Source organism: Petromyzon marinus, chromosome 11 (assembly GCF_048934315.1).
Source record: "Petromyzon marinus isolate PM22_M1 ecotype Great Lakes invasive population chromosome 11, UKy_Petmar_22M1.pri1.0, whole genome shotgun sequence".
NCBI classification, from domain to species: Eukaryota; Metazoa; Chordata; class Hyperoartia; order Petromyzontiformes; family Petromyzontidae; genus Petromyzon; species Petromyzon marinus.
The window spans coordinates 6,208,506-6,269,453 of NC_133677.1; the positions used below are offsets into that span (position 1 = coordinate 6,208,506).

Sequence of the window (60,948 nt, forward strand, 5' to 3'; positions counted from 1 at the left end):
CACACACATTTAAGGGAATTGGGATGATAGCCAGCTGGGATGTTCAGGTCCTTCCCCGACTTCAGGTGTGCAGAAACTTGATAACAAATCATGTGCGTGGTGGCCCAGGTGTTTCAGTAATTCAGGATAAGTCTGCACCTGTGCCCGCTTCCTGCTCCCAGTGGGCGCGTCGCACGGTGCTGAGGCTGTCAATCAGACGACTCGCCAGCTGTAGGCCATCGCACTGTTCATAGTTTGAAGTCACTCATCACGCTCACCATCGAGACATGGGGTGGGTGGGTGGGTGGAGGGGAAGGTGTTGAACGCAGTATTGCATGATTTTTTTTATTTAAAAAAACATATACTAAAGAACCAATAATAAAATCAATCAGTAAAGATAAGCTGACTGCATAATATTACAGCCAGTCCATATATACTATTACAGCCAGTCCATAATGTTGCTGCGCTTTTGACAAATATATGTTGGCCCTTCTCGAATGAGAAGTTCATCATGCTTATTGGTTTCACTTTACTATTTATTCTCATAATCACAAAGCCGACTTTCTTTGCACATACTGCTGTTGGTCTGATCTGCCCTCTACTGTTGTTAAAACATTATTATTATTTAAACAGCGTGATATAACATTCAAGCTGCATATTCATCGCTCAGGTAACATGACAGGCATTTCGTCTTGTCTCCAGATTAACAGTTTATGGGCATACATCAGGGCTTATAAAACCCTGTAGTAGTCGAAAGATTAACAAGAAGAAGAATAGACTGCAGAGGTCACGAGTGTGATCTACCATCGTCGGTTTTCAGTGGCTAACACGAGATCTTCTCGTCCGTTGTAATGCAACACAATTTCATAGATATTTTTTTTTGCTTTCGCCACACAACTTGCCATTAAGAAAAAAGAAAAACAGAAAATGGAAATAAACGCACGCGTTTCGTCGCGGTCACTGCACAAACTGATAAAGGACGAATGCGCCGTGCGGTTAGAGATCCCGCACAGGTTAATCACGTAATTGAAGCTCATAACGAAATGTAAGTGGGCTCGGGTAGCACACATCGCTAAGAGTTGCCATTGGCCGATGGCCAAGAATAGTGACGGACCGACCAGCAACCAAGCAACTTGACGTGTCCGAGAGGCATGTCCAACACGGAGATGGATTGGTGAAATCAGCTCGCGTGCAAGCGTTCGGTAGATTATATGATCGCAGTATTGCGAGAGACGGCGGCGAATTGTGGAGGCTTTCATCCAGCAGTGGATTGCCCATGGCTGCCGATGATGACGATGATGATGATCGTGGTGACGCCGCTGATCCGTGTTTCGGTGTGTCTGAGAGAGCGCAGTGTACCTAGCGTAAGTGGTCTCAGAATACGCCACTACTCTGTGTGGCACACAAGTGAACGAGGTAGATGGGCACTGTGCCCAGACTTGTGCATTCCTACCCCAGCAGTGCCCGCGGCAGGCGAAGCTCATCTCAAGCGGAGTCAAGTTGGCGCACGGCGCCGCGCTGGATCCGAACGCTGAGATGAAACCCTCATAGGCGCACACATTGGCCAAACAAGGTCTCAGATGCACTCTGAAAATCCCTGGACCCTGAAGGGGATTTACTTTGTATTTCCTGAAAGCACCAAAAACATTTATCGTGATCCACTTTCGACCCATAAAACATAACAATCACAAGTTATGGTCGATCCACTGCTGAATAGCCCACAATCTGACATCTCTTACAAATATGTGATACAATCCACCTCGCACCTGCACACGAGTTAATTTAATTGCCCGCATCTCCCCTGTCGACGTGCCCTGAGATGCATTCGGTTCCTCGGCTGCCACTGTGATTATTGCTGACCATTCAGCAGCTGCAGGCTCTGGGGCCCCACCTGAGCTGTGTTCAAACATTTAGGCTGGTGCGTAAAATTAGAACTGTGTATGGTATTGCTTTTTCCATTCATTTATACGGAGTGCTCTTACCGATGCGTTCTGGTAATCCAGCTGCAGGCTCTGGATGAGCTTAGGAAGCTTTGGCGAGGAATATTGTCATCAACAACTTTGGCCATGATGACATTTATTTTGATCTTATAAACGGTGTTGAGATGTTAACTACCTCGCCTGATATACAGAAGGCCGTGGGTTCGATCCCGACCCTGACGCCTGTATATTTGGAGTCTGCATGTTCTCCCTGATGGTCACGTGGATTTTTTTCCGGGTCCTCAAATGTTTCCCTCCACATTTATAAACATGCGTCTCGAGTAGTTAGCTGTTATACGTTTCCACAAGATAAGCTACTTCGTTGAGCTCTCCTTTGAGCCCAGGTCGCTTCTGAAAAAAATAGGTATATAGCTCAGTGGGCCTTACCTGGTACAATAAAATAAAAGTTTAGTTAAGTTTAGTGATCTTGCTCAATGCTTTTGAGGGAAGGGTTGGTGGATCATGCATATTTAGCCAGGAGATGACAGTACGGAAAGTGGGTTGTGAACTCACGTGCAGACTTGTACTCTTTCCTCAGGGACACTCTGGTTTCATCCCAGATACAAAATGTGTCTCGCCCTGGAATTGGCCCAACATCCCATTGCAGGACCATCTTGAAAGAGAGTTTCAAGACTCAGTGAGACTTGGCAGGATAAATAAATAAATGCATCTTGCTTTAGCAATAACTAGAAATCACCTGATGGAGATGTGACATATCAAAGTAATAGACGACATATTGAATTTGTTCACAATACATCGGGAACATTTTTTTTAATGAATGAAAAGCAATTTGTTCACAAAATTGGTGCACAAGAAGCCCATTTAAGATGGGGGGGGGGAGGGGGGTTTGTTTATAGTTGTCACTTTTCAGTATTGGATCTGTTGTATCAATGTGGAAGGCAGGGCGAGGTCAGAGGCAATGGCCGTAACCTATTACCTATTTGCAGTAACTGCATCCACTTCTCTGAGATGCAGCATGCCAATTTCTTTACCCGCCTGCCTCTATCATTCAGACTGTGTGTTGGGTAGGTATGAGTCAATGAAAGGAATCATCTGGAAGGGTGAAGGATGAGTAGCCCACGCACCTCTCTGAATTACTTTCTCAGAATGTCCAGCTCTGGGGCCCAACTGAGCTGTGTTCGCACATTCGGACTGGTGGGTAAAACTGAAACTGTGTACGATATTGCTATTTCCATTGAATCGGTTCCCATCATTTATGTGGAGTGCTGTGACCAATAAGTTCTGGATATCGAGCAGCATATTTTTTTCACAAGCCTAACTGCTGATGAGACTCAGAAGGTTAAAATCGGCCCAGAGTTGGCATGCTTAAACAAATATTTATTGATAATATTTGGAAAGCCATATAGGTTGATGGATGAAAACATTATTTTATTTTTTTTTATGTATGTTTTACCCACGATGATCCACAGCAAGGCTTAATAAGAACAAAATTATCACGCCTTCATGGCATTCCAAAAGAGGGATCACTCCCTAGAGTAAGTCCACCGTACAGATGGAACAATGAATTCAACTCGTCAACGAGAACTATCTGATTGTGGCATTGTGAGAAGTGGCGAAAGCAAGGAGAGGCCTTCACCCAGCAGTGTATTGACCATGACTGATAAGGAAGATAATAATGGGTAAAACTGGTATAATGAGCTCATTTATTTGAAAGGAAGGCAGTGGGACAATGGTGAGGTGCAACGCTATGAACCCGGCCACGTGAGTTCGATTCCTGTCTATGGCTCACATCAGTGACAGGTGATAACTTAGCCATCCAGCCCTCCACTTTCACCAATCCATATTAGCCAGCGTGGTGAAGTATGGTCAAACAACAAAACCCTGACTGAATGTGTGGAGAGGTCTTCAACTTTTCGTGGATTAAAAATGGTCGCAGTGCATTTATCTGATCATGTATTTATTTATTCTCTTTCTCGATTATCACTCACCCACGCTCGCGTTCTCATACAATTACTCTGATGAGCATGAACAAAGCCAAGGGCAAAGGAGTATTAGCCTGCAAGCGTGCAGTTGTAGTGGCCGTGTGCTCCTTTGTCCAAGAAAAAAAGTGATTGAAATAAATGTTCATTGAATCGATGCGCATTAAACAAACACACATCGGCCCTTAAAGACATTGCCGTAATTTATTTAAATAGCACAAACGTGCTGCTTTGTGCTGGGCGAGCAGGCATTTCTCAAGACAGGTCAACCAAGGTCAATCCTCTTGAGCAGGCCTGTGCAGGTGGCTCATATCCGGCCCCAGATGAAATAAACACATTTGAATCTGCTTTGTTTAAAAAGAAAATACAGCTCGAGACTCCCGTGAACTTCCGTTTTCAAAATGAAAGACCGGTGCAAAACTGAGCTTACAACTCATTTAACCAACATGACCGATGCGATATTCCCTCTTTTGCAGACTTAATTGAAATGGACCGACTACTGTTGTTGTTGTTGCTGTCATCACTGCTATAAATAGTAAAGATGCAGCCCGTTAAGTATTTTGCTCACGCCACTGCTCGTAGAAGGGCCACAATTAGAGGGAGGGGTACAGGCCCTCTCTAGAGGGCATTTGGCCTACTCTCCACACTGACCAGGCATCTTTGAAGAGGTAGGTGTACACCACGCTTTACCGTACACACACGCGACCAGGTGGGCAGATGCAGGGGGATTAAGAAGCATACCCATCTTGCAACTGCCGTGCCAGGAGCTCAAATTCAACTGGCGGCCTCTGGATTGCTAGTCCAGTGTGCTAATCAGTACACTCTGGAAGCATCCAAAAACTGTATAACATAGTCGTTAATAATATATGAGCGAAGGCCATGCATGTATTTCACCCATGTCCACGTCCGCTAGGAAAATAAATGAACGTTAAAATGCATAATGGATTTTGGATAAGAAGTAATTTTAAGATTTCTGTTAATGGGCCATATTTTATCTCCTGTTATGCTTCAGAGTTGGCCTTGGTGAACAGTCTTCAGAAATTAGTTTTTGAAATTTATTTCTTGCAATGATACTGTCATAAATATGTGGAATTACAACGTTGTTTCTTGGTTACATTATTTACCATCAGTCATGCATGATTTCCTCAGAGTCCATAAATTGTTCGAGATATCATGGAGTGACGATAAAATGAATCTTAGCGCATGCCAAAATAAGTAGTTTTAAAAATAATAATTCACGTAGTTTTGTTAGTCCGTAGGAAAGAGAATACTTTGTCAGTAAAACAATATTCCTCATCAAATGGATAGCTTATATTTTGGCAGTCTCAACATCCAGAGAATTGCTTCAGATGAGTTTTGGTGTAATATAAAAAAAAAATCCTTTGACAACTCATGTATTGTTGTTTTCTGGGCCCTTGGGCCAGGGTATTTGTGTAAAGATATACTGTATCTATATCCCTGCAGCTACTCGTTAAAGTCAGCGCGGGCAGAATGGACTCCACCTTTGCAGGGTATCTTGGCCTAATTCTCCATGCTGCCCGGACATATTAGAAGAGGTAGGAGTACCCACACTTTACCCCACCACACACGACGTGCTGATTGACCTACTGCAGTATGCTGCTTCACGCTTGCGGAGAGATGGGTTTCATAATATTATCCATTGTTTCAATTGGCTTGCAAATTGAAGCAGCGAGCTCTGCATCATCTGTGCTACAACACAGCAACATCCATATAGTTTTGATTTAAAGCCTTCGTGACTGCAGGGATTCATATTATTGGTTCTTTCGGTAAAGTCACGTAGAAGGGAAACAATAAAATAATACAAACATAAAACAATAAAATTCTCACGACGTTTCGACTGCAACACAAGCAATCATCATCAGATGTGAAAACCACAGCAAGAAAATGAATATCCATATAGTTGCTGTTTGCGTCAATTTATATTTGTTTCATTGCTGTACGTTTTTTTTCTTTTTAGACTTTTGTGACCCAGGTTACTCTGGTGTTTGAGACAATCCTGGTTTCTTGGTTGCTCACCTTCTCTAAAAAATAAACTTATTTTATATATAGAAATACGTAATATTGTACATAAAGCCTGCTAACAACTATATTCTTAGCTGTTTTTGGCTGTTATCTATCAGCTTTAGTTTCACACTCATTCAAAAAGTATCCAAACATTTCAGTTACAAAAAAATTTAAATTCAGTACCCTTCAGAGTTCATGCTCGAATCCGATTGAGAATCTTCATTCATCCTGGAGGCATCCGATGTGCTATGAAGCTCTTTTTCACATATGTCCAGAAGGGGCGAGTCAGCAAGGTACAAACAATACAGAACACGACAGTAGCAAGCAAGTCGCTAAAATAAATAAATATACATCAATAAAGCTTTAAAGTCCACATTGCATAAGTACATAAATTCCTGCCCAGAATGCACCTGATCTTGTCAGATCACTAGATGCTAAGCAGGGTTGAGTCTGGATAGTGCTTGGATGGGTGACCACGATTTGCAAACTGCAAGTGCAGTAGGCATTGTTGGCAGTTGAAGGCACTCTTCAAATCATCCATATACAGACTTTGCAGGGTAAGTTTAAAGACAAAAAGTTCAAATGTTGTGACCCCCAATGTTGGTGGGTGCAGGATAACATTATTTTATTATCCAATTATTATTTGTATATATTAATATAGGCTCGACTATATGCATGCAAAGTTTCAACTAATTATTCTTATTGTAGGTGTGTATGTGCACACGTGGTACAAACATAATTCTAATACTTACATGTACAGACCTTTTGTCGATCCACTGCTGGATGATCGCCTCTCTACTCCACACAGACCTCTGGACTTATTTGACCACCCTGGTCAGAATATATATCTACAATATCAAAACTGCTCATATCTCGAATCTCTCCGAGGGGAGATTAGGCACAGGCATCAACAGAGACCTTGAAAGAAACACTTGGGTTCTAATGATCTTCATCTCACAGTGTGATGGGAAATGTTCTCTGCACCAGCACAGCGGCAACAGCCTTGATTTTTCTCCTATTGATGTCTTTTATCAGACCCAGTTTTATTGATCCCTACCTGGGAAAGAGTCCAGTAAATCCACCAGAGACTAAGTGCCAAATCCAAGAGATACTCGAGTTCAAAGCCAGATAACTTTCACAACAAATCATTTTGCTGCTGTATGGGGCAGAATGAAGGGTTTTGAGAAATTGAGGTGGCTTTTTTTTTAATAGGCTTTTTTGTGATTTCCAAGGAACAGATTTCAATGGTAGTATTTGAAATCTGTGAAAGCATTGTGTTAAACACACAACCGACTGAAAACTGAAAATGTCGACTTGTTTAAATTATACAATAATGTACAGCCCCGACAGCATGAACCAAAGCTGAGCATGCTGTGCTGGTGTATTTCTAGGGAAGTAAGTTCAAACTATGCTTTTTCTACTTAACATTTCAAAGTATTCATATCAGCTTTTATTCGCACTGCTGCTGCTACAGAGTGCACAAATGTCAAGCAATGTAAATCTGCTGCATGAATTAGGTTTTTGGAGTCTATAAAAAGTCAACTGCACAGACATTACTTTGGCTAAAGCAAGGGCCAGGAGGTTTTTGATCTCCCAAGATAGTAGAGGAAAGTAAAGCACAGAGTCGCGTTTTCATGAAAGGTTATGGATTTGCTATGCAATGTCAGAAAACTTTGTTTTTCGATATCAGATGTGGCGATGGCTAAAAGCATATGCTTAAGCTAAGCCCCTATTAATTACGAATTAAAGCACTTAAAGGGGGTTATATAAGCTTCTCCTTGTTTACACTTCTGCTCAAGGAGAGATAATTAGTCATAGGACTGTAAAACGGTTACAGGAAATCCATTTGGAGATATTGACTCAGTGTCCATTTCATCAGATGTTCGATAGCACACGTTTATGCATCTTTAGAACGTAATCCGGCCCAGTGACTCAGCATTGGAGTGAGCATCTTGCAATTGATAGAGATGCGAGTTCAAATCCTGGTTGGTCGTTGACTCAGCCCATCATCCTACAAATGTAGATACAATTAGTACCATTTTGTGGGGAAGTATAGATAGATTCACGCCCGCTATAGGAATGAGGAATTTCCACCATTGGCCCAGGGCTGTAAATAGAGTTGAGCATTGTCTCAATACTCATTTGGAGCAGTAAATCACTTTAACGTGTCGACCTAAAGTAAATCCTGAAGGCAGTGGAGTAGTAACTACATTATCTGCTCAGGGGCCCCAATATTTGATTTGTCTCACACGGTCGACACACGTTACTGCTCTAATTCAATTCAAATTAATCGTGGAACGTAAATGGAAGCATTTAACCCGCATTTTTATATCGGTGCTTGTTGTTATGCAATGTTGAAAACATCTCTCATGGTTATTGTCAAGGGGGCCCCTGCCCCCATGCTCTTCCCGCGACTACCTGAAAGGTTTTTTTTTTTTAAACCGTAAAAAATTAACATGAGAAGATCTCTACTGTGAAAGCTGAGCTCGCTGTAATCCATTTACACCCAACGACATCCTTTCACATTGTTCCCTGCGACAGGAGCACCAATTCTTCAGCCGTCATCCACCGGTACCATCCATGCAGATTTCAGTCAGCTCATTCGTGCTAAGGAGATTAATTAACATCACCGCATTTTCCGTTTCACAAGAGAGGGAGGTGTGGGTAGAAGGGTGGCCTGGTGCTGGGGATGAAGTTCGAGTTTGGAGTGCAGTCAGGCGTGTCGTTTGGCATTCTCATTCAACAAAACAGATCTTAAGCAAAGTGCTCGATAATCAGCATCCGCTCGTTCAGCCTGGAAATCTGCCGCCACCGCGGCTTTTGAGTCACAGCCCACAAATCTTGAATGTTTTTAATCTCAACAATAATAGACGCGAGGACGTTAATCATAAAAGCGCGGTGTCATTATATAATCTCATTAAACATTTCGCGCGTTTGTTTGCATTTTGAAGTGCTCCGTTTAAAAAAAAATGCATATATTCGCAGTGGTTAAAATTAGCGGGCTATGCGAACGTTAAGCCATCCTGGAATTTCCCAGAACACCACAAAGATTGTATTCTGGAAGTTTTCAAAAACAGTTCCTATTCTTCTATTCGGATGTTTCCTCAGAGGGCATATCGCAGTGAACATGGGCTGGAGGACAAAATAGCCTTGGACCACCGTCGAAATATGTGTGGGTGCAGTACATGTAAAAAATAAAACAAAATAAAAAGCTGCTGTCAATGCAGTCACTCCCAGCAACAGCCATTCGACTGCGCTCTAATCAGACACCGACATGACTGCTGTACGAAGCATTGCCTGCGTCAGCATTGGGACAAATAAAAATAATCGTCGACAGGAATTGTGTGGTGTGCTGCCCCCTGCAGTTCTGTGTGAAAGTTGTTTTATTCGCGGTCCATTCGGAGTGGCAATTTAACAGGCACCAGTAGTGATTGGTAGTAGTGCTTTTTTTCTGTCTGGACTGAATGCACGGTCCACACGTTCGTTTGTCCGGGGAGCGGTGGTGTCGTGGTTAGCGCAATGCGCTGCATACCCGGCGAACCGAGTTAGATTACCGCTCACGGCAAAAAATCGGTGACGAATATCTGAACCGGTCCTGGACCTCCCCTAGGTCGACTCAGCCTTAAACGGGTACCTGGTGCGATGTGTAAACATCAGCACTGGGAGACAAAGGCGGCAGAGCGTGGTGCTGGCCACGCACCCCCCATTGTTTGCCGTCTCGGCCTTCATAGGTGCTCGCGAAAGCACTTGCCCCAAAAATTATGCGAAGGCTTAAATCTTGACTTAAAGCTTTCGTGACTGCAGGAATTCACCCATCTTCTCGGTTGAAATTGTGTCTGTATATATGGATGGCTTCAACCGAGAAAATGGGTACAAACTGATCAATCATTGGAAGGACGTTATCAACCAGTTTAAGTCATTTTAGTCATAACTGGCTGTGATGTTGCCATCCTACCACCTTCCGATGTTAGTTGTTATTTTTGGCTCTCTCATTTTTACATTAACAGGTGAAATTTCTCACACTTACACAGCCACCTTCGCGCGCTGACCTAAAGGTTGTGTCTCAGCGATCTCCCATTAACATGCTAATCTCTCCCATTAACATGCTAATCTCTCCTATTAACATGCTAATCTCTCACATTAACATAGCCACCTTAGCGCACTCGCCGTGGAGGCCGCTCAACGATCTTACATGAATATGCTAATTTTTATCTGGCAGCCCTTTAATTGGTGGAAAACCCACCACTGTCGTGGTTGCCGCCCACCACCTACATTAACATAAGCTGCCCCGCCCATCCTGCTGACATTTGGGCTAAGCTCATTTAAAACCTTTATAAACAGTTTGCCTTTAGAAGCTAACCCCCTTTTCCTGATGATGACCGCTTGTGTTGCAATCGAAATGTCGTAGTTTTTTGTTATTTTCTTTGAACCTATCTCCGTGACTTTACCGAAAGTGCCAAAAAATACATGCTAAGGCTTATAAAAGGTCTTTGTATTTGTGTTTGCAGGGAACGGTGGTCTCGTGGTTAACAAACACACTGCGCTACGAATCCGGTGAGCTGAGTTAGAGTCCCGCTCGTAGGAGGAAATCAAATTATTACAAGAACGAGTTATGGCGTATGCAGAAGGTTAGCACACTGAATTTGCAATTGCAAAGGTCGCTGGTTCAATCTGCCGGAACAACACTTGAAACAATGGCTACAATTCTTGCCCATTTATTGACACTCTTAAATGGGCACAGAGTAGGTCAGCAGACATTGCGTTGGGGGGAAACGCATGCATACTCCCACATCTTCAAAAACGTCTCGCCAGCGTAAACAAAATACCCTCCTAGAGCTCCCTTTCAGCGGAGGCTCTTCTCCTGGCAGTGCCGTGAACATTTCAGGGCTTGCACCATTACCTTTTATGGCATGCGCATGAAACGGCTGACATTTGTGACTAACCTCACAGGGTGTTTAATATCCACTTCCCAGCCATTACTTTGTTGGCGTTCTCATTAAATGAACTGTGGTATGCAGCAATAAAGCTGTCAATTCACCTAACATTAGCGCGGTGGTGAGTGTGCTCTCCACTGCCTGCTACCAATCTGTAAGGAGCAAACATTGGAGATCAAATCACAGGAAGGAAGAATAACGTTTCATTGACAAAGTTTGTTTGACATCACAATGCATTAAGAGGACATTTGGTAAACCGCCATTACAATTGCTGCACCAAAGTTTGGCTGTGACAGCATTGGGCTGTCATATCCATATTTCTTTTTATAAACTTGGTACTGAAATATTTTTTTCATGCAATAGTAACAAATTTTGTGTCAATGCTGTATGTCTGCATTCTAGAAAAAAATGAGTACTGTGGAATTAAACAACCCTCAAACAGGGTGTGACCGGGCCTTTATAAATCAGTGGATTGAAAAAGGGCTGCACATTGCATTTTATTTACAAATATATTTTAAAATGTTCTACTTTCTTCAATGTACAGTACTGTATTCATCACTTTCGTAACATGCAGAGCCTACTTCAGTCATCGATTACTGGATGATGGTTCGTAGAGATTATTTGACAATTCCTCACCATGTTGGTCAGTGCAGGATAGGGAAGGCGAGGGAGCTTAAACGTGTGTACCTGTCAACCAATCAGGTTTATCCGTATTCTTATACAGGGAAATTGAGGTTTCAGGTCCATACGGCGTGTTTCTCCCTCGTGATGGGGCTTTGTAGGATGAACGTTGAGATTTATAACGGCAGGGGGTGACCGTATAAGGTCTGACTTGGTCTGTAATAAGTTAGGCACTGATAAGAGTTTGACAGGTATGAACGTGAGAAGCAGTATAGTACAACAATCGATGTTGCTACGCTCCCTTCTGCTGCAAACCAGGTTGTAGTGTTGTAAATACAGTGCCTTAGCCATATACTCATATTCAAATCCCTTAAAGTCCTGAAGAAATTAACATTGCGCTTTCAGCAATAAAACTTCCAACTCTGTCCAAAATGACTCATTAGTGAGTGCGGTCAGTGCACAGTGGAGACTAACAGACAATAGATAACGTCCCATTGACAACGTTAAAATTGAATGCAACACGCACAGTAAATTGTTTGCTGCCATTGCAAAATCTGGAAAACGTTTTGAGTGTGTCATTGTTGAGAAATGTGTGGAGTCTGCATGAAAGTTAATTTTACCTGCTCCCTGTGTCGTTGTGCAATGCATTTGTGCATTAAAGTGTGCAATCAAACGACTAATACACGAAATGAATAAAAAAACCCATCCTAACCAACCATGTTAACGTATTAAATGTATCATAATCAGTGTCCATGGTCTATCCTCTGTTGTATGAAGAATCCCCAAGCCATTAATCCATCTAGCCCCTGTACATAGCTGATTTCATTTCACTATCCCCACAGTGGCCATCCTATTGGTCCTGTTAACTCCCTTGGCTGCCACTCTATCATTAGTCTCGCCCACCAGCCATCATTCCTTCTTGCGATGTGTCCTGCCAAAGCCAATTTGCTCTTTTTTCACAACCAAAATGACGTCTCTCACTTGTGTTAGTTCTCTGATCCTGCATCCTGTGTCTTTCAATGTAATGCCAAGCACTCTCCAATCGTCTTTGAACGCTGTTCAGCTATTTTAAGTTCCATGTTCATATGCTATATCAGGAAATTTACACTGACTGCAAGCATTATTCTTTCGGCTCATTGGTATGTTACTCTCCATTAAGGTCCAATTTCAAACATACTCCATGTTGCTCTCATCCATGTCTTAATTTCATTATTTTGATTCCACTCTGCTTTCAGTAATTGTCCTAGGTACAGTGAGGGAAAAAGTATTTGATCCTCTGCTGATTTTGTACGTTTGCCCACTGACAAAGAAATGATCAGTCTATAATTTTAATTGTAGGTTTATTTGAACAGTGAGAGACACAATAACAACAACAAAATCCAGAAAAACGCATGTCAAAAATGTTATAATTTGATTTGAATTTTAATGAGGGAAATAAGTATTTGACCCCACTGCAAAAACATGACTTAGTACTTGGTGGCAAAACCCTTGTTTGGCAATCACAGAGATCAGACGTTTCTTGTAGTTGGCCACCAGGTTTGCACACACCTCAGGAGGGATTGTCCCACTCCTCTTTGCAGATCTTCTCCAAGTCATGAATGTTTCGAGGCTGACGTTTGGCAACTCGAAACTTCAGCTCCCTTCACAGATTTTCTATGGGATTAAGGTCTGAGTGGCTAGGCCACTCCAGGACCTTAATGTGCTTCTTCTTGAGCCACTCCTTTGTTCCCTTGGCCGTGTGTTTTGGGTCATTGTCATGCTGGAATACCCATCCACGACCCATTTTCAATGCCCTGGCTGAGGGAAGGAGGTTCTCACCCAAGATTTGACGATACATGGCCCCATCCATCGTCCCTTTGATGCGGTGAAGTTGTCCTGTCCCCTTAGCAGGAAAACACCCCCAAAGCATAATGTTTCCACCTCCATGTTTGACGGTGGGGATGGTGTTCTTGGGGTCATAGGCAGCATTCCTCCTCCTCCAAACACGGCGATTTGAGTTCATGCCAAAGAGCTCCATTTTGGTCTCATCTGACCACAACACTTTCACCCAGTTGTCCTCTGAATCATTCAGATGTCCATTGGCAAACTTCAGACGGGCATGTATATGTGCTTTCAGTCCTTCACGGCGTAGTGTGTTACCAATGGTTTTCTTGGTGACTATGGTCCCAGGTGCCTTGAGATCATTGACAAGATCCTCCCGTGTAGTTCTGGGCTGATTCCTCACTGTTCTCATGATCATTGCAACTTCACGAGGTGAGATCTTGCATGGAGCCCCAGGCCAAGGGAGATTGACAGTTCTTTTGTGTTTCTTCCATTTGCGAATAATCGCACCAACTGTTGTCACCTTCTCACCAAGCTGCTTGGCAATAGTCTTGTAGCCCATTACAGCCTTGTGTAGGTCTACAATCTTGTCACTGACATCCTTGGAGAGCTCTTTGGTCTTGTCCATGGTGGAGAGTTTGGAATCTGATTGATTGCTTCTGTGGACAGGTGTCTTTTATACAGGTAACAAGCTGAGATAGGACCACTCCCTTTAAGAGTGTGCTCCTAGTCTCAGCTCGTTACCTGTGTAGTGGAGTAGATAATGCGCATAGGAATTGGCCATATACAGTACATACAGACAGACAAGGAGAACGGGTCACACGAGGTCGAACAGGTGGTCGAGTCGCGAGTGGCGTAAACAAACCCAAGTAATTAAGGGAGTCGTGGCACGAGGGCTGTGATTGGTCGAGAGACTGTTAGCGTTAAGTGGTGGCGTCTGGATGTCTGAGGAAGGGGACAGGTGCGGGCTGGCGGGAAACGGCCAGCGAGCCACGTGGCAATTAATTAAGGCTAATGCGAGAGGGGATAAAACGCGAGGTGGTTTGAACGGAGAGGGGTTGCTGCTGGGGAGTTGTTGCTGGAGAGTTGTTGCTGGGCAGTTGTTGGCGAGAGGTGAAGAGATACGAAGAAGACAGCTGGAAATGTTAGGGAAGAATAGATAGAGAGCCGGACCCCAAAGACAGTAAATAGCGATAGGGAGAGTCAGCGTTAGCGGAGATAGAGTCACTGCGTGTGAATAGATAGATGGAGTCACTGTGTGTGAATAGACAGAAGTCACTGTGTGTGAATAGACAGACAGGATACTGTGTGTGAATAGATAGAAGACGAACCACTGTGTGTGGAAGGGAAGTCACTGCGTGTGAAGAGATAGCGGCGATACTGTGTGTGAGGAGATAGAAGACGAACCACTGTGTGTGGAAGAAGACACTGTGTGGGAAGAGATAGGCGAGGAAACACTGTGTGTGGAAGGGGATCCACGGACGATGCTGAAGTAAATCGGAGTGTCCGAGTTGGCGGAGCACGGAGAGAATTACTGTGTGTACGGAACGATGGAATAAAAGTGACGGCGGAAAAAGAGATGGTTGTCGTCCGAGTGAATTCACGGCACTACATTTGGTGTCAGAAAAAGTACGGAACACGCCACGATGTCAAGGAAAGCGGCAAAGAAAAGAAATGTGCCAGTGGACTCGGGCGGCGACAGCAACAACGACGATTTGCAGCCCGGCCAGATGGCCGGCAGTACTCCGGACGGTGACAGCGGTTCGGGTGGTGCTGAAGGCCCGGGATCGCCAGAGGATTGGCGAGTCCTCATGACCCAGTGGGAGGCCAGAATGGAGAAGTTGTCGGAGGAATTCCAGAACTTCTTGACGAAGAACCGCATTCAACTACCCGTACCGGGTCCACCGCCGGAGGTTGCCGCTCAGCCGGAGCGGTTGGAAGATTCTGACGATGAAGACGACCAGTCGGAGGGACCGCCATGACGGCTGCACGTACAACGATTTGAGGCCAAAGTGGGAGATTGGACGGCATTCATACGAAGATTCCGTACGGCTTACGAGTCCCTGAAGTGGACGGAGAGTGCCGCGTTACGAGCACTGCTGACGGCATTGGATGATGAATCCTTGGCGACTTTTAACGGACTCCCTGCCGCTGTCAGAAAAACGTTGGACGGTGCTATTGCGGCAATGAAGAAGGTCTACGAGCCGCGGTCGGTCGCCAAACGTCGATTTCAACAGAGGAAAAGGGAGGCCACAGAGTCCCCCCTGGCATTTCGCAGCACCTTGCTGGCCCTCGCCCAGGTTGCATACCCGGCGATGGACGAGGAGGGCTGGGACTCCCTGCTGCAAGAGAATATGTTACAGCTGGCGAAGGAACTGAAAGTCGTCTTGTCGCTCCCGGACAAGGATGATGACGACGACGTGTCATCATTGCTGATCGCCAGGAACATACAAGTCAACCTTGATATACGAGACGAACCAGCGGCGGCGGTAGTGCAGCCGTCGCTGACGACCCCTGCCGGGGCTGCGAGCACGGTGGCGGTGGTGGTGGACGAGGCGCCGCCGATGGCAGCGGCGGCCGGAGTGTCGACCGGAGACCGACGGCGTCGTCCCGGGGCATATGGAGACGGCGTGCATCAGACATGCTACGAGTGCGGGCGGAGGGGTCATCTCGCCCGCGACTGCTGGAGACGAAGAGGTGGTCCTCCGTGGGCGCCGAACAAGGATCCCGGGTGAGTCGAGATGCATTCAATACACTGCCGCCCTATCCACATCACTCATCCGCGTCATCTCAACCGTATTCATCGGGTTCGGATAGTACGCATGGCCGGGATATGTGGGGCGCATTGGTACATCGTGTGTTGGGGGCCGCGCCGGGATTGTCGGATGTGATGGCATGTATTCAAGGTGTTATGGTACGGGTTATTGTGGATACCGGGGCGTCGGCAACTCTCATTTCGTTGCAAACTTTTCGGTCGCTGCCGACGTCGCCTGGATCGTTAGCGCCAGTGGAAGGGCCATGTGTAGCGGCAAACGGGGGTAGTTTGGGCATTATGGGCTGCGTGGTTGCGACAATTCAAATTGGGGAGGTTATTGTGACAGGAAGTGTTTTGGTTTCAACGGCCTTGGCGATACTGTGTTTGTTGGGCACGGATTTTTTGCAAAAGATGTCAATTAAGATTTCAGTGGAAAAAGGTTGTTTGGAATTACCGTCGGGGAAATGTATGAAATTTTTGGGGACGCCTTCGAAATTTGCGGTGGCGAACGCAGTGGTGCAGGCCGTGGTGAGCCGCACCGTGCGCGTCCCGCCTGCATCGCAAATATTGGTACCGCTACGGTTGAAGAAGGAATTGCCTTGGGATGAGCTACAGGAGGGAGTGCTGTTGACACCCTCAAATGCTGTGTCGAGAATGCCCACCGTGGTAGGAGCTTTGACCATGATACCAACTTATTGTGATCCCTTCATTCAAATTGTAAACACGGGGCACGAAGAGGTTGTTATTCAAGGGGGCACTACGTTGGCGCACGCAACGGGTGCGCCGGGTCCAGAAACAAAAACATGTTTTGCTACGGGGCAGGATGAAATGTTGTCAAGGGAGGAGGACCATCCGGAATGGTTAAGGGATCTTTACAAACAAAGCCCAGAGTTATCGCCTGTGCAACGGTCGAGATTGCATGCGTTGCTAGTGGAATTTAAGGATGTGTTCAGTTCAGGGAAATACGACGTGGGTCGAACGACGTTGTTGCAGCATCGTATTGACACGGGGAACGCACCCCCGATCAGGTTAAATTCGCATCGTGTAGGTCCTCTTGAGAAAGAATGTATTCGGCGATATGTTGATGAAATGCTAGAGCAGGATATTATCGCCCCATCGTCCAGCCCATGGGGAGCCCCTATTGTCCTCGTTAAAAAATGTGACGGAACCATGCGATTTTGTGTTGACTATCGGAAATTGAATAAAGTTTCGGTGGCGGAAGCGTACCCGCTTCCACGAATTGATGATTCGCTGGACGCCCTGTCCGGCGCCAGAATCTTTTCGACCCTCGATTTGTTGTCGGGCTTTTGGCAATTGCCCCTGGATAAAGAGTCAAGACCTAAAACGGCATTTCGGACACCACAAGGATTGTATCAATTTAACGTGCTCCCGATGGGACTCCACTCAGCGCCGGCGACCTTGCAGCGATTAATGGAACTCGTGTTGTCGGGCCTGCAGTGGGAGTCATGTTTGATATATTTAGATGTGATTGTTTTCAGTAGGAATTTCGATGAACATTTGCAACGGTTGCGTGCCGTTTTTGGCAGAGTGCGGCGCGCTGGATTGAAATTTAAACCACAGAAGTGCAAATTGTTGAGAACATCGGTGAAGTATTTGGGGCACGTCGTTAGTGCGTCAGAAGTGGCCACTGATCCGGAAAAGACGAGTTGTGTGCGTACATGGCCAGTGCCGAAAACAGCAGGGGAAGTGCGTAGCTTTGTGGGCTTTGCGTCGTATTATCGGCGGTTCGTTAAGGATTTTGCCACGATTGCTCGACCATTGCATACGCTGACCGGGAAAGGTGTAAAGTTTCAATGGGGGATTGCTGAACAAAAATCGTTTGAAGCGTTGCGGGCCGCACTGGCGGACGCACCGCCGTTGGGATACCCGGATTTAACGAAGCAGTTTATACTTGACACGGATCAGAATCAGAATCAGAATCAGAAAGGGTTTTATTCGCCATGTAAGTTCACACCGACACGGAATTTACTTTGGCAGGATGGTGCATACATTCAACATATAGGAATCTAAAATCTTAAATAAGTTTTAAACAAGTCTTACTATAATAAGGGTTAAAAGTCTAACACTAAGGGGCTGAAGTATATAAAATTAAATAAATATCGAATATAAAATAGCTTTAAGATATAATTTAAAAATACAAATAGGGAAACATAGTTAATATCAGCAACGTGTCGTTATGTAGATCAAATGTTAAAAACAGTGTTAGCCCTTGGCCTTGTTTAACAGGCCAGCAGCAGATGGGAAGAAACTGTTTTTATGGCGTGAGGTTTTGGTCCTGATGGACCGAAGCCTTCTGCCGGAGGGGAGTAGCTGAAACAGAGAGTGTCCAGGGTGGGAGAAATCGGCCATAATCTTCCTCGCTCGCCTCATAGACCTTGTCGTGTGCAGGTCCTCGAGGGTCGGTAGATTGCAGGCAATTACCTTCTCAGCAGTGTGGATGATACGCTGCAGTCTGCTCTTGTCCTTGGCAGTGGCAGCAGCGTACCAGACGGTTATGGAGGAGGTGAGGATGGATTCAATGATCGCTGTATAGAATTGCACCATCATTGTCTTTGGCAGGTTGAATTTCTTCAGCTGCCGTAGAAAGTACATCCTCTGTTGAGCTTTCTTGGTGAGGGAGCTGATGTTCAATTCCCACTTGAGGTCCCGGGAGAGAATAGTGCCCAGGAAGCGGAAGGACTCTACAATTTTTACTGGGGAGTCTAACAGGGTGATGGGAGTGAGTGGTGCTGTATTCTTCCTGAAGTCCACAACCATCTCAACTGTCTTTAGAGCATTTAGCTCTAAGTTGTTCTGGCTACACCAGGTCACCAGATTGTCAGCTTCCCACCTATAGTCAGACTCATCCCCACCAGAGATCAGCCCAATGAGGGTGGTGTCATCCGCAAACTTCAATAGTTTGACGGACAGATGATTGGAGGTGCAGCTGTTGGTATACAGGGAGAAGAGCAGAGGGGAAAGGACGCAGCCCTGAGGAGTTCCGGTGCTGATGGACCTGGAGCCAGAGACTTGTGTTCCCAGCTTAACGCACTGCTTCCTGTCAGACAGGATGCCTGTGATACGGGCATAGGCGCGGTTTTGTCAAATGGTTGATGGCGTCCAGAGAGTGGTGGCATATGGTAGCCGGGTGTTATCGCCGGCAGAGCAAAAATACTGTGTGACGCGTAGGGAATTATTGGCGATTGTCCATTTTGTGCGCCAGTACCGACCGTATCTATACGGCAGGGAATTTTTGATCCGCACTGATCACGCGGCACTACAGTACTCGCTGCGCGTGGATCAGCCATCGGGGCAAATGGCTCGCTGGATTGAGACCCTCCAGGAGTATTCTTTCACGATCCAGCATAGGAAAGGGTCGCACCATGTAAACGCGGATGCTTTGTCGAGGTTGCCGCGACCGGCTGAGATGTGTCGGTGCAAAGAGGGCTCGCTGCGCTGCGGCCCGCCGCTGCAGGAGGTTCCGTAAACGGTCGCTGCAGTGGGTTCGGGGGTGCCAGGGATAGTCCCTGGAGCAGAAATTGGACTGTTGGGGTTGTCATTGAAGCAGTGGAAGCAACTGCGGGTGGAAGATTCCTCACTGACCAGGATGAGGCTGCGTGCCTCTCGTTCAAGGGGATCGGAGGATCGACCATTTTTGATGTTAACGGAGGGGTTGCTTGTTCGCTGGGATGTGGAAGCACAAAATTTTGTATTGTTGTCCCGAAGGTGTTGCGGGGGAAACTGATTAACGAGGTACATGAGAAATTGCTGCATCTGGGGGAGAAGAAGACCGCGTTGACGGTGGGGAGTGAATTTTACTGGCCGGGAATGTTTAACGATGTGAAACAGCATGTAAAAGCGTGCCAGGAATGTGCACGGAGGAAAGCGCCGGCACGCCCATATCGTGTCCCTTTGCAATCGATTCAAGTTTCGAGAGTGAACGAAATTGTGGCACTGGATATTTTGGGTCCGTTTCCCGTCGCCCCCCGAGGGCACAGATATTTGCTCGTCGGGATGGAATACTTAACTCGTTGGCCGATGGCATGGCTGCTAGTAGACCAGTCAGCGACGTCGATCGCTGAGGCTTTCTTGAATGGATACGTATTAGATAAGGGGGCCCCGGAACATTTGCTTACTGACCAAGGCAGAAATTTTTCATCGAAATTGATTAAGGACGTGTGTGACTCGCTGGGGACCAAAAAGATTCGGACGTCCCCATACCACCCGCAGACTGACGGGATGGTCGAGCGGCTGCATAGGACGCTGACGTCCATGCTTTGTCACCAAGTAAACACCGCTCAAGATGATTGGGATCTGCATGTTGCAGCGACGCTGGCCGCGTATAGATTGGCCCCGCATGCCTCAACGGGGTACTCGCCATTTTTTCTGATGTATGGACGGGAACCGGAAGCGCCGGCTATTGTGAAATTGGGAATTCGAAAACGGGAGAAATCTACGACGGTGCCTGCTCCGATGCAGATGGCTTTGGACCGTCTAAGGGAAGCCCGAGAGGCTGCATTGCAAAATACGGCACGACGACAAGCCGCTAACGAAAGATTGTTCGGCAGGCAGCGGCCACGAGAGCCGTGGAGTGTTGGAGATAAAGCCTGGTTGCACTGCCCCATGGTGCCGGTGGGAACGTCCCCGAAATTTCACAGCCCCTGGCAGGGGCTCGTTGATATTGTGGAGGTTTTATGGGATCAAAGTGTGCGAATAAAATTCGGTCGTCGGACATGGTTTGTTCACCCGTCGCGCCTGAAGAAATTTGTATTACCATATGATGCGTCATCCCCCATCCAAGAGCGGTCTGTATTGGATGTGTCCGACGAACCTGTGGGGAGGTCACAAGTGCGCGTGTCCCAGAGATTTGCCCCCCGTGTGCCTGCAGGATCGCCCTTTTTGGGCAGGGTTGCCGACCGGACGCCGATTGAACGGCCACAGATCCGGACCAATGGCCGTCCCGACCGGGAACGACGGACAGCCCCGCCAGCTGGGACAGGGATGGGCGTAGGGTTCATTGGCAAGACGAGCGAGGCCCTCCATTACCGCAGGGTATCCCGTGCAGGGGAGATGGACCGGCAGCGGGAACCCGTTCCAGGAGGAATACAATACATTGACTTTGGGGGTTGGGAATTCTGTATAAAGGTGTTGTGTGCGTGTCGTTGCGTGAGTGTACAAAATGGTTGTATATTGCAAATTCGTTATGTATATATGTTGTCATCGTTCCGTCCGCTTCACTCCACTACTCCAATTCGAGTATATTGTAGCCGGGGACGGCTAGGTTATTTCATCACGGGGGGGGGGGGGTGATGTAGTGGAGTAGATCATGCGCATAGGAATTGGCCATATACAGTACATACAGACAGACAAGGAGAATGGGTCACACGAGGTCGAACAGGTGGTCGAGTTGCGAGTGGCGTAAACAAACCCAAGTAATTAAGGGAGTCGTGGCACGAGGGCTGTGATTGGTCGAGAGGCTATTAGCATTAAGTGGTGGCGTCTGGATGTCTGAGGAAGGGGACAGGTGCGGGCTGGCGGGAAACGGCCAGCGAGCCACGTGGCAATTAATTAAGGCTAATGCGAGAGGGGATAAAACGCGAGGTGGTTTGAACGGAGAGGGGTTGCTGCTGGGGAGTTGTTGCTGGAGAGTTGTTGCTGGGCAGTTGTTGGCGAGAGGTGAAGAGATACGAAGAAGACAGCTGGAAATGTTAGGGAAGAATAGATAGAGAGCCGGACCCCAAAGACAGTAAATAGCGATAGGGAGAGTCAGCGTTAGCGGAGATAGATAGAGTCATGGCGTGTGAATAGATAGATGGAGTCACTGTGTGTGAATAGACAGAAGTCACTGTGTGTGAATAGACAGACAGGATACTGTGTGTGAATAGATAGAAGACTAACCACTGTGTGTGGAAGGGAAGTCACTGCGTGTGAAGAGATAGCGGCGATACTGTGTGTGAGGAGATAGAAGACGAACCACTGTGTGTGGAAGGGAAGACACTGTGTGTGAATAGATAGAAGACGAACCACTGTGTGTGGAAGGGAAGTCACTGCGTGTGAAGAGATAGCGGCGATACTGTGTGTGAGGAGATAGAAGACGAACCACTGTGTGTGGAAGAAGACACTGTGTGGGAAGAGATAGGCGAGGAAACACTGTGTGTGGAAGGGGATCCACGGACGATGCTGAAGTAAATCGGAGTGTCCGAGTTGGCGGAGCACGGAGAGAATTACTGTGTGTACGGAACGATGGAATAAAAGTGATGGCGGAAAAAGAGACGGTTGTCGTCCGAGTGAATCACGGCACTATACCTGTATAAAAGACACCTGGGAGCCAGAAATCTTTCTGATTGAGAGGGGGTCAAATACTTATTTCCCTCATTAAAATGCAAATCAATTTATAACATTTTTGACATGCGTTTTTCTGGATTTTGTTGTTGTTATTCTGTCTCTCACTGTTCAAATAAACCTACCATTAAAATTGTAGACTGCTCATTTCTTTGTCAGTGGGCTAACGTACAAAATCAGCAGGGGATCAAATACTTTTTTCCCTCACTGTATGTCTATTCTGCAGTGCATTCGTTTAGATAATTTATTGCATTTTACTTTCTTCTTACTCTCCGTATGCAGCCTTAGTGAAGTCACATTTTTTTACTCCAGTTGCTCCTGTTTTCTACTTTTTTTATTGCTTCTAGATATATTTTTGTTTTTTATGACTGCATCAATTTCCACTGATTCAAATGCCATTTTATTAAATCTTGACTTGAAGCTTTCGTGACTGCAGGCATTCATATTATTTTTTATTGTCTGCAAAGCTAGGCATAATAGTATTTTATATTCACTAGTCTTTTACAGAATCTGATTGATAGTACAGTATGGTAGTTGCTTAATGGCAAAGAACATTTTCTAAAACCGGATTATGCGTTTGATTGGTTGGCCTGTATATTTTACATTCTTCTCTTCACCATAATATTTGCGAACTCTTTATATACAGTACATGCATTGAAGAGATTGATGGATCTGTAATTTAAGTCAGTTTTGTCACATATTTTTAATAGAATGATGGAGTCATATTACTACAATTGAGGTATTTCACTTATATGTAAACATTTAGTAATATTTAATGTTTTATAAAATATTTTTTCCGAATTAATTCAATATAATTGATGTTTTCACATGCTCTCGTGTGAGTGAAGCGAGATTGAAATACATAGAAACAAACTCAACAATTTTGATTTAAAGCTTTCGTGACTGCAGTAATTCATATTCTTAGTTTTTTCGGTAAAGTCACGTTGAAGAGAAACAACAAAATAACAAAATATATATAAAACAATAAAAAATTCTCACGACGTTTCGACCATAACTCAAACGGTCATCATCAGGTGTGTCGGTTTGCATAAATTTATTTTGAAAACGGCATATTTATTTATTTATTTATATAAAAATAACGTTTGCGTCACGCGCAACGATTGGCAGTTTGCCCAGGACTAGTCCATCTATTTTTTGAAAAGAGGAGGGGGGAGACGAAATTTGTTTTTATGTATGCTGTCTGAAAGCCACTGTAAGCGTGAACAATCAATCAAGAACTGAAATGATTTATCAAATCTTTCCAATGATTGCTAAGATAGAATCCATCTTCTCGGTTGAAATTGTCTCTGTGCTTGTATATGTGGATAGCCTCATGAACGAATCTCTCATGGAAGCCAGATGGCTTACAAAGAACCTCCGTCTTGGAAAAGTCAATGGCATGTGAGCCTACTGAATTAGAACAATGATCTGCTACGGCCGAGGTGTTGGTCCTACCGTGTTTAAGGTCTGCTTTATGTTCACGAATGCGGTCCGAGATATGGCGTTTGGTTTCTCCAATGTAACTACTACCACAGAGGCAACTTAGTTTGTAGACACCAGGGTATTGTATGTCCGGAATCACATCTTTTACAGACGGAACCAGATCACGGATTTTATGTAATGTGTTGAAACGGACCTGGATCTTGTGTTTATTCAAGATTTTGGAGATCTTTTTTGTGATCCCAGCAATGTAGGGTAAAGTGATGGTTTTGAAAGGCTCCTCAAGAGGGTTCTTCTTCATGGTTTGAGTGATAGCTTTGCGGATTGTATAGTCGGAGTAACCATTAGCCCTAAGAGCTTGGTGTACGTGCTTGAGTTCACTGCTTATGTGTTCCTGGTCGGATATGCATTGGGCTCTATGATACAGAGTCTTGATGAGAGAATTCTTCTGTGATGGATGGTGGTGGGAATCCGGTTTCAGATAAGCATCCGTATGGGTAGCTTTCCTGTAGACAGAGTGGCTCATTGAACCATCAGGTCTCTTTTTAATTAGGACATCCAAAAAAGGTATCTTGCCATCTATTTCGACTTCCATGGTAAATCTGATGGCTGGGTGTATGGAATTGATGTGGTCGAAGAATTGGTCTAGAGCAGGCCGGCCATGTGGCCATGCAATCATTGAAGACTTGGTTCATCAAGGACTAAACACTGAGGTACCCCCCCTGGTGAGACACTGTTTAACCAATACATACTTCACTTGGAATGGAACTTTCTACAAACAAACTGAGGGCACCCCAATGGGCTCCCCCCTTTCTCTAGTTATAGCTAACATTTTCATGGAGAAATTTGAGACTGACGCCATCCAGACTGCCACTCTGCGCCCAACCTTATGGAAGAGGTACGTGGATGACACTTTTGTCATCTGGCCACATGGCCGGCCTGCTCTAGACCAATTCTTCGACCACATCAATTCCATACACCCAGCCATCAAATTTACCATGGAAGTCGAAATAGATGGCAAGATACCTTTTTTGGATGTCCTAATTAAAAAGAGACCTGATGGTTCAATGAGCCACTCTGTCTACAGGAAAGCTACCCATACGGATGCTTATCTGAAACCGGATTCCCACCACCATCCATCACAGAAGAATTCTCTCATCAAGACTCTGTATCATAGAGCCCAATGCATATCCGACCAGGAACACATAAGCAGTGAACTCAAGCACGTACACCAAGCTCTTAGGGCTAATGGTTACTCCGACTATACAATCCGCAAAGCTATCACTCAAACCATGAAGAAGAACCCTCTTGAGGAGCCTTTCAAAACCATCACTTTACCCTACATTGCTGGGATCACAAAAAAGATCTCCAAAATCTTGAATAAACACAAGATCCAGGTCCGTTTCAACACATTACATAAAATCCGTGATCTGGTTCCGTCTGTAAAAGATGTGATTCCGGACATACAATACCCTGGTGTCTACAAACTAAGTTGCCTCTGTGGTAGTAGTTACATTGGAGAAACCAAACGCCATATCTCGGACCGCATTCGTGAACATAAAGCAGACCTTAAACACGGTAGGACCAACACCTCGGCCGTAGCAGATCATTGTTCTAATTCAGTAGGCTCACATGCCATTGACTTTTCCAAGACGGAGGTTCTTTGTAAGCCATCTGGCTTCCATGAGAGATTCGTTCATGAGGCTATCCACATATACAAGCACAGAGACAATTTCAACCGAGAAGATGGATTCTATCTTAGCAATAATTGGAAAGATTTGATAAATCATTTCAGTTCTTGATTGATTGTTCACGCTTACAGTGGCTTTCAGACAGCATACATAAAAACAAATTTCGTCTCCCCCCTCCTCTTTTCAAAAAATAGATGGACTAGTCCTGGGCAAACTGCCAATCGTTGCGCGTGACGCAAACGTTATTTTTATATATATAAATAAATAAATAAATATGCCGTTTTCAAAATAAATTTATGCAAACTGACACACCTGATGATGACCGTTTGAGTTATGGTCGAAACGTCGTGAGAATTTTTTATTGTTTTATATATATTTTGTTATTTTGTTGTTTCTCTTCAACGTGACTTTACCGAAAAAAATAAGAATATAAACTCAACAATGTTCATGACATCGACGGATGTTTGCAGGTGAATCATGGGAGTCAAAATTCGGTTCCGTTTGTGGGTGATAAAACACTGGGTTTGCTTTGCACTTGTATGTGTGGTGACTTAAGTGCCTGCTGTCCTTGTTGTTTCGAAATTGACCCATGGCGCACGAGGTAAGCTGACAGCAGTACCGAGTTGCAGTCTTAATAAAGAGCCTATCGGGTGTTCATGTTCCCATTGCTGCTCACGTCTATCAGCCGATCGCCAAGAACACACGGCGCAATTTCACAAGCGGAGGCCCCCAAAAGACCTCAAACGCCATTTCGAATGTCCAATGTTTCACATTAGTGCTCGGCCGCCTATCGGTAAAGTTGTATTGCACGTATAATTAATTAAACGAGAAAATTCTACATGTGGTATTACTGTGGGTGACAACACAGTTTATCCTACGAAATAATGTGGGTAGATATACCGTGTCTGGTATATAACGGGGATTTATTTGGGACTGCTCAGAGGTGCATATAACATTGGACGGTTAAATGTCAAATTGCACTCCCAAAGCTCAAAAATTGAACGTGCAAAGCAATACCGACTTTTTGTTAGCTGCGTCTCTATACATTTTGCTCCACCACATCTGCAGACCAAGTTATTTTATATTATCGGTTACTATATATATTCATTTTATATACTGCTTATATTTTAAGAAATGACTTTTTGAGCACTCAAAAATAACAGAACAAGCAACAAATTCCGCCTCTACGGAAATTTAGTGGGGTTTCTTTTTAAAAACATCGTTGATGTGCTGTTTTTTTGTACATTATTTGTTAAAGGTTGTTCACGTTTTCATTATAACGCTTTCATGGTCTGTCGGTGTTATTTGGCATTTTTAATGGGGGAGAGGCACAATAACGCTTGTGAAGATTATCTCAATGTTTAGTATTGCTATTAGGGACTTACCCGATAAAAAAAAAAATTGGCCAAATTGATTATCGTGGTTGCCAACAAATTTGAGACAAGAAAACCAGTGCTACAAAAGATTTGATTTGGCATCTATGACACAAAAATAAGTGTTCTCATCACAAAACCAAAAGTCACTATCGTGCCATTAATACGGCCTTGTAGCATCACCACCAGCCATGATTTATCCACTACTTCGGGAAGGCTTCCCCACAATTCATCCAGCTCATGCGCATGAGCGCCCTTCCTGGTAGAGCCGCAATCGTGCCTATCCATGCCCTGTTGTCTCATCGCGGCCGACGAGTGTGAAGAGAAGAAACTGGCATATGCAGGTAGATAGTCCATGCGGGATTATTTATCACACACCGAAGAGACACAGACCACCTGAATCTCCCTACCCTTTTTTTTATTTTTGAATCGGCCATCAATCGGAGAGCAGCTGGCCAATCGAGCCATTCAATTTGATTGGTCTTACTCCTCGCCCAATCGGCGTTGCCACGGAGCCAATTGAAGATTCTACGTGTTCAAGTTCAAGTATCAACGGTGATTAGTTAATGTTGTGAGAGACTGCTATTTGTATAATTTGTCAGGGTTATATTTCAATGTCCCGACAGACGTAGTCGGTGGGCCCCTGGCGTGAGAACTACAGTTAGTGATGACTAGTTCCAAGGACAAACGCATGTTGAAAATTGTTATGAAACCCATACATGTGATTTTTATTGTTTAACTTGTGGTTAATCATTTGACAAAGCTGCTTACATTTAACGATCAAGGTTTATTTTTTTAAGGTTGACCCTACGTGTCCTTTGTTTTATGGCTACAAATAAGTCATACATATGGTCAACAGTAGTATTACTGTATTAATCATTCTATGGTACGGATAGAGCCGTCCCTCTGGTATGGCGAATCGAGGCGACCGACCCGGGTCCCACGCTTTGGGGGGCCCTGCGCTTCGACTTCACGGTGTTAGATGTAATACTTACGGTTTCGAATCAAAAAATGTTTACGTTCATATTTTTCTTTTCTAATTGAATCATTCAAATAAAGTAAACTGTAACAAATATTTAAACAGATGTCATGCTGCTACATATTTTTTGCACGATTAAACTACTCTATAGCCTCGAGTTCCCTGGCTGGCTATTGCCTGGGCACCCTCCACCCGAACAATAACTTTTGTTAGTTGACGCGGGTCGTTACCACCGAAACTCGCTGGGCACACGGCTAAACGGGATGTTCCGTGTAACAAGCACATTTTGAATTGCAAGGGTGGGAGCATAGGTGGGATGAATGAATTATTATAGAAGGCTGACACGGTTCAATTAAAATTACTCGAACTTCCCCATGTGTGCTATTAATGTAATTCTTTCGCCAGAATATTTTTTTCAAGTTCCCAATAATATTTTGTTAAAACCTCACAAGACGAATTATTTTATTACATAAAGCAAAATAGTTTTAGAGCTCCGAGCACAGCATGTTCCAGATGTCTTGTGACCTCCATTTAATTCTCTATAACTTAATACATGTAAAGTAGAGATAGGGGTCCAAGCCAAAAGAGAACCAGATTGAGTCAGTCCTTAAGCCCAGACCAGATACTTCACTTGTAGGTCCGACTTCAGATGGCATGACTTTAGTGATTACAATTACTGTGTGACCAATAACAGTGAATTGTAGAAACCACTTAAAATCAATGCGTTATCTAATTCACTCTTATTATCCATGTACAGTACTATGCATTGGTTGTACAAGACTAACGTTTGAATACTTTTGGTGGTACCAACTTTTGCTCGAGTCCAATAGAGTGAGTGGGTGTGGCCATGAGTTTATCAGGAGTAGCTCGTTTTGTTGTTTATTCAAATAACAAACAAAAGTTATTTATATTCTTAGCTCTTTCGATAAAGTCACGTTGAAGGGAACAATATATTTTTTATTATTTTATTATTTCCCTTCAACGTGACTTTACCGAAAGAGCTAAGAATATGAATTACTGCAGTCACGAAAGCTTTAAATAAAAAAAAATAAAAGTTATTTACCTTTCATATTTTATTCTTTAAAGTTTTGCAATTTTTGTGAAAATAAATAAATCAATGCAACACAGAACAACATACAGTATGTGAGTGCAAACGGTGTCAATGTATCATGATGTATTACAGGTTAGTCCCATTAAATTATGGCAATTCCATTCGTCCCACAGTCACTATCTTCATATTTGGAGCAGTCTAGTTCAAGTCTCTATAAATATCTAATCGAAAACTGTCCGCCTACTCTCCACCCTGCTCAGCTTTAATCTGATGGGCTAGTTTCGTCCCTTCCATACATTGTCACTGTCAACTCCAATCATCTCTCCCTCCACGTACACACTCCTCATTAAATCCACCTGATGTCATTAACAGCTAACTATCCCCATCCCTCGGGCGCTTCTCGTTTAATTTTACTATAACCACCAACCGTCCCCTTCACGTGTGCATTATCAACATTATTTACGCCACAATTACACGAATACCAGTTACATCTCATCATCCCCATTCTACAGCGTGGTCCAGATGTCTTGTGATGCACATTTAACCCGTCACATTTTTTTCCTTTGCATATTCATTTCAATTTTAAATAAAAGTTACTTGAAAAATATTAAGTTTTAGAGGTATGAAATGGGGGTCACAAGACATCTGGACCACATTGTACTTATACACACCCTTTATTTAGTTTATTTTTATTCCAGAATGGCTTATTCGAGACCCAAACATTGTAACCTTCTGGCTTTTACATTCGTCGAAGAGACTGGTGCAATCACCAACCGCATCAGAACATCAACAATCCAATGCACAACAGCTCCTTCACGAACGGGAAATTAAAGACGAAAGCCAACAGTAGTGAGATGGTGAGATTGTGGTCACGTAACCCATACCATGGCCCACATCGTGAATAAACCCACTCCAGTCTCTCTCTCTCCCCTAAAGCCCTTTCGTTAGCATTTGGCTCCTGAATATATTACCAAAGGCAAGAACATAATTCCTCGAATATCTTTCGAATATTCACGGTATTTCGTCCATCCCGGTTAGTGCTGCCCCTATTTGCTGCAGCACATAATAGCACTACATCAATGTACCTCAGTACAGTACCCACTGCAACCTTATTCGGTTTATTGAATTGCTCATCAAACCCTTCGGTATACTTTATCATCAACTATATTATTATTTTTATTCGTGTTTTATTTGTGTTTGTAACAATGCATATTTTTCTTCTTTGGTTCTATCGGTAAAGTCACGTAGAATGAGAATGAAATAATAAATTGATAAAATAAAATAACACAATAATATTCTCACGACGTTTCGGCCACAACACAAGCGGCCTTCATCAGGTGAAGAGACGAGACTGTCTGGAGGACAGCGCTGGAGCGAACACAGCCAAGCTCAGACCGCGACCTTTAAGCTGTGTGAGAAGAAACAGAGCGCCTTGACAAAGGAATTAGCATAGAATTTAGCATTGAAATAGCTGAGTGATTAGCTTGTGACTGGTCACAGAAATGGCTATGTTAAAGTCAAAGCCTACATATCCACAGAGGCACCTAGTACAAATCAAACAGGAGAATTTAGCATTGAAATAACTGAGGGATTAGCTTGTGACTGATCATAGAAATAGTTATGTTAAAGTCAAAGCCTACACATCTACAGAGGCACCTAGTACAAATCAAACAGGAGAATTTAGCATTGAAATAGCTGAGTGATTAGCTTGTGACTGGTCACAAAAATGGCTATGTTAAAGTCAAAGCCTACACATCCACAGAGGCACCTAGTATAAATCAAACAGGAGCATTTAGCATTGAAATAACTGAGGGATTAGCTTGTGACTGGTCATAGAAATAGCTATGTTAAAGTCAAAGCCTACACATCTACAGAGGCACCTAGTACATGGACGCCAAAGGGGCTGCAACCAATCGACTATCATATAGTAAACCGATGTGAAAAAACCTAAGTCTAAATTACATCAATATAATAAATGTACTCAATATATTCTTCAATAAGCTGAGCTATTAACAGTAACTGTGTATACACTACACTATATAATGAATACTATATAGTAAACCAATAAAAAAAATATAAACTACCTCAATGTTTTGATTTAAAGCTTTCGTGACTGCAGTAATTCATATTCTTAGTTTTTTCGGTAAAGTCACGTTGAAGGGAAACAACAAAATAATAAAATATATATAAAACAATAAAAAATTCTCACGACGTTTCGACCATAACTCAAACGGTCGTCTTCAGGTGTGTTGGTTCGCATAAATTTATTGTGTATAGTAGTGTATAGCAGTGGTCGAAACGTCGTGAGAATTTTTTATTGTTTTATATATATTTTATTATTTTGTTGTTTCCCTTCAACGTGACTTTACCGAAAAAACTAAGAATACCTCAATGTTATCAATAAACTCTATATATTCTCCAATCAGCTAATAGGGTTTCCCCTTTTTTCTAGCAACAAAACAGGTGTTAAGATGTTAAAACACCAAACTGAAACCTTTTACGAGGAATCATGTCTGCATTAACCGTAATACTTGTGGTCAGAATAAAAAAACACATACTCTGATAATATATACATTGTTTTTTAAACTGATTGGTGCACACCAGAGACAGCTTTCTTTTGAGCCTCGTCTCAACACGGTGTTAGACCAGAGGACAACCAGTGAATTCTTGGAAACCGCTTGAAACGAGTGGGATTACCAACTAATCCACTCTTGTTTGCCCATATACTGAAATTTTATTGAAAATTACTTTATTTAAGACTGATTTTTGTGTTTAATTTGTTGTCCTTCCCAACCTCCCCCCCCCCACCCCCAGGGCACCTGCGAGTATCACGGTTGGCTACGTACGGTGCCAAAGAAGTTCAGCAGACTAGCAAATAAATGAACGACCGTACTAAGCAGTCGTTTCTCAATCCGCTTGTCCTGGTGAGGGTCGTGGCAGCAGCGTGTTGAAGAGTGGCGGTCCAGACCTCACTTTCATCGGCGACTGACTCCGGCACTACACAATACACTCCTGTACACTACGCTACTATACACTACACTATACACTACTATACACTGTACTAATATACACTACACTACTATACACCACACTACTATACACTACTATACACTACACTATACACTACACCACTATACACCACACTACTATACACTACGCTACTATACACTACACTATACACTACTATACACTGTACTAATATACACCACACTACTATACACCACACTACTATACACTACACTATACACTACACCACTATACATCACACTATTATACACTACTATACACTACACTATACACCACACCACTATACACCACTACACTATACACTACTATACACCACACTACTATACACCACACTACTATACACTACACTATACACCACACTACTATACACTAGACTATACACCACTACACTATACACCACACTACTATACACTACACTATACACCACACTACTATACACTACACTATACACCACTACACTATACACCACTACACCATACACTACTATACACTACTATACACTACACTATACACCACACTACTATACACTACACTATACACCACACCACTTTACACCACTACACTATACACTACTATACACCACACTACTATACACCACACTACTATACACCACACTACTATACACCACACTATACACCACACCACTATACACCACTACACTATACACTACTATACACCACTACACTATACACTACTATACACTACACTATACACCACACCACTTTACACCACTACACTATACACCACACTACTATACACTACAGTGACTACACTATACACCGCGCTACTATACACCATTACACTATACACCACTACACTATACACTACACTACTATACACTACACTATACACTACTATACACCACGCGACTATACACCACTACACTATACACTACACTATACACTACTATACACTACACTATACACCACTACACTATACACTACACTATACACTACACTATACACTACACTATACACTACACTATACACTACACTATACACTACACTATACACTACACTATACACTACACTATACACTACACTATACACCACACTATACACCACACTATACACTACACTATACACTACACTATACACCACCCTATACACCACCCTATACACTACACTATACACTACACTATACACTACACTATACACTACACTATACACTACACTATACACCACACTATACACCACACTATACACTACACTATACACTACACTATACACCACCCTATACACCACCCTATACACTACACTATACACTACACTATACACTACTATACACCAGCCGAGCGACGTCGTCCCGGGGGGTGTGGTGGTGGGTGACTTTTGCCCAGTTCCTGGACTTACGAACTTTAACACTTTGACATCGCAACAATCGTTAACTCTGCCAGCCCTTTGGTGGTGGTGGTGGGGGGGGGTGAAGGGCGGGTGGTGGTGGTGGGGGGTGAAGGGCGGGTGGTGGTGGGCGGGGTGGTGGTGGGCGGGGTGGTGGTGGGCGGGTGGTAGTGGGGTGGTGGGCGGGTGGTAGTGGGGTGGTGGGCGGGTGGTAGTGGGCGGGTGGTAGTGGGGTGGTGGCGGGTGGTGGTGGGCGGGTGGTGGTGGTGAAATTTCGCACGGCCACAGAGGTAAGGGAGGGGGTGGGGAGTGACCGACTCGCAGCAGCTCCAACGTCGTCGTGGACGAGAGACACCGACGGGGCGAGAAGGGGGAGGGGCGAGCCGCGAGAGGGGGGGAGGGGCGAGGCGAGAGGGGGGGAGGGGCGAGGCGCGAGGGGGGGGAGGGGCGAGGCGCGAGGGGGGGGCCACGAGGGGGGGAGGCCACGAGGGGGGGGAGGGGGGGAGGCCACGAGGGGGGGGGGAGGGGCGGGAGCCACGAGGGGGAGGGGCGGGAGCCACGAGGGGGAGGGGCGGGAGCCACGAGGGGGAGGGGCGGGAGCCACGAGGGGGGGGGAGGGGCGGGAGCCACGAGGGGGGGGGAGGGGCGGGAGCCACGAGGGGGGGGGAGGGGCGGGAGCCACGAGGGGGGGGAGGGGCGGAAACCACGAGGGGGGGGAGGGGCGAGCCGCGAGAGGGGGGGAGGGGAGCCCCTCTCACTGGGCCCTCGTGCAGGCCTGGGAAGTGACACCAACACCACCACCACCCTACCACCACCGCTACCAACACCACCACCCTACCACCACCACTACCACACCACCACTACCACACCACCACTACCACACCACCACTACCACACCACCACCCTACCACACCACCACCACCACTACCACCACCACCCTACCACCACCCTACCACTACCACCACCCTACCACCACCACACCACCACCCTACTACCACCACCAACACCACCACCCTACCACCACCACTACCACCACCCTACCACCACCACCCTACCACCACCACCCTACTACCACCACCACTACCACCACCCTACCACCACCACCCTACCACCACCACTACCACCACCCTACCACCACCACCCTACCACCACCACCCTACTACCACCACCACTACCACCACCCTACCACCACCACCCTACCACCACCACTACCACCACCCTACCACCACCACCCTACCACCACCACCCTACTACCACCACCACTACCACCACCCTACCACCACCACCCTACCACCACCAACACCACCACCCTACTACCACCACCAACACCACCACCCTACCACCACCACTACCACCACCAACACCACAACTACTACCACCACGGCCCGCCCGCCACCATCCGGCCTCGAGGAGCCCGAACCACGCCTCTTGCCGGGCTAAGACGCCTATCCGGCGTCGCGTGGAGTTTGTCGTGGGGGTGTGTGAAGCAACAGCAGCAGCAACAACAACAACAAGGAGCACGCCGCTGTTTTTAAAGCCTCGGCAACCCCGCCAAGCCGGCTTAGAAGCCGCTTACAAATTGGAGAGGGCTGGGAGGACTGCCACGAAACATGGCTGGTACGTTCCTCGGTGTTGTTTGGTGGTTGACGCTGGGGATGGTTTTTTTTTAATATTTCAGGAAAGCTTTGCTGTGTCGTGAACAAAATGGTGATGCGATTTGTCGTCCTCTGTACACGTTCGTGTTTTTGCTGCATGATTGCTTCTCTCTGCCTCTCTCGTGGTACATTTACACGCAGTCGCAATGTCGTAACCGCTCCTTTAAAACAAACCTCTTGAACTGCTGCCGATTCACAGCTGCGTGGCGTGACCGGTGTGAACGTGGAAACAAGATTCATTGAGTATGCAAGGATGGGAGGAAGAGCAGTTTGAAGATGCTGAATATAAAATGAGCATGGTGGTAGTCCTCATCACGCTGTGATTGTTGTAACGGAATGTAACCCTTGGGGCGTCTTGTGTGGACTGCTGTAGTAGTATTTCGCCTTTTAACGCTGTGCGTGTGTTTGCAGCGAACGGCAATGTGTTGGCGGCCTAAGCTGGGTGGTTTTCTTTACTCACCCACTCCTACACTTACACTACATTGCCTTTCGTGTGGCCTAAGCTGGGTGGTTTTCTTTACTCACCCACTACACTTACACTACATTGCCTTTCGTGTGACCACCACAGCATACCAACAGCCTCTGCTGTCCGTACGCAAGTCATTTAATTTCAGATGACCTGCCGTGTACAACGACAACAACGACGACGAGGCCTTGTGCCGAGGGTCACGGATGCATCCCTGCAAGTGTAAATTCTGAAATTTGACTTTGTTTTTTTTTCGATTTAAAGCTTTCGTGACTGCAAGGATTCATCTTCTTTGGTTCTTTCGGTAAAGCCACCACCACGTAGAATGAGAATAAAAATAAGAAATTGATCAAATAAAATAACGCAATACAATTCTCACGACGTTTCGGCCACAACACAAGTGGCCTTAACTTGTCTCGTCCCTTCACCTGAAGAAGGCCGCTTGTGTTGTGGCCGAAACGTCGTGAGAATTTTATTGCGTTATTTTATTAATTTTTATTTGTTTTTTTTGTATATATAAAGATCTGCAAAGCATGTGCACGAAGTGTGCTTTTTTTCTGGTTTTCAAGATGGCAATAATTGTACAGCAGTTGAAACGAACGAACGAAAACCTCCATAATGTCGTCACTAATTTGTTTTTTCTCCCCGCAAGCCTTTTTTTAAAAACATTTTCTCATCGTTCATTGCAGGAATCGCTCATTATCCGCACATTTTTCACAGACGAGTCCCATCAGATCGGTGGCGTGGTGCTTCGGACACTGCACTATGAACTCGGGCGATCCAAGTTCAATACCTGGCCATTGCTAATGCTAATGGCGAGTTATATCTGAACTGGTTTTTGGACAGCCGCCCTTCACGAACACACCACTGTCAAGCGTGGTGAAATATGGTCAAATAACACCAATGACTTGACCCAGCCTTCATCCAGCAGTGTACTGACGATGGCTGTAATTTATGTAATGGGTTCACAGACCCCCCCCCCCCTACCATGCATCCACCAGAGGCAATGCCCTTCGCTTATCCATTATGATTCCTAAATTAGCAGGAGAGGTGAATGCCTCTAACTCCTAAAATGTACAGAAATGCGCTCCCTACCCCCAGATGGACACCCGAGGTGTCAGGCGATGTGGCACCGCCTTGACGAGCACAATGTATTGCAATATCAGCAGCTGATATACAAATCCAGGTAACTGTCGTCAGAGCCTCTCCACAGGCTGTTTAGGTCAACTTAGCTGAAAATAAATGCTTGTGTTAAGAGCATGAATGGGGAGCAAACCATAGAGCATGTATGTTGTGCCATATACCCTTCACGTGTTATACCTGCCTTAATAAGGGCTCGCCAGCAGCACATGCCCCAGCGGATTATGCTGCTGTTAATACTACACGGCTTTTCGTGGTTGTGCTGTAGAGCTCTCAAATGTTTTCAGGGTGTTCATAATGATGTCCGTGTTGTCCCACGTGGTAGGAGATTGTTCAGGGACTGTGGAATCTGATCTCTGACCAATGCGTATACCGTGACTGTTGTGTACCGCATGATCTAAGCAGGGAATCAGGATTCAAGCATAAGGCGACCTAAATTTAAGAGCCTTACAGGCGTATCTAACTCGATGATGGAGTACATTATCTCTCGCTCTCTGCGTGAACACCCAGCTCTTGAAAAACTCCGCAATGTAAGTTGTCCTAAGTTGTCCTAAGTTGTCTAGTTCTCATGTTAAGGCAAACTGTAAAGGCTGCTGTAAGCCGAGTTCCTGGGAAAATAGTCAAATCGCCGATATTGTGTGGCGGATTTTTACTTTTCAGCCAATTTATTTCTCTACCAACTTGAGAATGGTCCTAAAGTTATTTTGTTAAGTTTTAGGCTGTTTAGGGACGGCTTGTTAAATTTCCAACCAGCCGCAATGGCTACTACCGGGCTTATCAAGCAGCCTGCATGAACATTTTCAGGCAGTCTTGTTTATTGTTGTTAGGCAATCTGCATGAATTTTAAGCAGCCTAATAATTGGCCTCCAGCGTTTCAGGTGATCCACTCTATTTTATTTGCAAATAATTTAAACAGCACAGACATAGGAAAAGAATCAGGATACAAATGATTGCCGTGATCGGAATAAAGAAGTAGCTCTGGAGGAGCCCCTAGTTCTGATCTATATAGCAGGAAAGAGAAGCAGAGGGAAGGGAAATGAAAGGAGATTTTTTTTTTTAAATCACTGTAGTAGTCACATCTGGGGACCATTGCAAAATTAAACCAAATTCCCACTTTAATATCCAAATGAAGCATATTTTTAAAGGCAAAAGTTACAGTAGAATGTTTTTTCATGCTAATCAAAGGCACATCTACCATTTGCACTCATTGATGTGTGTTTTGTAAACAGTGCTTGCCAGTGCAAACCTATTTAGCTTGTCTTCAAATGGGAGCTTCAATGTTATCTCAGGGTGCTTGCATGTGTGTGCATGTATAACCCAGAATAATGGCTCCCATAGTTTTTCTCTGCATGTTTTCTGCATTCTCATTGCATGATAAACAGTTGCTTTGTAATAAACTGGCGATGCCCTGATTTAGGTGCAAAACCTCTAAACGAGTAATGTTTGTGCCAAAGAACAAGCACAAAGGGTGGTCTGGCATTCACAATGTGATCTTTGTGCTTTTATTTCACAAGTGCACGATGCAACACCCAGCGAGTGGAATGATGGTGGCGTGTGAACAGTCCCAACTTATGGCCAATCTTTTGAGGCTCATCGGGGGAAAGAAAGCCATCGAAGTTGGTGAGTGGATTTTGCAACATAATGCAGAATGACTTGCACAATATTCAACGTGATGTTGCATAACATATAATTCAATAATATTACATTAGCTACGTAAAGTATAAAAATAAATGTATCGACATAAAGCATTGGAACATTGTGTTCGTGTGAAAGCCGATTCAATACACGCTAACAAACGGCTATGTATTGGTATTGTACATTTCCAAAGGTGTTTATACAGGATACAACACGCTAAGTATTGCTCTGGCTCTTCCTGACGACGGGAAAATAGTGGCCTGTGACATTACAGAGGAATTCCCTAACATAGGGAAGCCATATTGGAAGGAGGTAAGCACTACCAAGATTAGCCTCGATACTATCGTTTAGCCATGATCAATCCACTGCTGGGTGAAGGCCAGCTTATCCATGAATGGTTATGAGTGTATTGGCCACACAATGTGGTAGCTGCAGTGTGATTTATAAAACAAGCACCTGCTGTGGTTTTCACACCTGATGATGATTGCTTGTGTTGCAGTCAAAACGTGATAATTTTATTGTTTTATATTTTTATTATTTTATTGTTTCCCTTCGTGACTTTACCAAAAGAACCAAGAATATGTAAGCACCTGCTTACATATTTGTATTTTTACAATTTGGTAATGAACTTACACTTTTTTCTTTAGGCAGGGGCTAGCATGCTGTAATACATACCTGGCAACCTGTAATCTGAGGTTGGCTCCCAGCCACGGCTAACATCCATAACAAGTTTCTGAACCAATCCAAGGCCCTCCCTTCGGAAACCTGTACTGACCAGTATGGTCGTCTTCTTTCGTATGGTGAAGTGTAATAAAAAAAACACCATGACTGACAGGTTGAGGATAATGTCACCCAGCAGTGGATTGACAAAGTGATATAAATTATAATATTTTATGGATTATCAAAACAAGTGTATAGGTAACAAGCGATAATGCAATCTTTTTATATCCTAACCATGCTAGACACCAAATATTTCTAGTTTCATCACTTATGTAATAATCCATGCATTAAGCATGATTGTGGTTAACACTACTTGTTTTGATTTAAAGCTTTCGTGACTGCAGTGATTCATATTCTTGGTTCTTTCGGTAAAGTCACGTTGAAGGGAAACAATAAAATAATAGAATATATATAAAACAATAAAATTCTCACGACGTTTCGACTGCAACACAAACAGTCATCATAAGGTGTGAAAACCAACGGCAAGAAACATTTGAAAGAAGTGGCGGTTTTATTTATTTTTAAACGTTAGCACCACGGATAGCGATTTGACAGTTTGGATAAAATAGAATATAACAAAATTAAAGAATTACTCGACGATGGCAGCTATACAAAAATAAAAAGAGATCCCACCAACAGCCTCGTCACACAAACCAACAAAATAATTTCTGATTCGACCGCATTAATTGATCAAACTAAACAGTTTTCGTTGAAACCTTCTGCTGCCAGGCCACCAGGATTATACGGCTTACCAAAAATACATAAAGTAGATACACCCCTTAGTCCCATCATCTCTACTATCAACTCCCCCACCTACAAACTGGCTCATTTTCTGTCTGAAATCCTGCGGCCTTTCACTGGCAAAACCACCTCTGCGGTACAAAATTCTACTCACCTGGTATCGACAATCAAGGGTATTTCCCTGTCCCCAGACGACCTGCTTGTCAGTTTTGATGTAGTTTCCTTATTCAACAAAGTTCCTGTACCTGACACCATCGCAATCATTGAAGACTTGGTTCATCAAGGACTAAACACTGAGGTACCCCCCCTGGTGAGACACTGCTTAACCAATACATACTTCACTTGGAATGGAACTTTCTACAAACAAACTGAGGGCACCCCAATGGGCTCCCCCCTAAATCCGGTTACAGCCAACATTTTCATGGAGAAATTTGAGACTGACGCCATCCAGACTGCCACTCTGCGCCCAACCTTATGGAAGAGGTACGTGGATGACACTTTTGTCATCTGGCCACATGGCCGGCCTGCTCTAGACCAATTCCTCGACCACATCAATTCCATACACCCAGCCATCAAATTTACCATGGATGTCGAAAAAGATGGCAAGCTACCTTTTTTGGATGTCCTAATAAAAAAGAGACCTGATGGTTCAATGAGCCACTCTGTCTACAGGAAAGCTACCCATACGGATGCTTATCTGAAACCGGATTCTCACCACCATCCATCACAGAAGAATTCTCTCATCAAGACTCTGCACCATAGAGCCCAATGCATATTCGACCAGGAACACATAGGCAGTGAACTCAAGCACGTACACCAACCTCTTAAGGCTAATGGTTACTCCGACTATATAATCCGCAAAGCTATCACTCAAACCATGAAGAAGGACCCTCTTGAGGAGCCTTTCAAAACCATCACTTTACCCTACATTGTGGGGATCACAAAATATATCTCCAAAATCTTGAATAAACACAAGATCCATGTCCGTTTCAACACATTACATAAAATCCGTGATCTGGTTCCGTCTGTAAATGATGTGATTCCGGACATACAGTACCCTGGCGTCTACAAACTAAGTTGCCTCTGTGGCAGTAGTTACATTGGAGAAGCCAAACGACATGTCTCGGACCGCATTCGTGAACACAAAGCAGACCTAAAACACGGTAGGACCAACACCTCAGCCGTGGCAGATCACTGTTATAATTCAGTAGGCTCACATGACATTGACTTCTCCAAGACAGAGGTTCTTTGCAAGCCATCTGGCTACCATGAGAGATTTGTTCATGAGGCTATCCATCCACATATACAAACACAGAGACAATTTCAACCGAGAAGATAGATTCTGGCTTAGCAATCATTGGAAGGATTTGATAAACCATTTTGCGTCTTAATTGATTGTTCACGCTTACATTGGCTTTCAGACAGCATACATTAATTTTTCGTCTCCCCCCTCCTCTTTTCCGAACATAGATGGACTCGTCCATCTAAATAAACTGTCAAATCGCTATCCGTGGTGCTAACGTTTAAAAATAAATAATTACAAACCGCCACTTCTTTCAAATGTTCTTGCCGTTGGTTTTCACACCTGATGATGACTGCTTGTGTTGCAGTCGAAACGTCGTGAGAATTTTATTGTTTTATATATATTTTATTGTTTTATTGTTTCCCTTCAATGTGACTTTACCGAAAGAACCAAGAATATGAACACTACTTGTGTTATAAACCAAACATTAAGCATGTTTGTCCTTCACATAACTGATACTTGTTCCTTTCTGTTCACAGGCAGGCGTAGAGCACAAAATTGACCTTCGAATAAAGCCTGCCAGTGCGACATTGGGTAAGTATTACAATTTGTAAGACATTTTCTGCAATGCACTGTTGTGTAAGCATGATTAAAATTGGAAGTCTCACTGCACATTGAACACGTAGAATAATAAAGAGCACAACACTGGACTTTGAATCCAGAGTTTGCCAGTTTGACCATCAGTAAATAAATGGCACAACGTTTGAATCCTCCCCCCACGTCTGTGCAACAACCAATAGTATAGATGTATACACGAGCCAATCGGATGGTCATGTATGTTGAGATAAAGTGTGGGTACTTCCAACTCCTTTGAAGATGTCTGGCCAGTCTCGAAGAGTTGGCAAAAAAGTACTCTCTAGTGCAGTGGTTCTTAACCTGGGGGTGTATGCACCCTCTTTGGGAGCGAGATGCCCTTTCTGAGAACCAAAGGGGGGTGCGGGCTGCAGTCAACGTGAAGAACCACTGCCCTGGTGGGTTTCTTTAGAGCTTGCTGGAGTGGATGTCCTCCTGTCAGCAGTGATGTGAACAAGCAATCGCACGGCTGCACTTTGAAGATTGTAGGTCCTGAAAAGTGCATCTGCCCATGAATTGCTCGTGATTTCTTGTTTTATTTACCGTCATGGACAGATGACCTCCTTGCTGCTGGAGAGGAAGGAACTTACGACTTCGCATTTATTGATGCGGACAAAGAAGGCTACGTTAGCTATTATGAAAAATGCCTGCGCCTGATAAGAAAGGGTGGCATTGTTGCCATTGACAATGTAAGTATCGACCTAGTTACGAAAAGTAAAATCCATAATGTGCTGCTTTAAAATTTACTCACGAGTTGATATTAAGAAAAAATGTATGCAAGTAAAGCAATACCATTATGAGCTAATAGCACATCAAATCAAGGTAGCACACCAAACTATCAGTATTTTTTGCTGGGATACTTTTAATACATAGAAAATATTCTCAGCGTAATGAATGTGTCAACTAACACAGGGGACTTAGCTAGACTCAACACCGCCATAGCAATGTGCACCTTCCACCACTGACTGGTTCAGAGAGAGCTATGAATGGATAATGAGTACTGCCTCATAACTAATTTGAATAGGATAATAACTGTTTCTATTTGGCCGCCCAATACAGCAGTCTCAGCCTTGGTGTTAATGTTGAATACGAAATTGTCAATGTGATATATTGACAATATCGGGACGGTAAAACGATGTCGACGGACGCTTCGGTCATTTTTGTCACGCATGATGTGAACATGCCAGGATGAGGATTCAGTGTGTGAGGCAGCCGCAGAAAGGCTGGGAACGGCACCCCCACTGATGATGTGCGCTTGGTCTGTATGCACAGGTGATCTGGGGAGGGTCTGTGCTGAACCCACGAAAAGATGATGAAGAAACCATGTCGATCTGTCGTCTCAATGACAAGTTGAAGGATGACCAGCGTGTGGACATCAGCATGCTCACCATTGGAGATGGGCTGACTCTGGCCTTCAAGCGTTAACCTAGACAATGTTTTTGTGCTATGGGGAAAAAAGTCAGCTTTTTCAGTGTGAAACTTTTTTTCCAGGAGACTATAACTCATATCGACAGACACGCAGACGGATGGAGCTGATTAATTAACTGGGTTCAACCTTCATTGGAAAATGTTAAAATGAAATCATATTAACGTAACATGACCTCATTTATTGACAAAAAAAACAATGCCGTCTCATTGACTGGTAATATCACAAATTACCTCTCCTTTTGTGCCCACAACATTTCTGAAAACTGGTCTCCTGAAATGTGGTTTTAAGGCACAAGTGACTAATTGTTATATTGAAACATCACCTTACCAATCCCAAAATTTGTTGTTAAATGTTTCAACTAAATGTAGGTTTTTTTATTTTACAGTAAAGTTAATCTGCAGAGAACTTTCTCAACAATGCAAATGGAAATCGTTTTTACTAGATACGTATGAAAATATAAATCCCTTTTTGGTATCATTACATTTTAAACGTTCTTCAAATGTGTCTGCAACAATGACCTGTTACAGTGAGAATCGTTATGATGTTGCTGTGGTGCTATTGTGGAGAAAGTTTTTCGATAATTCATACCTGTGAACACAAATAATTTCAGCATTAGTATATCTATCCAAATGGTTAAGGTGTTGATTTTGAGATCAATGTTAATGAGGCTTTAATGTTAGTTTATATATGACGAATTTTGAAAATCTGATCATTGAAAAATGTGTAATGACGTATTAACATTGCAATTAAGTGTTTCCCTTTTAATTGTTTAATTAAATCAATTAACTGCGCACAATGTTTATGGAATATGTATGCGGGTGATTTTTTTATATAATTCTTTGCAAACTCGCTGAAAGTTGTCTTGGTGTTGCCCATAATGTTGCAGGCAGTTGTAATAGTGTAGTCAATCATATACCGTACAAATATAAACAATGCAGTCATCAGGTCTAAAACAAAGCACATCTTTAATGAAAATACTAAAGAGGCTTGTGTATTTTTAACAAATTTAAATCTGCTTACATTCAACATAAATGCAATAATACATGGCATGTACGTGTATTGGCAGTCATGTTGATCATCGGGGTTGTTTGACGCGACATGATGCTGGTAAATAATTGCAGGTTGAAGGGAGCACATGTTATTTGTCAACAAATACCATCAATTGTAACTTCTGAATCAATTGTATTTCTTGTTAAACATTGCATTATCCTTTAAACATGAATATATTACATCTAAACAAACTACAGCACTTCCGTCATCACATCTCACAGAGACGCACGTTATAACCTCGGCAATGGGGGGATCAAGGTGGTCGGAAATGGTGCTGTCCACACCACCGTGCACTGTTTCAGCCTCGAATAGCTCGCCAACAACACTTGCCCCAACAGTCTGTTAAACGCTATGGGAGAACATTCTTCTGATTAGTCGAGTACTGATTATCGGTAATCGATTACTTTAATGATCCCAGATATAGTCCAGTGCAAGCTACTTATTTTACATTGAGTTGTCTGATGCGGGACCCACACGGGCGATCGACTGCGTTACAAAATCGCTTGACATTGCGCAACCAATTGCCTGCAACTGCTTTGTCCACATCTGAGCGAGTGGTCGCGCAACGAGGAAATGAACAGGCATTTTGGGATTGCAACGACCAAGCTTAATCTGTGAATGTGCGCGTGACGGAATTACGCGACTACAAATTGCTGAGCAGATATCTTTTGAAAGCATCGTCTTCCCACTACCGGGCAACCGGCTGCACAACTGCTCGCAAACTGGTCGTCGAGAGAGAGGTCCACGCACATTCGATTCGGGTTGTACACAGCCGAGTTGCGCAGGTGTGGACCCGACCTCAGAGACGACAGCTGATCGCCCCGCGATGAGAGGACGGCAGTGCTCCGTTACCTCGGTCGCCTCCACTTGACCTCGCGATTGTGGTGGCCGCCGGCCGCACGCCCTCGTGCCCCCCAAAGTCTGGCGCAGGGCCCCCAGCCGTCACTGCGCCGTCGACGCCGCCCTGCTGCCTCTCGACCCCGTAGCGTTCGTCGTTCTGATCGTTGGTCGCCGTTTCGTCCGTGGCGGAGTCTGCGTTCGCTCGGAGGAGGCAGCAGAAGTACCTCTTGAAGCCGCGTCTGAACTGCGTGTTGAGGACCCCGTACAAGACCGGGTTTATGGCCGAGTTTGTGAGCGTGACGGTGGACACCCAGAGGAATGCTCTGGAGGACAGAAAGGGCTTCCAGTTGTAAACGTTCACGAGTTCTCGGTCTGCTTCGATGAGCCACAGCATGATGTAGATCGGGACCCACATGATGTACAGTGAGATCACCAGAATTATCAGCATCTTGACGAGGCGGAATTCTTTAAAGGAAATTCTGATGCCACCGTTAAGCCGAGCAGGCTCCACGTTCTGGCGAACACGGATCCTGCTGTCCCTTGCCACCTGATAAAGAAAGCACAACTTACATTTACGAATGAAACGCGGAAAACGCGTTCACTAAACAAAAGTAAACTACGTTTCCTTATGGGGTCATACACGGAAGACCCAGCACCAGCTCAATTATTACGTGGCATTGGGCATGGCCACCGATTAAACTAAAAACTATATTTTACCAGATAATGCCCACTGAGCGATATATCTCTTTTTACAGAAGCGACCAGGCCACAAATATGGCTTATGTTGCGTTTTATAGCAGCCAAATACCCTAAACGCACGTTGTTTCTAAATGTGGAGGAAAAATCCGGAGGACCCGGAGAAAAATCCACGCGACCACAGGGAGAGACGCACGCAAACTCCAATATAAACAGGTGTCAGGGCGAGATCATTAACATCTCGCCACCGCTGTGCCACAATTAAACATAGATCGCTAGGTTCGTAGTGGAATTCGATCATCATTGTGCCACTGACACCACTACATAATAGTTTTCACCCATTTTGAGGCATCTTATCTGAAAAGGTCAAGTTCCAGCACCGGCATTAAAATGCTTGCCCATTGTTTGAACTGCCGCACCAGGTTTGCCAACCAATTACATCATGGCAATACACCTCGAAATGTTGATGTCAACAATCGCTCATGCTGTAAGAATAACCTGCCTTGTAAATCCTTCTGTAATTCAACGTGAGGACTGTGGAAGGCACAACCAGCATGCCCAAGAAAATCACCACCAGCCACGACCACGATGTGCCCCTTGTTGGCCACAGGATGGTACAAATGTGCACCTCCTAAAGAAAGAGGGCACAAGACAGCAAGTGTCCATTAAATATCCCGCACCAGGATGTTGTAATGATACAGAGTGATACATGTATAGCTAACCCACGAAAATAACATGGTAAAGTTACGAAGGAAATCAGCATTTTATTGCATGTCTCCCACAAACCTCAGTACTGTACAGTGTACACTTCTGAGATATTTGAACACTCTCTTTAGGATATTAAGCAATTGAACACGATTAAAGCACCCGTTGAAAGGTCAAAGGTTCGTTCTAATTGAGTGCAGTATCTATACATGGATCACCCTGGACTATATCTTCCATGCAATGCGATGAAATGTGGCATTCATATTCATGTAATGGACACCAACATACAGTGCAACACGTGGAGGTGGAGATGTGGTGGGGCATGTTTTGTAAATTCTTGACTGGTGTAACCGGGGGGCGGAATAATATTAGCAGTCGAGAAGGTGACACAGGTGTACCCGTAGAGCCCTCTGTCAGTCTATTGTTGGATTGTGGCCTCCCCACGCCATGACGTTATCTTGGGAGCAGTTGCACCAAACTTCACCACGCTGGTCAGCGCAGCATGGTGAAGGTGGAAGAGCGCAAAAGTACGATACAAAAGTGCATTTAAATCTTGACTTAAAGCTTTCGTGACTGCAGGAATTCACATTCGTTGGGTCTTTTGGTAAAGTCACATACGTAGATAGATTCAAAAGAAAATCAACAAAAAATAAAAAAAAAACTGATGACGACCGCTTGTGTTGCGATTGAAACGTAGTTTTTTTTTAGTAATTTTTTGTTATTTTCTTTGAACCTACAGTGAGGAAAAAAAGTATTTGATCCCCTGCTGATTTTGTACGTTTGCCCACTGACAAAGACATGATCAGTCTATAATTTTAATGGTAGGTTTATTTGAACAGTGAGAGACAGAATAACAACAACAAAATCCAGAAAAACGCATGTCAAAAATGTTATAAATTGATTTGCATTTTAATGAGGGAAATAAGTATTTGACCCCCTCTCAATCAGAAAGATTTCTGGCTCCCAGGTGTCTTTTATACAGGTAACAAGCTGAGATTAGGAGCACTCCCTTTAAGAGTGTGCTCCTAATCTCAGCTCGTTACCTGTATAAAAGACACCTGTCCACAGAAGCAATCAATCAGATTCCAAACTCTCCACCATGACCAAGACCAAAGAGCTCTCCAAGGATGTCAGCGACAAGATTGTAGACCTACACAAGGCTGGAATGGGCTACAAGACCATTGCCAAGCAGCTTGGTGAGAAGGTGACAACAGTTGGTGCGATTATTCGCAAATGGAAGAAACACAAAAGAACTGTAAATCTCCCTCGGCCTGAGGCTCCATGCAAGATCTCACCTTGTGGAGTTGCAATGATCATGAGAACGGTGAGGAATCAGCCTAGAACTACACGGGAGGATATTGTCAATGATCTCAATGCAGCTGGGACCATAGTCACCAAGAAAACAATTGGTAACACACTACGCCGTGAAGGACTGAAATCCTGCAGCGCCCGCAAGGTCCCCCTGCTCAAGAAAGCACATATACATGGCCGTCTGAAGTTTGCCAATGAACATCTGAATGATTCAGAGGACAACTGGGTGAAAGTGTTGTGGTCAGATGAGACCAAAATGGAGCTCTTTAGCATCAACTCAACTCGCCGTGTTTGGAGGAGGAGGAATGCTGCCTGTGACCCCAAGAACACCATCCCCACCGTCAAACATGGAGGTGGAAACATTATGCTTTGGGGGTGTTTTTTTGCTAAGGGGACAGGACAACTTCACCGCATTAAAGGGACGATGGACGGGGCCATGTACCGTCAAATCTTGGGTGAGAACCTCCTTCCCTCAGCCAGGGCATTGAAAATGGGTCGTGGATGGGTTTTCCAGCATGACAATGACCCAAAACACACGGCCAAGGCAACAAAGGAGTGGCTCAAGAAGAAGCACATTAAAGTCCTGGAGTGGCCTAGCCAGTCTCCAGACCTTAATCCCATAGAAAATCTGTGGAGGGAGCTGAAGGTTCGAGTTGCCAAACGTCAGCCTCGAAACCTTAATGACTTGGAGAAGATCTGCAAAGAGGAGTGGGACAAAATCCCTCCTGAGATGTGTGCAAACCTGGTGGCCAACTACAAGAAACGTCTGACCTCTGTGATTGCCAATAAGGGTTTTGCCACCAAGTCCTAAGTCATGTTTTGCAGAGGGGTCAAATACTTATTTCCCTCATTAAAATGCAAATCAATTTATAACATTTTTGACATGCGTTTTTCTGGATTTTTTTGTTGTTATTCTGTCTCTCACTGTTCAAATAAACCTACCATTAAAATTATAGATTGATCATTTCTTTGTCAGTGGGCAAACGTACAAAATCAGCAGGGGATCAAATACTTTTTTCCCTCACTGTATATACGTGACTTTACCGAAAGACCCCCAACAAAAGTGCATTTTCCTGCACTTTCACCTGCTCACCAGCATGTAGCAGAGTCGCCTTGCCACCTGTGACCAACCTGGCAATGCATGATGGTCACCCATCCAATTACTTATCCCGGCTCAACCCGAGCACTGCTTCGCTTGTGAGATGTCGTGGCAATGGGTGCATTCTGGTCATAGGTAAATGAGGTATCCACAATGTGTTGCGCAATGAAGTGCCATCGTCCGAAACGTTGCCTAATTGTACGCTTTTCTTTTAAGGCCACAGTGTTATTGAAAATGTCGATTTTGTTCATACTCCGGGTACCAATGGCAACGCAGCATCACTTAATAATGTGTTTAATTCATGCAAATGATGTGCATAAATATAAACTGCGACAGGTTGACATCCAGGGAAAGCAAGTGATGAGCATTATACTGTACCTTCCTTACATTTACTGCTTTCATAAACGAGAGCGTTCTTTACTCACCTGTCCTGAACACACTTTTACTATTTACCCCTGGGAAATTGTCAACCTGCCGCCCATCGCCTCAAGCCTACTGTTCATAATTCACTAAACTCGCCTCAGGTGCCAAGGCTTTGTTTTTTTTCTGAATTTAGGTCAACATCCTCCCAATCAGTGAGTTTTTCATTTTAAATGCGTGAACACGACAACACAACGAGCACACATGGCTCTGCAACGTGCCTAAAACATGCAAACACTGAAAACTTGGGTAGATGGCATTCTTACTTGTCAGCATTGTTCCCTGAAAAGCGCCATCAATTGTAAACGTCCTTGTTTAATGAGCTGTGCGAGTGGAATATCACTTGCGACTTGTGTTGTTTTGCCATGCACTGCGTTTTAAGCATTTAACTAAAGTTGAAAAACGTAATGCATTACATTCGTCCATCTGTCTGCGTGTATGTCAACCTGTAACGAGGGAGGCATGTTAACTCGCGTGAGGATGATCTCGTACGAATACGCTTGTATTATAGAGTTGAGTGGCTATTCAGGTCTCACCCGATTGAAAATCGCACAAATTCATCAAAGGGGTCTAAAAAAATATGGAACCTCTTGAACCAACGTTGGACCAGTGTTGGTCCAACGGTTCCAACCACATACCTACATTGATTGGTTCTACGTTGCATGTTTATTGGAGAGTTAAAAACATGGGGACACAAACCAGAGTAAAACGGACTCTTGGCAATAATGCAAACTCATTTTTGCCCTTACAACTGTCTATCCGCTTCCATATGCCTGTTGCTTTAACACTTCTTATGACAAATGCATGTTAGAAAACATTACGGAATCCATGCATTTTTAACACGCAAAAGCCTCGTCTTATTTTTTATCAGTGTGCTCGAGCCACGTGAAACGGGTTCAGAAATGCTCGGGTCGTGCAGCGTGCAACCACAAACTCAATGTTTGTATCTCTAAACATGGAAAGGTGCACGTAACCACCTGTAGATACACAGTGAGGGAAAACAGTATTTGATCCCCTGCTGATTTTGTACGTTTGCCCACTGACAAATAAATGATCAGTCTATAATTTGAATGGTAGGTTTATTTGAACAGTGAGAGACAGAATAACAAAAAAATAATCCAGAAAAACGCATGTCAAAAATGTTATACATTGATTTGCATTTTAATGAGGGAAATAAGTATTTGACCCCTCTGCAAAACATGACTTAGTACTTGGTGGCAAAACTCTTGTTGGCAATCACAGAGGTCAGACGTTTCTTGTAGTTGGCCACCAGGTTTGCACACATCTCAGGAGGGATTTTGTCCCACTCCTCTTTGCAGATTTTCTCCAAGTCATTAAGGTTTCGAGGCTGACGTTTGGCAACTCGAACCTACAGCTCCCTCCACAGATTTTCTATGGGATTAAGGTCTGGAGACTGGCTAGGCCACTCCAGGAACTTAATGTGCTTCTTCTTGAGCCACTCCTTTGTTGCCTTGGCCGTGTGTTTTGGGTCATTGTCATGCTGGAATACCCATCCACAACCCATTTTCAATGCCCTGGCTGAGGGAAGGAGGTTCTCACCCAAGATTTGACGATACATGGCCCCGTCCATCGTCCCTTTGATGCGGTGAAGTTGTCCTGTCCCCTTAGCAGAAAAACACTCCCAAAGCATAATGTTTTCACCTCCATGTTTGACGGTGGGGATGGTGTTATTGGGGTCATAGGCAGCATTCCTCCTCCTCCAAACACGGCGAGTTGAGTTGATGCCAAAGAGCCCCATTTTGGTCTCATCTGACCACAACACTTTCACCCAGTTATCCTCTGAATCATTCAGATGTTCATTGGCAAACTTCAGACGGGCATGTATATGTGCTTTCTTGAGCAGGGGGACCTTGTGGGCGCTGCAGGATTTTAGTCCTTCACGGCGTAGTGTGTTACCAATTGTTTTCTTGGTGACTATGGTCCCAGCTGCCTTGAGATCATTGACAAGATCCTCCCGTGTAGTTCTGGGCTGATTCCTCACCGTTCTCATGATCATTGCAACTCCACGAGGTGAGATCTTGCATGGAGCCCCAGGCCGAGGGAGATTGACAGTTCTTTTGTGTTTCTTCCATTTGCGAATAATCGCAACTAACTGTTGTCACCTTCTCACCAAGCTGCTTGTCATTGGTCTTGTAGCCCATTCCTGCCTTGTGTAGGTCTACAATCTTGTCCCTGACATCCTCGGAGAGCTCTTTGGTCTTGGCCATAGTGGAGAGTTTGGAATCTGATTGATTGATTGCTTCTGTGGACAGGTGTTTTTAATACAGGTAACAAGCTGAGATTAGGATCACTCCCTTTAAGAGTGTGCGCCTAATCTCAGCTCGTTACCTGTATAAAAGACACCTGGGAGCCACAAATCTTTCTGATTGAGAGGGGGTCAAATACATATTTCCCTCATTAAAATGCAAATCAATTTATAACATTTTTGACATGCGTTTTTCTGGATTTTTTTGTTGTTATTCTGTCTCTCACTTCAAAAAAACCTACCATTAAAATTATAGACTGATCATTTCTCTGTCAGTGGGCAAACGTACAAAATCAGCAGGGGATCAAATACTTTTTTTCCCTCACTGTAATGTCCAGTACTATAGTTCGCGAGGACTTGGGAAGTGTATTGACGGTGGCGAGATGTTATCTATCTCTCCTTGTATACAGGAGGTCGTGGGCTCGATCCTGACACCTGTATATTTGGAATTTGCATGTTCTCCCCGTGGCCGAGTCGATTGTCTCTGTGTCTTCCAGTCTTTGCCTCCGCATTCAGAAACAACACGTGTTTAGAGTCTTTGGCTGCTATAAATTTCCACACGATAAGCCACTCGGTCATTCGTGGCCAGGTCGCTTCTGAAAAAGAGCGATATGCGGGCCTTCCTTTGTAAAATAAAATAAAATCGTGTATTGTCAAAAGCCTTTTTTGGACTTATAATACGTGGGTGGGTAGGTAGGTGGGTGGGTGGGGGGGTCTCACCTCGCCAGAGAAGGTGAAGGTCTTCACTTGGAAATAGATGCAGAGAGGCAATGCGCCCAGACACGACAGCATCCAGGTAACGCAGATGGAGAGAAACAGCTGACTTCGGGTGCGGATGGCTCTCACGTGCGGGGGCAGGATGTGACGAGCTCTGTCCAAGCTGATGAGCGCCATTGTCAAGACTGAGCAGAAGCCACTGCATCATGCCACACGACGAGGGGCGAGGTCACATCCCCCCGTAATATCTCGCATTGTAAGTCGCGTTTTTCACACCCGTATTTTAAACCAAAAGTGGTGGTGGGGGGGGGGGAGCTGTCCATAAATGACGTCACGCGATTTTGGACTGCACTCTGATATTGTAGGAGCGCCAACCGGCATTTCAGAATCATCTTCCAAACGACTGCTCTCCCCATTTTAAAAGCAAAGCATTCATAATCATCAAGATGTCTGTCCATCACAAAACCGTGTTCTCCCGAATGACACAATATATTTATTTTATGCTTTTCAAAAACACCGCAAAGGTTTGGGGTGCGTCTTATTTTTCGGAGCGTCTTACGATGCAGAGAATGCAGTGTATATAGCTCATATAATGCAATGGACATTTCCATTCGGCGTGTCAAGATCCATCGACCGGTATTGATTAAGGTGGCTGCGTGACCTCGAATAGCGTGTACAGTGAGGGAAAAAAGTATTCGATCCCCGGCTGATTTTGTACGTTTGCCCACTGACAAAGAAATGATCAGTCTATAATTTTAATGGTAGGTTTATTTGAAGAGTGGGAGACAGAATAACAACAAAATCCAGAAAAACGCATGTCAAAAATGTTATAAATTGATTTGCATTTTAATGAGGGAAATAAGTATTTGACCCCCTCTCAATCAGAAAGATTTCTGGCTCCCAGGTGTCTTTTATACAGGTAACGAGCTGAGATTAGGCGCACACTCTTAAAGGGAGTGATCCTAATCTCAGCTTGTTACCTGTATAAGAGACACCTGTCCACAGAAGCAATCAATCAATCAGATTCCAAACTCTCCACCATGGCCAAGACCAAAGAGCTCTCCAAGGATGTCAGGGACAAGATTGTAGACCTACACAAGGCTAGAATGGGCTACAAGACCATTGCCAAGCAGCTTGGTGAGAAGGTGACAACAGTTGGTGCGATTATTCGCAAATGGAAGAAACACAAAAGAACTGTCAATCTCCCTCGGCCTGGGGCTCCATGCAAGATCTCACCTCGTGGAGTTGCAATGATCATGAGAATGGTGAGGAATCAGCCCAGAACTACACGGGAGGATCTTGTCAATGATCTCAAGGCAGCTGGGACCATAGTCACCAAGAAAACAATTGGTAACACACTACGCCGTGAAGGACTGAAATCCTGCAGCGCCCGCAAGGCCCCCCCCGCTCAAGAAAGCACATATACATGCCCGTCTGAAGTTTGCCAATGAACATCTGAATGATTCAGAGGACAACTGGGTGAAAATGTTGTGGTCAGATGAGACCAAAATGGAGCTCTTTGGCATCAACTCAACTCGCCGTGTTTGGAGGAGTAGGAATGCTGCCTATGACCCCAAGAACACCATCCCCACCGTCAAACATGGAGGTGGAAACATTATGCTTTGGGGGTGATTTTCTGCTAAGGGGACAGAACAACTTCACCGCATCAAAGGGACGATGGACGGGGCCATGTGCCGTCAAATCTTGGGTGAGAACCTCCTTCCCCCAGCCAGGGCATTGAAAATGGGTCGTGGATAGGTATTCCAACATGACAATGACCCAAAACACACGGCCAAGGCAACAAAGGAGTGGCTCAAGAAGAAGCACATTAAGGTCTTGGAGTGGCCTAGCTAGTCTCCAGACTTTAATCCCATAGAAAATCTGTGGAGGGAGCTGAAGGTTCGAGTTGCCAAACGTCAGCCTCGAAACCTTAATGACTTGGAGAAGATCTGCAAACAGGAGTGGGACAAAATCCCTCCTGAGATGTGTGCAAACCTGGTGGCCAACTACAAGAAACGTCTGACCTCTGTGATTGCCAACAAGAGTTTTGCCACCAAGTACTAAGTCACGTTTTGCAGAGGGGTCAAATACTTATTTCCCTCATTAAAATGCAAATCAATTTATAACATTTTGGACATGCGTTTTTCTGGATTTTTGTTGTTGTTATTCTGTCTCTCACTGTTCAAATAAACCTACCATTAAAATTATAGACTGATCATTTATTTGTCAGTGGGCAAACGTACAAAATCAGCAGGGGATCAAATACTTTTTTCCCTCACTGTACTTGTACAAGAATCGATTTTTGTTAAAGTTCCAATGTTGCCTGCAGCCGCGAGAGGACGCTTTATTCCAAAGCAATGGATACTTGAATATTGACAGCGAAAGGTTAATGTTTTACACTCCTAATATGCGTGTTCGTATACGTTTTGTACGTGTTAAATTACGTGTTTAAGTGTGATCATACATATATGAACGGTGCATTATATTCTGATATTCTATCTGCTTTTATGAGTGTTTTCTTTTAATAACCTTAATGAATGGAAGCTACAGTATTCTGCATGTATATATATTTTATATATAACACAGTTGCTGAGCACATGCCCAAAGACCCAAAACTTCAAGCGGCCAGCAACAAAGAGCACGCAACTTTCAAAGTTGCAGTTCATAACAGATCACACGTTTCTTGAATTGAGCAAGGTTACACATACGTCCTTAGGAAAGAGACAATGGAAGGCCAATCCAAAGTGGAGCAGTGCAAGGAAAGAACCAGAACGAGAAATGGTGTGACCTGCCAGTGTAGTGGCGGTGGTGGTTAAACACAGTGCGGACGAAACAGGCTCATAGACCGAGTCGTCAGCATGACCTATCTGATGGGTCTTACGTACAAGCTGGGAGAGATTCTTTCTTATATCGTACAACTGATTAGGGCCCATATGATGGCTTCGAACAGTGAGAAGCTGTCGAGAAAGGACGTGTTTTTCAAGGGAGATTTAAACATCCGTAATTAAGGCACGGCGAGGGCAGCCAATTGCTTCATTTTAACACGTAGTCGACGGTAATGAATGATCTAGTGCACACGATGACATGACATTTTATATACACTTCACAGTAAATGGAACACCCTGATTATTATCTGCAGAAATTACCAGCCTGGTGCCTGGGTGTACCATTCACTTCGTGCGGAGTACCTATTCAGTTGAGGGTGTTGATTACATTTATAGGCACGAATACGGTATTCCGCAGGTTATAATCCATGAAAAAAAACGTGCCTCAAACTTGTGCCCAGTATTATTGAAGTTAATACGAATCTAAACCTACGAGAATCCAGTAACACACACACACACACAGCTGCTGCATTATAACAGAGGATAATGTATATTTTAATTTGGAGAATGCGGCATACCACTTAAAAAAAAACACCCCGCATGGCTACAGGATGATCTGTCGCTCCAGGCTATAAGGGTTACACAATTGCAAGGATTATAAAATCGCGTGGTCATTGAGGCTTGGTTACCTGACTGGCTTCCAATCCCTACTGTTCAATCATTATCACATGCATTCAACACAGACGGTCAACACAACATGAGTCCACCCAATTCAGATGTTTTCCCCACCAACAAGACCTGAACACTGCCAATGGGCAACTTGCCCACTAACCTTCACAACATCCTGTGGACAAGCCGGCTGCTCAATTATCAAGTTTGTGGCTAAGAAGCAACATATTTCCCGTTGTAATATCTGGGGTGGATTATCCAGTTCCTACCTCTACCTACATCTATACCTGATGTAATTTAACACAAAGCAGTCATGTTGACTGGCGATCCAGCACTCGCTGATTCATTTCAGTCATTCGCTCACTTGCCATCAGTCGCATTCTTGCCACTCTTTCATCGCTATTATACCATGGTTACTTTTCCCGTGAACTTAAATCCTTCATTCCTCTACTAGACTATCAGGCTGACCTACCACAGAGATAAGTTCAACAGGGAACTAGCAGGACCTACCATAGAAACATATTTAATAGGGACTTTTCAAGACCTACCACAGATACATGTTGACGAGGGTGATCTGGCAAGACCTACCACAGAGACATGTTGGAGAGGGTGATCTTGCAAGACCTACCACAGAGACATGTTGAAGAGGGTGATCTTGCAAGACCTACCACAGAGACATGTTGAAGAGGGTAATCTTGCAAGACCTACCACAGAGACATGTTGAAGAGGGTGATCTTGCAAGACCTACCAGAGAAACATGTTGGAGAGGGTGATCTTGCAAGACCTACCACAGAGACATGTTGAAGAGGGTGATCTTGCAAGACCTACCACAGAGACATGTTGAAGAGGGTGATCTTGCAGAGGCCCTTGCCGAGTATCCACGAACCCGACCACCTGGTGATGACGACGGCGGGTATGTTCAGCGTGAAGACGATGTCCAGAACGGCCAAGTTGGTCACGAGCAGACACGTGGTGGACCTCATGTAGGAGGTCGTGAACACGATCAGGAGCACCGTGACATTGCCCACAAGGCTCGTAATGAAGATGAGCGCCAGGATAGTGGTTTCTGCCGATGCCTCGGCACGCTGATTGTAGGCTCCAAAGGTGGAAAAGAAGGTGAAAAACGATTGGTTTCCGTACGGTTCTGCGAAACCTTCCAGGTATGACACGGAGCCCATTTCTTCTGCCGAGTTTGGAAACCCACGGCGAGTATTGTGAGGCTATACTAGGAGCTTGCCAGCCAAACCAACCAGACAGCTTATATCCGCAACAAATATTAATTTGCACGATTTGGCAAATGTGAAATGGTCGTCAATTGCAGTTGCATTAAATTTGGTTAAAAATTAATCTCGGGTCTGCGAGACAAACGGCAACATTGTTTTTCTCTCTTGTATAAAAATTTACCAACACTTACCAAAAAATAATGTAACCGGCAGACTAGCCTCGAAAAACATGTTCCTTCCAAAGAGTGTCTATCGCCTGTACGTTGCGAAGGCAGAATGTATCAGCTGTCTACTGCAAACGACATGGTTATGCGGCGGACTAGTTTCCAAAGACGGCTTTGAAATTCCCGTCACCGGTGAAAGAAATAATCGCGGCTTGCAGCAGCAGCAGCAGCATTGCCCTGTGCACTAACAAGTAAGCTTTAGGGCCTCTGCTGCTCTGCTAACAGTAACTGGCAGATATATACTTGAGGCAGTGCGCTATACTTAGTATATGGCGTGGCGTCATGTTTGGTCACAGATAACATTAGGCTAAAGCGACTGCTGGGGGTCTTCTGTTGGCACACTTGATTGCCGAGATAACGCGTCGACTGGATAACTTTTTTTTCGCACCGTACGTAGACCAACCGTGCTCATGCTGACCGTGCGTTGGGACCCACGCTGTGACGTTCTGTTCTGTTCGCTGAACCCATGACGCAAAATATGAAGCGTCACGTGAAGTTTCGAAACGAAAATCTCAAATGCAGTTAAAGAATTCACAAACGTATGGCATCTGTATAGTGGGTGCGATTTTGTTGTTGTTGCTGCTGCTGTCTTCACTATAGCGAATTGCTTGGAAATAATTCACAGCCCTTGTCAATCCTCTGCTTGGGAGGTTGTCGGAAATAGAGTTTTCGTCACCATACTTCCCCAAACTGATCACTGCGGCTTAGTGGTGGGGGGAGGGGTTAACCCCGATTATTATATTACTCGCTGCTGATATTAGCCGTGGTTTACGGTAGAATTCAGGACGTTGAGTTCATGGCGCATTGTGCTAATCGCCCTGAGATAAGCGTCATGTTTCTTAGCGTTATAACAATAAAGAGTAGTTGTTACAGTAACTCTAGATTTCACAACGTTATTCGTTTAAATGACCTGCGCACGCGACTGTGCATTGCCATGCGTGTAGAAAAAAATATTGATTTAAAAAACCCGGCCATCCGAGGTCAATTTTCGGCCGCGGTTTACGTCATTGGCGAGTGATATTTGAACCTCTTTTTGCTCCACCCGCTCTCTTTTAACCCTCCACCCTTCACTAACCACAAATGAACAGCGTGGTGAATTATAGCCAAACAACCCCCATAACCCATCAGACACGTCATAAGAATCCCGTGATCCAGCGTTTGATTGAAGTCGAATCCATTTGTATTGTTTTAGTGGCATAACGACAGCAACAGCTTGACGATGATGTATTTAAAAAAAACAACCACTTACGGCTTTTATATCACCGGCCGTCATTAAGAGTTCAAGGGTCAACTGCAGAAGAAGAAAAAAACCCCGAATGTTTTGGAACAATAGTTTGGTAGCCTGAAGGATACCAAATTGTTTCTGTCGTAAAATAATGCGTGGCCGTATGCTGCTTACATATCCCCAACACAGAAACGTCGACATTTAGGGAGATATATTGCACCCATAGACATCGTTTAACTGCGGGCATTCGAGTGTCAATTTACGCGTGAAACGCTCGCCTTGCACAATGCTGCTGGTTATTGTTGCGCGTTCCAATGCCAGAGCCAAGCCCGATAATCCACTTCCAGTGCATCCCAACTGCTCCATTAAGCTTTTTTTTTTAATGCCAGCCCGTGTGCGCATCTATAGTCATTGGATGCGTGCTTTGAATATTGTGTGCCTGCTTAATTTGACATCGCAATCGATGTCTGTTTTTGTAGATAGACTGACCATGGATGAAGAGTGGCTGGGTTGTCATGAAGATATTATTTGATATTGCTTCATAATGACCATTGCAAAAGTGGAGATTGCTTGTAGTGAATTTTCATAAATTTCAGGGTTATAAAGCCAGGTATCTCCAGTTGCTGAGACATCCCGATATATAGGAGCAAATTTACTCTTGCAAAACCTAAGCTTTGAGACTGGATAAGTGTTTGGGTGGGTGACCATAATGTGCCAATTGCAGATTAAATAGGCATTGTGGGCAGTAGAGGGCACTGCAGATAAATTAATTGTTGTTCTGCACACATACCACCTTCAACTCATCCGAAAAAAAAAACTCAACACATTCGTCAATAACGCTGCCTGATGAGCGTGGGTCACACGTCCCTCGGGATTGCAAAAACGAACTCTGCAGAGACGTTAATCTGACGTTGTTAATATTATCTTAGCTTGTTCTATTTCAGTGCTAAAAATAGACACCTGGATTGTGACGAGTCACGAGACCGGGGTTAAACACCGGGCGTTTAGGTTTGTTGTTTTATATGGCTTACAAAGGTTTTTGAACGCATAAACGTACACATAGGTAAGGGGTGGTATTGTGGGATCACACTTGCGCTATGAATCCGGCCATCTGAGTTTCATACCTGGCCACTGGCGAAAAACGAACGTCAGTGTCGAGTGGAAACTTAACTGGTTCTGAACCTCCCTCCCCACTTCAGCAATCTTACACTGACTAGCGTGGTGAAGTATGGTCAAACCACCCCAATGGTCGACGAGGGAATGGGGACACCTTCATGCAGCATTGGGGAGAGAAAGGTAAGTACATGAAATAATAATCATGAATATAACAATAATTGTTATTGTATATGATAAAACCTTGTGGATACATAAAGGACGCGTTATGCGAGTTGAAGATACTGTCTGTGGTTAAAATTATGTATGAAAACAAACCAACTTCAAACCTATCGCCTATTAAATTGCGATATAGAGTAGTCACACTCAAGCTCGACATTTATGTAATCGGAGAACTCCATCATCATCCATGATCAAGCAATCCACTTCTGGATCAATGCCTTCCCTATCCGTCACCATCTCTCACGATGCTGCGATGCAACTATCCATGCAGAACGTAAACACTACTTGATCTTGATTTGAAGCTTTCGTGACTGCAGTTATCCATCCTCTTTGGTTCTTTCGGTAAAGTCACGTAGGTAGAAAAATAAAAATTAAACATTATTATATATTTTATTTTTCAACGTACGTGACCTTACCGAAAGAACCAAAGAGTATGCACTAATTGATCCTTACGGCGGTACCCCGGGGTACCAAAAAATACAAAATAGGCCGAGGCAATGAAATATTTTATTTCTGGGACACTTTTTTTCCAGAGTAACTCCACGACTTGGGGTACCAATCGACCCGAAATCAGTGCCACACTCCGCAATGTCGAAACGTCAAACGGCATAAAAAAAATCCGCTATCGAAAATTTCAACTTTGAATAGTTGCATCGTGTACAGCTCGTTGAGATGAGTCGATGGCCGCATCGCCGACCATGAACAGACTAAAAATTTCGATTATAAAGCTTTCGTGACTGCAAGGATTCATCTCCTTTGGTTCTTTCGGTAAAGTCACCACGTAGAATGCGAATAAAATAATAAAATAAATAACGCAATAAAATTCTCACGACGTTTCGGCCACAGCACACAAGTGCCCTTCATCACGGACATTGTGCGAGAGCCGGGGTACTATGGTGACCCCGTGGAACCGCCATATGCCCCAATTCGTTGTCTTCTGACATGCCAGCTGTAACCATCACACACGGCGCGTGCTGGGTAATATTATTACTTAAAAAAAACTGAAAGAGTGCGATGAATGCACGCACGTCTCGTCAATGCGTCACCAGAAGGGTGTTGTAATTGATTCAGGAAATGTCGGTCCACATGCAGGTAATAAACCTGTTACCGTATGTGCAAACACGTTGGCATGCGTGGCGACGAGGAGTGGTCGAGGTTGTTTGCAGATGGAAATTTCAGAGGCTGACTACAGGCCAGGCACAAGCGTCCGTGTGTGTGGTACTGCAAATGAACTTGGTGCGAGAAAAACATCCTCGTGTATTTGAATTTAAAGTCTGAAAAAATAGCCCCCAAAAAACATAAGGTTATGTGTAATGTATATATGCCAATGTGTATTGCTATGATTCACAATTCATCAGCTCAGCTGCATGAATACAGATCTGTA

General features: G+C 44.3%; 2 protein-coding genes across 4 annotated transcripts; one reads left to right on the forward strand and one right to left on the reverse strand.

Moving 5' to 3' along the window:
* The first annotated feature begins 34,096 nt into the window (after nt 1-34,096).
* LOC116941297 (catechol O-methyltransferase domain-containing protein 1) lies at nt 34,097-43,759 on the forward strand. Of its 3 annotated transcripts, none has more exons than XM_032952198.2 (7): nt 34,097-34,914; nt 36,961-37,088; nt 38,073-38,178; nt 38,387-38,505; nt 41,437-41,491; nt 42,086-42,219; nt 42,803-43,759. In XM_032952198.2, exons 1-7 carry the CDS (start codon nt 34,908-34,910, stop codon nt 42,953-42,955), a joined length of 702 nt encoding a protein of 233 aa, XP_032808089.1. In that variant the 5' UTR covers nt 34,097-34,907; the 3' UTR covers nt 42,956-43,759. The 3 variants fall into 3 exon arrangements, with proteins under 3 accessions (XP_032808089.1, XP_032808090.1, XP_032808091.1); XM_032952199.2 differs by having other exon boundaries at nt 36,964-37,088; XM_032952200.2 differs by lacking the exon at nt 36,961-37,088.
* Nucleotides 43,760-43,921: 162 nt separating this feature from the next.
* LOC116941461 (free fatty acid receptor 4-like) lies at nt 43,922-59,215 on the reverse strand. Its single transcript, XM_076066443.1, has 4 exons — nt 56,386-59,215; nt 52,067-52,262; nt 46,020-46,176; nt 43,922-45,443 (listed from the first exon to the last, which is right to left on the reverse strand). Exons 1-4 carry the CDS (start codon nt 56,733-56,735, stop codon nt 44,809-44,811), a joined length of 1,338 nt encoding a protein of 445 aa, XP_075922558.1. The 5' UTR covers nt 56,736-59,215; the 3' UTR covers nt 43,922-44,808.
* Between the last annotated feature and the right edge of the window lie 1,733 nt (nt 59,216-60,948).

Bases quoted from the DNA above. Each gene is read 5' to 3' on its own strand.
- LOC116941297 (XM_032952198.2), top strand. The intron at 37,089-38,072 runs GTAAGTTGTCCT...TTATTTCACAAG, and splicing joins CTCTTGAAAAACTCCGCAAT to TGCACGATGCAACACCCAGC. The intron at 42,220-42,802 runs GTAAGTATCGAC...CTGTATGCACAG, and splicing joins GCATTGTTGCCATTGACAAT to GTGATCTGGGGAGGGTCTGT.
- LOC116941461 (XM_076066443.1), bottom strand. From the start codon at position 56,735: ATGGGCTCCGTGTCATACCTGGAAGGTTTCGCAGAACCGTACGGAAAC. The intron at 52,263-56,385 runs GTAGGTCTTGCA...GGCATGATGCAG, and splicing joins CTCTTCAACATGTCTCTGTG to TGGCTTCTGCTCAGTCTTGA. The intron at 46,177-52,066 runs GTGAGACCCCCC...CTCTTTCTTTAG, and splicing joins CCTTCACCTTCTCTGGCGAG to GAGGTGCACATTTGTACCAT.